Source organism: Chiloscyllium plagiosum, unplaced genomic scaffold (genome assembly GCF_037043375.1).
Source record: "Chiloscyllium plagiosum isolate Xiang-an unplaced genomic scaffold, Cpla_swu_hap1 HiC_scaffold_45, whole genome shotgun sequence".
NCBI lineage: Eukaryota > Metazoa > Chordata > Chondrichthyes > Orectolobiformes > Hemiscylliidae > Chiloscyllium > Chiloscyllium plagiosum.
Window position 1 is genome coordinate 69,732,159 of NW_028270183.1, and position 72,089 is coordinate 69,804,247.

The following is a 72,089-nucleotide window of genomic DNA, read 5'->3' on the forward strand; positions in this document are numbered from 1 at the left end:
GCACAGTAAAAAAAAGTACATAACAGGATAGGAAAACAAGAAAGTAAGTTAATAATAACATGAAAGTACGAGAACATAACGATAAACTGAATAAGAACATAATAACATAAGAGCACAAAAACACAAGTACATAAGAAATGAACAGCAGACTGAATAAGAAGGGAGGAGAATTGAATCAAAAGATCGACAGTGAAGAAAATAATAGGAACATATGACCATAAGAACATAAGAGAAGTTCCGAACAGAACATCAACACAATAGAATAATAACACAAGGAACTCAGTAAAGGTATGAATGACAGAATAAGAACATAACGAAATGAGAACAGAAAAGGGTAGGAGATAATAACGTCAGACAAAAGAATAGAAGAGTGTCATAACTGAAGAGAATAACAGTCACAGAATAAGAAAACAGGAGCATCAGAGAATATGATCATAAGAGGGTAAGCATAAAAGGGAATACATGAATAACAAAATTGAAACATCTTAATAAAAACATAAGTGAATAAGCAATTAAGACATCAGAACATAAAAGAGGTAGACTAGGGGACTGAGGAAACCAGAGTATGGAAGCCATTTTTTTGGTTATGATTATCCTCTCAGTGATGGAAATATTTTGCTGAAATGCTCCTCACCAAGCAGAACAATCGTACTTGGCATGTAGCTGTGAGAGTCTGGCTTGCATAATCCCGGACATAGATTAGTTCCTCTCTCATTAGGAATAATGCCAATGTGCATCTTCTCTGTTCACGGCGCCTCGGTTTGCCTGCTCAATGTTTCCCCACTGTCATGTATTGAGAGAGCAAGTAGCTTCGTTGCTCGAACATGTTTAGCTCCATACATTAGTTTATGGTGTATTGCCAATGTGTGTGTTTCCTCTAATAAAGGACATCTGTCTGATATGTGTAACGGATATTTGTAAAATGCATTTTACATGATAACTTTCTTTCCGGTCCACATTTGTAATATGTAGCACCAATTAGGGCTGATGTCGATAGCTAAACCCTGTTTCAGTAGCTCCTGAGACCATCCTGACATTTCGTAAGTAATGGTCAGCCTGTGTCTCAGCCTGGTTTTTGGTTCCTACGTAGATTTGTAAATTTCTGCTGTGCTTTGGAGTTCTACCGATCCACACTTAGGCCAGAGGTTCTACCTATGATTCAGCGTGGAATAAAATCCTCAATGCTCGAGTTGTGCCTCTCAAGAATTTATTGAACAACTGGCATTTTCGACTTGAATAGATGATCTTGTGCGAACCTATGTTAGTGCTTTCAATAACTTGAATTGGTGTATGAGAAAGTGTGGGTATTGTGCGGAGATAATCAAATTGCTAAAATTGATTAAGGGCATGATCCTGACCTGAGACTGCAGGCTGATCCCCTGAGGGAAGACGAAAAAATGAAATTATCACATTAACGTAGTACATTTGGTTAAGGATTTAATCATGACTTGCCCCTGCTGGCTGTTCCCCTGAGGCAAGGCAGAAAATAGGCAGATAGTGTATCTTAATGTATAAATTGGCAAACTCCTGATCTGAGCCTGAAGGCTCATTCCTTGTGGTGCGATGGAAGATAGGCAGATGTAAATGTCGAGGATTGTTGTTAGAATTGAAACTCTCTCATTTTGACTGTTCTGAAATTTGAATGTTTCATTCCCCTATCGAGCAAGGAAGCAACAGATGGTAAAATAAAATGGAAAAGAATGAAGGTTGACAGAGAGCGAAAGATACCACTTCAGCACTGAGTCACTGAAGCTTGCAGAAAGGGTAACATTTTGTGGTTTGCGTTGAAATCACATTTGCTTGTTGGTCACTGAACATTTATGTTTTCCTGCCTGGAGTTCGAGGACCGTAAATGTTTTTTTTCTCCCACAGATCATGAATTCAGTACTATCCATTTCGAAATCGTCTCAGAATTTCTGTTCGCAAGTGGGGTGAACAGTGATCTTCTATTGCGATTGCCAGAACAAGACTATGCCATGATACAAATTACAGGCAGATCACAATATGCCCAACAACCTCGGCATCAATATGCGGCATCAACCTCAGATGTCCGCCCAGCAACGACTGTTGAGAACCGATTCCAGAGAGGACCATGGAAAACGTGACAGCAGGACCCGGTATTACACATATGGGACTGGGAACAAGCCAGCTAAAACCCCAGGACCAATGTGGAAATGTGATCACTGAGGAGCGAAGTGCCCGTGTGGCTGCCTTGGAGATAACGCTAGGACCAACATGCTTGCATCCTAGCATAATTAAAACTTGCATAACTACTCACTGACTCTCGCTGAGCTTTTGGTGTGAACCACCATTACGGAGCCTTGTGGAAACATCCTGCATATTTTACCCGATTATGAGCATCATCCCACACTTTGGATAGAAGGGGTTCTCGAACCACTCGCTTGCGTGGTCGGCCCTTTCACTTGTTCACAAATTAATTTCATAGAATTACCTCGATTAAGTTGTTGCAAATATTGCCTAATAATAGCAAATGTATTTATAGATAAGTGGGAACACTTCCAACGTCTGATACTGCTTCCACAATAGTGGAGGACAAGTGTGAAATATCTGCACAAGTTAACCAAAACTCTCCAAAGTTTATATTCACAGGTACACCCTGTCTTGGGACCAGGAAAAATTGGAGCCGAGGGGACAAGGCCGGTACCTGGTTCTGAGAGCAAGCCACACAGTAGTCAAAGTCAAAGCAATATTTCTGTGGACGCACAAATGTCGTTACAAGAGAACACCGCCTGAAAGGGACATGTCGAGTTGGGTGGGCTCATCGCTCGGGTCCTGCAGCAGCGCCCTACTGCAAAGATGTATTGTCCTTGTTTTCTTTCCACTTCTCGCGGTCCTTGATAGTTTCATTTAGCAGGTTGTGGATGCTTTGTTTCACTGCTGCTACACTCTGTCCCATTATAAATTTCAGCTGATCAGCATCTGCCTGGCTATTCCGGGCACTGTGCCCGAGACTCCAGATCTAACAACGCTGAGACCTCTTATTCTGAGGACTATCTGTCACATTCTGAGTTTCCCTGTCCATATAATCTCCTGGCTCTGCTTACATTCCTCTTTTACTGAAGCTCCTGACCCTGCTCAACTGATTATGAAAAACAAAAGGAGAGTTTGTGGAAATCATTTTGCTGTTAATGGCTTCCCTCCCGGTTAAGCAACCATTTCGCTGAAATGCCACTCACCAGGCAGAACATTAGTCCTTGGCATGCAGCTTTAATAAGCTGTCTCACAGCCTCCTGTACATAAATTAGTTCACCTCTCACCAGAAGTGTAACGTCTCTGTTGAAGGCCCCTCCGTCCTCCTGCTGAATGTTTCCCCATTGTGATGTATTACTCGAGCATGCAGCTTATTTGGTCAAGCGTGCAAAGCCCCGCCAATTAGTTTACAATGTTCCTCTAATCAAGGACATATGTTATTGATCTCTGTAAACAAAATATTATGTGGTAATTTTCACTCCTGCCCACTTCTGGAATACGTAGCATCAACGAGAGCTGACTCCAACAGCTGGGTACTGATTTGGGACTTCCGTGAACCATACTGGCACTTTATATTTAATGGTCAGCCTGTAGCTCAGCAAGGATCTTGTATCCCATCTAACCCTTTAACTTGCTGCTTTACCTCGGAGTCTTTCCGAGCCACTGTTAGGAAGGTGAGGCTTAAGTTAATGCTTAATTTCTGCCTCGCTAGATTTTGTTCATTAGAAAGGGATAAAGAATAACTGACGAAACGACAAACCAGTCAGTTTGACATCGGAGTTAGAAAACTGATGGCAGACCTAACACGGGATAAGGTATATATACAGGTAGAGAAAACTAAAGTAATTCCAGATAGTCAAACATAGCATTGCGAAAGGCAGTTCATGTCTGAAAAGTTTGGTTCATTTCATCGACGAGGTGACCCAAGTAGCAGATCACGATAACGCTATGGATGCTGTACATTTGGAGTTTCATAAATGTTTTGATACGGTTCCTCATAACAGGTTAATTACCAAAGGAAGAATGCTTAGGATTGGTGTGTCTCTTGCAGCATGAAATCGATGTTGGCGAAAGGAAATGAAACAGATGATAGTTACAGCTGGTCATTTCACAAATTGAAGATGAGTTGAAAATTGTGTTCCCTTGCAAACTGTATTGGGATCTTGCTTTTCTCTGATTTGGAGTTGCTTATTGATGACAAAACTTCTACAATTAAAAATGATACTAAGCCAGTGAGAGATGTGAATTGTGAGGAAGATGCTGAGAGACTTAAGACGGACTTTGAAAATTTGTTCATATGATCAGTTACCTGTCAGATGGCATTTAATGCAGAAATCTGTGAGGTAATACAGTTTGGTGTCAGAAACATATAAAGACAAAATGGGCTCAAAATTACACTTTTGAGATCAGTACAGGAGAGGACAGAATGAGGGTTTATTCCAAATAATTCTCTGAAGGTGAACAGATAATTTGAAATATTATTTCAGAAGACTTGTAGGATGTTTGAGGTTTTAAACAGGGATCTAGAGGGAAACAACAAGTAAATGATGGTGATACGTCGCTAAAAAATCATTGGTGAGTCCACGTTTAGAGTATCTTTTTCAATTATGGCGCCTAGTTTTAGCCCTGGAAAGAGTACAAAGGAGTTTTCGTACAATCGTACCAGAAAACAAAATGTGTTTAGATGCAAGCAACAATTTGAGACACTTTCCTTGAAGCTGAGAAGATAAGGAGGTAATCCCAATGACGTTATTAAAATTATGTATGATTTTAATCGTGTAAAAAGCATATTTTATTTCGATTAATTAATATTTCAGTGACGTGTGGTTGTAACTTCAATATTGTTAGTAAGACTACGTGGAATGAGGTGAAGAGAAATGTCTTTACAGAGAGAGATTTTCTGAGTTGTAATGCATTGCTTGGCAGAGTGTTGGAGCCAGGTTACATAGAATGTTTCAAAAGAAAGTTGAATATATGTTTGAAAGGGATGAAGATAGGGGACGACCGAGGCAGCGCTGGACAGTGGTACTACCTGGGGAGCTCTTTCTGGAGTGGGTGCCGATGATCACATGGTGCCCTTCTGCCCTGCAAAACTCTCTGATTTTGTTATTATTTGCCCTTCCGTTCCACGACCTTGAGTTTGACCCATTGTTTAATAATGCTCACCTACAAAAGCAAGAGAGATTGTACATTTGTTTATTTCAATTTCTCCCGGCCCAACCAATCCACCTGTGCTTCATCACAATTTTTATTAAGTAATCTTGAAGTGTGTTACTGGAAATGTTCTGCATCTCAGATACCTCCTACCGAGAAATAACCAGACTTAACATTCGGGGAGTTCTAGGGGTTTCCAGTTCACACTGAGATGGGAAGTGTTTATGGGATATGTAAGGGGAAAGTTCTTCACAGAGAGGGTGGTGGGTGCCTGGAAAGCGTTGCCAGCGGAGGTGGTAGGATAAGAATAATGGCGGCCGGTGAGATGTACCTGGGCATACACATGAATGGTCAGGGAGCAAAGAGAATAGAGCCATAGAAAATAGGCGGCAGGTTTAGGTAGAGGGTCTGGATCTCCGCAGGCTTGCAGTTTCGAAGGGCCTGTTCCGGTGCTGTAAGTTTCTTTGTTCTTTGTCCTTCGGGTGCAGTATCCATCTTCAGAGTTGATTGCAGTTAGGAAATATATATATGTTTGAGGAAGTGTGGGGGCGGGGTGCAGGAGTAAACGATAGGTGGGAATGTGCCCAGAGAGTGAGACTTGTGTTAAGATAATCCTTACAGAATGAATAGTTCCTAAAGGGGATCGTTGTGGTCTGAAAGTTATCATGTTCAGATAGTAGCACAACGATATCCACAACCGGTTGTTCATTCAGTCTGAAACCAAACGGTGTTAGCCTGACTGTAATTCGGGAATGTGCTGGATTGTATTGTAAAGGATATGGAATGACAGAATCATAGAGACATACAGCATGGAAACAGACTCTTCAGTCCAACTGGCCATGCCAACCAGATATCCCAACATAATCTAGTCCCACCTGCCAGCACCCGACCCATAACACTCCAAACCCTTCCTATTCATATACTCGTCCAAATGCCTCTTAAATGTTGCAATTGTACCAGACTCCAACACTTCCTCTGGCAGCTCATCCCATACACATACCACCCTCTGTATGATAAAGTTGTCTTGTAGGTCTCATTTGCATCTTTCCCCTCTCACCATAAAGCTATGCCCTCTAGCTCTGGACTCCCCAATACCAGGGAAAAGACTTTGCCTATTTTTCCTATCCATGCCCTTCATAATTTTGTAAATCACTGTAAGGTCACCCCTCAGCCTCCAACTCACCAGGGAAAACAGCTGCAGCCTGTACAGCCTCTCCCGATAGCTCAAACCCTCCAACCCTGGCAAGATCCTTGTCCATCTTTTCTGAACACGTTCACGTTTCACAACATCTTTTCAATAAGAAAGAGACCAAAATTGCACGCAATATTCCAACAGTGGCCTAACCATTGTCTTGTACAGCTGCAAAATGACCTCCCAACTCCTGTACTCAATACTCTGACCAAGAAAAGAAAGCATACCAAACGCCTTCTTCACTATCATATCTACCTGCGTCTTCACTTTCACGGAGGTATGAACCTGCGTCTCTTTATTCAGCAATACTCCGTAGGACCTTAGCATAAAGTGTATAAGTCCTGCTAAGATTTGCTTTCACACAATACCTCGCATTTATCTGAATTAAACTCCATCTGCCACATCTCAGCCCATTGGCCCATCTGGTCAAGATCCTGTTGTAATCTGAGGTAATCCTCTTCGCTGTCCACTACACCTCAAATTTTAGTGTCATCTGCAAACTTAATAACTGTACCCCTTCTGCTCGCATCCAAATGATTTATGTAAATGATAAAACCTAGAGGACCCAGCACCGATCCTTGTGGCACTCCACTGGTCAAAGGCTTCCAGACTGAAAAACAATCCTCCAATACCACCTTCTACTGTTTACCCAGTTCTGTATCCAAATGGCTCGTTTTCCCTGTATTCCATGAGAGCTAACCTTGATAATCAGTCTCCCATGGGGAACCTTGTTGAACGCATTTATAAAGTCAATATAGATCACATCTAACGCTCTGCCCTCAACAATCCTCTTTGTTACTTCTTAAAAAAATTCAATCAAGTTTGTGAGACATGACTTACCAGGCACAACGCCGTGTTATCTATCCCTAATCAATCCTTGCCTTTCAAATACATGCACATCCTGTCCCTCACGATTCCTTCCAACAACTTCTCAATCACCAACGTCAGGCTCACTGGTCTATAGTTCACTGGTTTGTCCTTACCACCCTTCTTAAACAGTGGGACCACGTTTGCCAACCTCCAGTCTTCCGGCACCTTACCATTGAGTATCGATGATACAAATATCTCAGGAAGAGGCCCAGCAATCACTTCTGTAGCTTCCCACAGAGCTCTCGGGGACACCTGCTCAGGTCCTGGGCATTTTTCCACTGCTGCCTCACACCGCCGGGGACCCGCGTTCAATTCCAGCCTCGGGAGACTGTCTGTGTGGAGTTTACGCAATCTCCCCGTATCTGCGTGTGTTTCCTACGGGTTCTCCGGTTTCCTCCCATAGTCCAAAGATGTGCAGGTTTTGTGAATTGGCCATGCTAACTTTTCCGTAGATTTAGATGTGGGAGAATTGGTCTGGGTGGTATGGTCTTCAGAGCGTTGGTGTGGAATTGTTGGGCCGAAGGGTCTGTTTCCACACTGTGGGGAATCTAATCTACTCTTTAAGCGATTCAAGACATTTTGCAACATGTCTCCATGCATTTTCTGCAGTCTACATCTTCCACATCCTTTTACTCAGTAAATACTGAGACAAAATACTCATTTAGTATCTCCCCCATTTTCTGTGGCTCCACAAAAAGGCCACCTTGCTGATCTTTGAGGAGCCCTATTCTCTCCCAAATTACCCTTTTGTCCTCAATATATTTGCAAAAACTCTTTGTATTCTCCTTAATTCTATTTGCCAAAGCTATCTAATGTCCCTTTTTTGCCCTTCTGATATCCCACTTAAGTATTCTCCTACTTCCTTTATACTCTTCTCAGGATTCACTCGATCTATCCTATCTATACCTTACATATTCATCCTTCTTTTTCGTAACTAAACCCTCAAATTCTTTAGTTGTCCAACATTCCCTACACCTACCAGCCTTTCCTTTCACCTTGACAGGAATATAATTTCTCTGCATTAATGTTATCTCATTTCTGAAGGCTTCCAATTTTCCAGCCGTCCCTTTACCTGCGAACATCTGCCCCCAATCAGCTTTCGAAAGTTCTTGCATAATACCGTCAAAATTGGCCTTATTCCAATTTAGAACTTCAACTTTTACATCTGGTCAATACTTTCCAATACTCTTTTAAATATAATAGATTTATGGTCGCTGGCCTCAAAGTGCACCTCCACTGACAACTCAGTTACCTGCTCTGCCTTACTTCCCAAGAGTAGGTCAGATTTTGCACTTCTCTCGTAGGTTCATCCACATACTGAAACAGAGAATTGTCTTTAAACACTTAGCAAATTCCTCTCCATCTAAATCTTTAACACTATGGCTGTCCTAGTTTATGTTTGGAAAATTATATTCCCCTAAATAACTACCCTATTATTCTTGCAGATTGCTGAGATCTCCTTACAAGTTTGTTTCTCAATTTCCCTCTGACTATTAGGGGGCCTAGTATACAAACCCAATAAGATTATCATCCCTTTCTTATTTCTCAGTTCCACCCAAATAACTTCCCTGGATGAATTTCCGGAAATATCTTCCCTCAGCACAGATGTAATTTTACCCCTTCCGCAAAAATGCCAAACCTCTCCTTTCTTGCCTTCCTTTCTTTCCTTCCTGTAGTATTTTTACCCTGGAACATTAAGCTGCCAGTCCTGTCCATCCCTGAGCCATGTTTCTGTAATTGCTATGATGTCCCAGTCCCATGTTCCGAACTATCCGCTGAGTTCATCTGTCTTCCCTGTTAGGCTTTTTGCATTGACATAATTGCAGTTTTTTTTGTATTAGTCCTACCTTGTCCCTTCTTACCATGACTGTTTGACTCGCTTCTGTTCTCAACTGTACCAGTGTCAGATTGATGTCTTTCCTCATTATCTCTCTGGGTCTCACACACCATCTCACCAACCCTCCATCTCCCACCCAACATACTAGTTTAAATACTCCCGAGCAGCTCTGAACCAATGTTCTGAACCAATGACAAATATATCTTTCAACGGACACTTTAATGCCAATAAACAACAAGGCAATTCGAAATGTAACAATTACTTTTGGTCTAAGTCTTCAAAGCAAAAGGCGTATTAACAATGCAATCAGATGTTTGTCTCTTTCGAAACAAATTATGGAGGAGCATTGTGTTAAAGATAAAGTATTGCCTGATGAGAGGAGCCATAGAAATCTGCATTTCTTATGTTCAGGGCAGTTGTTCCCAGAAACATTTTGTCGAATGGTAGTTGTTGAGGTGGAGGTGACTTCCGTGCAGTCAGAACCTCTCGATTGGCTCAAATGAACGCGATTACAGTGGCTATTTTGTGTTGGTAACACAACAGAATCATCCATCCTGTGAAAAGAAAGCATAGCCTTTACCGATAACATTGCCAGAGTAATTGGAGATGAGCAATAAGACCAATAGCAGGCGATATCAATATTACACCCAGACCAGGTATTACCGTAACATTAAAAGTGTTACAGATAAAAGGGGTTAACTGGAGCTTCTTGCTCAGTGACTGTGAATGATGTTAGTCTCCATGGATCCTAACAGTGTCACTGGAGGCTATTCCTCTTCGATTAATATGGTGCTTCTGTCAACCTGTTATCGCATAATATCCACGGCAGCATCATCCTCAACAGCTGCTCTAGAGTTTTGGATAGTTCAGGATCTGAGAACATTAGACTGGAATGTCCAACAAAGGCTTTTGATCTGTGAACAATAGACCAGAATGCTACAAAAATGGATCATAATCTGAGAACAATAGACTGGAATGTTACAATGACGGACAGAGGTTTATTCTGGGCTCTCTATTGTCTTTCAATAGATTGGATCTCGTTACCATGGCGAATACGATGTGTATTGCTGATTATTCAGGCGGGATATTATCCCATCCTCGTTATTCTTGCAGTTCCTGGTAAGTCTACGTCTGTCCATTTATGAATTTGAACAGAATTCTGAATGCCATCGCTATTTCTGTTATCAATATTTGGCAAAGATGTAAACAATTGTATTCACTTTCAATGACCAATTCCAGTGCTATTCCATGGATTGCATAGACTTCACGTACACACATCTGAGGAGGAACAAACATGTTTATAAACACAATTATCCCATTACTTTCTTGAGCAGATATATTTCTATATTCCGTCTATCACAAAACGTGTCCGTTACCATCTCCATAATATACCCAGCCTTCACTCACAGGGGTGCCACGGTGGATCAGTGGTCAGCCCTGCTGCCTCACAGGGCTGGGGAACCGAGTTTGGTTCCAGCCTCAGGCAACGATCTGTGTGACGATTCCACATTCTTCCATGTCTGCGTGAGTTTCCTCCGGGTAATCCGGTTTCCTCTCTCAGTCCAAAGTGTTAGGTTCATCGGCAGTGGTAAATTGCCCATATTCTTCAGGTACAGGCAACTGAGGCGCATTAGTCAGGGGGAAAATGTAGGTTAGAGGCAATGGGTCGGGGTGGATTACTCTTCAGAGGATCGCTGTAGATTTATTGAGACGACGGACATATTTACTCAGTGCAAGGACTCTTCTGCCTCAATGCTATTTCTGAACAAACCGTCACGTGCACCTTTCCAGTTGCGGCTCTGTTTGGCCACTCTTCCAGTTACAAATATTTAGCCAGGTGCGAAGTGTGCAGATAAATTGATTCTAAAATGAAGCGGTCACAGTTTTATATCACTTCTATCACCATAAATTGTCACCTCACACTCGGAAGATGACTGTTCTGTCAGTGGCCATGAAGTTCATTGGCCTGTTCTGATTCTAGAACCTTTCCGACCGGGAGTGGGTGCTGTGCCCGTCCTCTGTGGAGTGCAGTGATCCGAGTATTCACTTTGATCGAGGCCATCTCTACCACCGCTGGGGGAATGCACCAGGTCCGCCTCCACAGAGGATGATACAGAAAATCTTCCAGAAATACTGTGGGACAGAGTGACTGGTGAACATGCCAACCTGTGGGAGATGATAATTCATAAACAAAAGTTACTCAAAGAAAACTAATCGAACTGAAGCTCGGTTAGTTTCTGCATTAGATAAATTCCATCCCAGAGTATTCAATGCGATGTCAGTAGAGTGAGTGAAAGGATTATCGATTCATTCAGCACTGATCAGACCCTTTGATATTACCAGTCTATGGTTACTTTAATCCCACACTAACTTGGTACCACGTGCCCGCGCTTGGCCCATATCACTCCAAACTTTTTCTTTTCGTGTCTTTCAGACGTAGTAACCTCGGTAAAGAATTATTCAATCTCCTTCAAAACTGTTCAGGCTAAAAATTCTGCTTGTTTCCGATTGGAAGGTAGCTTTGGCTGTCGACTCCCGTATCATTCTTCTTTCAGCTGCGAATCTTCCTGTGTTGTCGTCTTTCCAGTTTACCGTGAATATGTTTTGTATCAAAAAGGTACCATTTGCAGAGAGTGATTTGACGGCAGTTATCCTGTCGTTTTCAGTTACCCTCTTGATTGTAGTTACTGTGTCAGACTTTCAAAACGCCGACTCTTTTTATAACTCAAGCGTCAGATTATCTCATTGTTTCGATGTTGTCAAACAATAAATTTAAACTCAATCGGGATTTTAATAGTAGAGAATAATTGAAACTGGTGAAATTAAAGTTGTTGTCAAAACAGCAACGAGGTCAGGTCCATATTTCACAGTGAAATGTTACACATGTTCAGTTGTCAAGTGCACTCTGAGACTGCCATCTAGTCATAGAGCAGGCTTGCAATCTCTCAGTACAATACAGCATTCACTACCTCTGAAAGATACAGTACACATCTTTAACGTCATAACATACGGGATCTGGTCAGGCTCTGGTAAGAGGTAAGAATATTTGCACTCTTTCTGGCATAGTAATCAAGAGTGCAATCATTTGAAGTATAAAACATAGAACATTGAATGTTACAGCACAGTACACGCCCCTCAGCCCTCGATGTTGCGACGACATGTGAAATTAATCTGATGCCCATTGTTATCCATACGTATGTCTAATGTTCATTTAAATGTCCTTAACGTTGGACAGTTCAATGCTCTTGCAGCCAGGCCGGTCCACGACCCCAATACACTCTGCAAAATGAAACTACCCCTGACATCTGTCCAAAATCTATTACTCTCAATTAAAAGCTATGTCCCTTCAGTAAAGCTCTCACTGTCGAAACTTTCTAACCGTCTGATCATCTGGTATGTCTCGACTAATTCAATTCGCAACCTTCTTCTCTCAAATGAAAACAGCCTGACTTGCCTTCTTAGAACTCAGACAAAATGGGTGGGAACATTCAGGGATTTATACAACTGTACAACGATATCTCCCTGGTCATCTACACTACCAAGAATGTTAAGATTAAACTAGTACGCTGCATTTTTGTTACTTCTTCCGAAGTGAACTACCTCACAATATTCAGCATTAAACTACATTTGCCAATTCACAGCCCAGCGCTTATCTTGTCTATGTGCCAATGTAACGCACAACATCCTGCTGCAGTAATCACAACTCTGCTTACCTCAGTGTCATCCACAATTTGCTAACACATTCTTCTCCGTCCACGTCTGCATCATTTATAAAATATGACCAACAGCAGTGCCCCAAAATAGGTCCTTGCACCACGTCACAGGTAGCTGACATTAAGGATGAATATTTCATATCGGCCACGGCCCTTGGTTTTCTTTCAGCTGACCAGTTACTGATTCAAAGCGCTAATTCTCATTAAATCCCGATACTCCGTATTTTGTGCAACAACCTACCTTATAGAACCTCACCAAATGCCTGACTGAAGTCCATATACACCACATCAGCCGCTTTAATTTCATCCATCTGTTTTGTCACCTTCTCGAAGAACTCTATAATGCTAGAAAGGTACAAACTACCCTTCGCAAAACCGTGTTACCTATGCTGAATCAATTCATTCCTTTTCAGATGATTATAAATTATTCCTGTTTTGACCTTTTCCAACAACTTACCAACAGTAGGAGTAAGGCTCACTGGCCTATAATTACCAGGGTTGTCCCGACTCCCGTTCTTAAACAAGGGAACAACATTTGTTTCTTGCAGTCTTCTGGCACTACACCTGTCGAGCAAGATCAAAGTGAAAGGTTCTGCAATCCCCTCCCTGGCTTTCCAGAGAATCCAAGGAATAATCTCATCTGGCCCAGCAATCTTATCTATTTTCAGGTCTTCCAAAATTGCTCAAACGTTCTCCTCGTCAACCGCAATCCCATCTAATCTAGTAGACTGTATCTCTGTATTCTCACGAACATTGGCATTTTCCAATGTGAATACTGACGAAACGCATTCATTTAAAACGTACCTGATAGCTTCAGATTCGACACAATGCTTCCCTTATTTTATTGCTTCTGTACCTGTCGACGGACTTCGAGTTTCCCTTAATCCTATCCACCAACAGCGTCTAATGCCTCTTCATGGTTATTCTTAGCCCTCTCCTCAGATCTTTGCTGGCTAACATATAACTCTCAAGCCACTGAACTGAACTTCCACGCCTCACCCTGAAAAAAGCTTTCTTCTTCCTCTTGAGAAGAGTTTCAACTTCTTCAGTAAACGATGCCTCCGCCCTCGACAACCACGTCTCTGCCGGATGTGTATAAACTTATCAAGTACCGGCAGTCGGTGTTCCTTGGATAAGCCCGGCATTTCAAGTGTGTCCAACACCTGCAATATCCTTCCCCATCCTATGCATCCTAAACCATGCCAATCGCATCATAGTTGCCTTTCCCCTGTTATACTTCTTTCCCTGCGGTATATTCGTATCCCTGCCCATTGCTATTGTAAGCAAAACCGAATTTGGTCACTATCGCCAAAGTGCTCACCTACATGCAAATCCACAACCTGTCCGGGATCATTCCCCAGTACCAAATCCAACATTTTATTGGTTGTTGTAGGCCTGTCTACATGCTGTGTCAGAACACTTTCCTGAACACATTGTACAAAAACTGACTCATCTGAACTACAGGAGCTATAGTATGCCCAGTCAATATTGTAGATGTTAAAGTCCCGCATAACAACTAGCCTGTTACTCACGCTCCGATAGAGAATCATATTTGCTATCCTTTCCTCTAATTTCCTGGAACAATTCGGAAGCGGACAGAAAATTCAACAGGCTGAGCACTCTTCTCTGTTTCTGACCTCAATCCAAAAGACCTCATTGGATGAGTCCACAAATGTTATCTCAGCTGATGTAATACTGCCCTTGATAAACAATGCCACTCCTGCTCCCTGTTTTGCCATCTTTTGTGTTCCTGCTGAAACATCTGAATTCCGGAATCTGCAGTAACTATTCCTATCCGTCCTCCAGCCATGTATCTGAATTGACCATGTCATTCTAAATTTATCCACCTCTTTTCAGATTCTGCTATCACTGTAATGCACACATTTCCACCCAACATCCTAATTACCTGTGCCCTCTCACGAACTTGTAAATCTATTCCGGACCTCACAACCCTTAACCTATACACAGGAACAACAATTCCGATCCCCATCCACCTACTGCACTAGTTTAAACAAGGAGGAAGTGAGGACTGCAGATGCTGGGATCAGAGCTTAAAAATGTGTTGCTGGAAAAGCGCAGCAGGTCAGGCAGCATCCAAGGAGCAGGAGAATGGCTTATGCCCGAAACGTCGATTCTCCTGCTCCTTGGATGCTGCCTGACCTGCTGCGCTTTTCCAGCAGCACATTTTTAAAAACTAGTTTTCACAACCCAAGCAGCATTAGCAAATTCTAGCGCATTTTTGTCCCTTTGGTTGGGGGGAAGACAATTCTGTTTGTAGAGGTCCCACCTTGCTCAGAAAAAAGCTCCAATTATCCAAGAATCCAAAACCTTCCCTCCAGCACAATCCCAGCAGCTACGTGTTCAGCTCTGGTCTCTCCATGTTCCTCGCCTCACTCGCACGTGGCATGGAAAAACAAACAGGGATAACAGCTCTGTTCGGTCTAACTCTAATCTGCACCCTAGCTGACTGAATTTCCACGTTCATTACGACCTTTGTCGATGTCGCCTCTGTAGATTATGATGTGGGTCCGGTCCTCCCCCCCTCAACGAATCCCAAATACACGTTCAGAGTCATCACGAATTCTGCCACCTCGGGGGTAACACACCAATCGTGAGTTTCAGCCTTTCACACAAATCCTCCTACCTGACTCCCTGTCTATGGAGACCCCAATGACTAAACCTCTGTTATTCTATCTCATTCCCCTCTGAGTCAGCATGGCCAGATTCTGCGCCAGACCTGCGCGCCATTACTTAACCCTGGAATGTCGTTACCTCCGCCCCCCAACAGCATCCAAAATTGTATTATTATTATTGAGGGGAAACACCACAGGACATAATTGCACTTCCTGTTGGTTCATTTCTCTCGCCCTGACGGTAATGTAGTTACCTTCTTCCAGTGGCTGAGGAGTAACTCGCTCCCTGTAACTCTTCTCAATAACCCCAGCCGCCTCCCGAATGATCCGATGCACATCCAGCTCCAGCTCAAGTTCCTGAACATTGTTCCCGAAGAGCTGGAGTTGTGTGCACTTCGCACAAATGAATTCAACAAGGCAACTAGATACGTTTGATAATGCTTTTCTACTGAATTTAAAATACAGCCAGAGCTGCCTGCTGAATGTCAAGATGTTTCAAAAGTAATAATTGGCTGGTAAATGGATAGTCAGTAAAGCGCATCCGAAGAGCAGGGGAGTCGACGTTTCAAGCATAAGCTGTCCATTAAGCAAACTTTGCAGCTCCTGCGTTTTGGATGCTGCCTGAGCGGCTGTGCTTTTCCAGCACCACACTCTTCGACTTTGTTGTACACCATCTGCAGGCCTCACTCTCCCCTGGTAAATGGATACATGTGTTTAAGTTGTGGTTTTGACAACATTTCGAATTTAACCAATTCGTTTAAATTTTGGCCAGGATAGCGGAAGCCAGTTAAATTTGAATTTTATTGTTTTGACACCTGCAAATCAATGAAATGATCAGAATTAATGTGCCATGATAGATATAATCCGGTGTTTTGAATATTAGAGGTTCAGCAACTGCTATCGAACAGCACAGCAACTGCTGCAAAGCCGAAGAACTGATTGTCCATCTAACATGTTGCTGTCAAATAAATTAGGTAATACTTTCTATCAAAGATACATTTTCACGTAAAGCCTGCTCGCAGTCGACGTGGTTATCCCTCGAGGTCGAGGACAATGGTCTTCGTTCTGTTCATTTATTTATGGGCTCTCAAGTGGCTTATAGTCCAAGCTTGACTTTGAAAGTTCATTTTCGCAGTATTAAAAAAAGAAAGAATACGACCCCGGGAAATTAGCGGCTGGGAGACTGAATACAGCGGACAAGACATAGACCATGTGATTTTGGCATTAATTTAATGCAACATTTATTTAGTGTTTTTTTTTTAATGTAAGAGTTCTCTGCCACTCACATTTTGACAGATCACGAGGCATGGCGAGCTTTTGTGGGTGTTTGGCCTAATTAACACAGGCTTTGAGCTACAATTCGTAATTGTCCATCTGGGTTAATCCAATTTCAATGCACTTGGTCGATGTCCTTCTATCAGTTCTATTCATGTATTTGTCCAAATGTTTTTTAAATGTTGTTAACGTATCAACCTCAACTACTTCCGTTGGCAGATTAGATTAGATTACTTACAGTGTGGAAACAGGCCCTTCGGCTCAACAAGTCCACACCGCCCCTCCGAAGCGAAACCCACCCATACCCCTACATTTACCCCTTACCGAACACTACGGGCAATTTAGCATGGCCAATTCACCTGACCTGTATATCGTTGGACTGTGGGAGGAAACCGGAGCACCCGGAAGAAACCTACGCAGACACGGGGAGAACGTGCAAACTCCACACAGTGAGTCGCCTGAGGCGGGAATTGAACCCGGGTCTCTGGCGCTGTGAGGCAGCAGTGCTAACCACTGTGCCACCGTGCCGCCCACACAGCTCTTCCTATATGCGTATCAGCCTCTGTGCAAAAGAGTTACAACTCAGTTTCGCTTTTACTTTAGTCCCCACTCATCATACACTAATGCCCTCTAGTCCTCGATTCTCCTACCTTTGGAAAAAAATCCTGAGCTCATTGCTCTATCCATGCCCTTCATTAACGTATGCACTTTAAAAGCGTCTTCCTTCAGCATGCTGTGCTCGAAATAGAAAAGATCCTGGCTTGTCTCACCTCTCCCTTAAACTCAACCCGTTGATTCCTCGCAACATCCTTCTAAACTCTTTCTGTACTCTTTCCAGTTCAATAACACACTTACAATAGCAAGGTGACAAAAAGTGAACACAGTACTTTCAAGTGCGGCCTCGCCAATGTCCTATATAATTGCAACACAACATCTCATATTGAACACTCAAGGCTCTGACTGACAAACGCAAATGATTTTTTGTCATGTTTGAATATCAATAACCTCATTCTGTATCTGTACTGGTGACCCGAGGAACTGCCATCCTCCCATTCCTGTGTAAGTGACTCAAGCGATTGAATGGCTTCTTCCTCCTCCGATTGGACAGGACCAAGAGAATGATTGGGTTACCATTGGTTACTGTTTATCAGCTCGATGTGCTGACTAGTGTGATGATGATGCAACTTGTTATTTTGTCCTCCTGTCTTGAAAAAGAGAGATTGAGTAATAGTTATCAAGCTGATTACTTAACATTACTTGAGTAAACAGATTGAGATGCTGGGTTTATTTCAATGCAGCATGAATGGGTGTGATCAGCTCTCAGGGATGAAGATTTCGGTTTTGGTTTCTCAGTAATATCAAAAGTTACTGGGGTCTGAACAGAGTTGGAAGCTTCAGGGAATGTCTCCTGGCTGCCAGTCACTCTGAATTTTCTATGGATTTCTTTCTCTCCTGGATTGGAGAACTGTATCCAAGAATCAGTTTGAGAGTTTTCCTTTTTGCCTCGTGTTGTGTTTATGGGAGGTTACAATATTGGAACAGTTAATTAGTAACTGTTACAGTTTCTCTTATTCTGTTAAGTTTTTACATGGAGTTGTTATTCTAAAATCCTCTTCCTTTGTTTGCATTTTGTCTGCAGTTTGTAAGCAAATTGTGTTTGGCTTAAAGTGGAGTAGATTCACAAGTCACATTACGTCTGACATAGGCACATTACATTTGTCTTAAATATAAGAAAATGTTAGGCTCCATGCTGACACACTGAACTATTTTTTAAGGGCTCCAGTCTGATCATAACACGAGACTCCGTGTCTTCCTGATTAATAGACTGGAGGGAATGAATGGGCTATCCCGCATCTTCTTCAATAGGTTTTATTGAGCTGAATGACTTCCCCATACTCCTATGAAGCCATCGAGGGTTGCTGAATAAATGCCTCAATGTTTAACTGTGAAATATTTCAGTATCTGGCAGTACTGTTACATAAAAGGTATTTGCCCTCTAATAGCAGAAGCTTGAATATGATGCAGGTCTTACTACACATGGATGGTGACTGCCTCAGGAGCTAAGAGGTGACACATTGTTCAGAACATTGCATGTTCTTCAGCGACCATTCCCAATTCAGATTGTATGAGGGAGGAAAGACATTGATAAAGCAGCTGAAGATACTTCTGCCGAGGAAGAAACGTGGAGGGAGGGTATACCAGGATTGAGGTGATCGACATTCATGAAAAACGAAAATTTTCAATTGTGCCAGGATTGAATCTCATCAGTGGGAAATTTAGAATTATTCCCATTCAGCACAACGTTGTGTAGATCCTTGCTCAAGCAATGCCTTTATGTCAGGGGCAGTCGCTCTTACCCGAATCCTTCATTTACTTCTTTTGTTCCTATTGATAGATCATGTTGTTGGACCAGCATTGTTTCCTTCAAACAGAGTTGACTGAATTTCAGGAATTCGCTTTTCCAGAGTGTCAGGGGAGTTGGACAAGTGAAAAACGTAAAGAGGGTCAGATAGATTTTGAACTATGAGAGAGTTGAGGGCCGTAAAGAATTGAAAATTAAAGCGGAATTAAAAGTTTCGTAAGATCTTATAGAAGGGCAAGGCATCCTTGGCGAGTGAACGACCTGCTCCTGGTTATGATTTTCACTCATTTGTGATTGGAAAGTTAGTGGGTGTTATTTTCATGGATGTTCAAGTACTAAATGTTGCAGTCAGGGAGAACAGATGATTTTGTCTGCCATCTCTGGGTGAGGCATGGGGCTTGTATTCAGAGGTACTTTGGGTCTGCAACATGACCAACAAATGAAGCACAAGTTCCAGAAGGAGGCAGTTCTGGAAAAAGAGATAAGGATCCTCTTTCATAGTCAGCTCGGGGTTTCCCAAACACAATTATGAAACCACCCCAAACCGCGTTCTATAGTTTTTATGAACTGAATAATCTCCTCTGTTTCCGTGCACCAGGTTAGAGGGGTAAGCGGCCCCAAACTGCTCCTGTCTATCACGTTTGAGCGGCTGAATGAAACGTATGAACATAGGACTGCGGAGCAGGAGTGGGTCACCAGGCACTTTACCATCAAGCACTACGAGGGTGGCGAATCTGGTTTTGATCTCAGCCCCACTTGCCTGTCTGTATCTTATTATCTTTGACTCACTTCTCTGTCAAATATTTTAGAACCTTGAATAAATGCAAACTTAGATACAAGACAAATTGCTGGGGAAGAGAATACTGACTCGAAATGTTCTTTCAGAATTTCTCGCTGGCCCTCTTGTCAAGTCAGAGAGTCATACAGGAGAGCAAAACAGTCCTGTAGTCTTGCTTGTCCATGCCGAGCATATATCCCAATTCTGCCCATTCCCATTTACCAATGCTTGGCTCATATTCCTCTAAATACAGGCCAGTCATGTGCTCACCGGGTGCCTTTTTAATGTCGCCACTGTAGGAGCCTCCACCACTTCCTCTGACAGCTCGTTCCATGCATGCAAAAACTTATGTGTGAAAATTTTAACCTTCATGTCCCTTAAATATCTTCCCCGCTGTCACCTTAAATTTATGCCCTCCAGTTTTGAATTCCCCCATCGTGGCAAAAATAAATATCTTGTCTATTCATTCTATCCATGCCATTTATTATTTTATAAGTCTCTGTAATATCACCCCATGGCCACCATTCTTCAAATTATACAAAGAGACCCAGTCTGCCTTTCCTCTCTATGTCGATATAAACTTCCAGTCTCGGAAACATCCTTGAAAATCTATTCTGCACGATCTCAAACTTAACAAACTCTTTTGTATAACAGAGTGGACGGCATTAAACACAGGATTCTAGAAGTGGCTGAACCAATATCCTGTACAACCACAGCATGACCTCCCAACTCCGAAACGCAAAGCACTGACCAATGAAGGCAAGCATACAAAACACCTTCTTGATCATCCTGTTTACCTGCGAGTCCACTTTTTAAGAACTATGAACTGTCACTCCTGGGTCTCTATTCGACAGCACTCCCAAGAACCTAACTATTCAATGTGCAAGTCCTGGCCTTTGTTACTTTATCAAAAGGCACCAGCTCACAATTATCTAAATTAACCTGCGTCTGCGAACCCTTGGCCCATTTGCCCATCTGAACAAGGTGCCATTGGACTCTGAGATTATCTTCACTGTCCACGACAATATTTATTTTGATTTCGTTTCCAAATGTACTAAGCAAGCACATATTTGCATCCAAATTATTGACATAAATGACGAAAAGCAATACACCAAGCACTGAAAAAAACAACACTTACCATGGCCGAATGTGACAGATCGAAGTCTCCGGGAAACACTATATCACTACATTCTGCAATCTCCCTCCATTTATGTAACATACAGCCTTTTATTCTTCCTTAAAATTCATAGATTCAGTGACCCACGTTATATTCCATTTGCAAAGTAATTGTCCATTGATTATCCATTTATGGACTCTCCATCTTCTCTTGATCACTAAATTTCCTTCCTAATTTTGTCTCGTTCACAAATTCAGATAGAATATATTTCATGCAATTACCTGAACAGTATGCAAATAGTTGATGGGCCAGCAATGTCAATGTGTCTCTGTGGTCAGTGCTGTCTGTTAAACTGATGCAAAGCATCCCTATACTTTCCCTACTTCTAGGTCAGGGGCCAATGCTCCTCCGACTAATGTGTAGCAGCTTCGAAAGGCTGAATGTTCGTTCTACTTCCTGTGTAACAGGCATGGCAGAGTAAAATATTTGCTCAGTTGCAGAATTACAGTCTCGAATGCCTGAATGGCGTTGTTCTCTTCCTGTTTAACACACTTGTTGGGCTGAATAGCCAGTTTCAGAATAGGTGTAGCTGTGAGAGGTGCTGAACGTTTTGGAACCATCAGTGAATCGCCCACTTCTGACTTTATGATGAAGGGAAGACCATTGATGCTGCAGCTATTGATGGCCCATACTAGCTAGTGGATACCAAGTTTCCATTCGATCGGTCCTTGAGAAGTATGCCCTACTCTGCTTGTGGATAATGTTACTCTCCTGTTGGTTCAACCATCACTTCCCACAGTCTGGCTATTGTGTATTTGACGCCTCGCCATGTTTCGTCAATAATGTGTCGATGGACAAACGCTTGGTGATGGGCATTCAATTATCACGCACAGAGTACGTTATCTGTCCTTTTCACCCTCAGTGCTTTCTCCGAATTGTATTCACCATTGAATGGAACTGGGTTATCACCGAGGGTGGTGTGGAGGGCAGTAGATATCCATTTTCAAGCGATTTCATGGACCTGTAACATTGACATTCTGAAATCACTGTTGAGGAATACCAGGGGAACCATTTTCCTGACCATTTCCCGAGTGCCCCACCATTTGCATAGCTGCACTTCGAGTGGGACAGGATACCCCCAGAAACTGTGACGGATCCTTATGCAATATTACGCATCAGGCACAATTCTGTGAGGAGGACGATGTCAGACTATTTCCTGATTGACCAATATAAGAAATGAAGTTGTCCATGGAGCAGGGAATAATAGCTTGAAAAAGCTAAATAAAAGGCATTCCATCTTAATGTGTGTTGTATTCTCAAAACTGAATGAGGGTTTCAATGAGCAATGAGGTAAATGGATACGATTTAATAATATGATCGACAAGTTGTGACAGGGTGATTGATATTGGGAACTGAATATTCTACAAAATTGAAAACGAGATGGTGGACATTTGCAAACAAGGATGATGCGTTTATAAAAATAAAAGGATCTTCCATCAACTGATCAAGGTATTACACAGATTATTGGAGTTGAGGAATAAGTGCAGTGTGTCAACGTTTGCAGACATAAATTGGGCAGCTGGATACAGACAGGATAAGTGAGTAGGCTGATGTATCCAGCTGCACACTTTGCTCCATCACTCATCTAATTATTGTCTGAAAACGTTGACACACTGCACCTATGTGAGATCAACTATTTTCGTTGGAAAAAAGCAGCAACATGGGTTATTGTTTAACTGGTGAAAAATTGCAGCGTACTGCTATGCAGAGGTATCTGGTCATCCCAGTACATGAAGCACAGAAGGTTGGTATCCAGATGCAGAAGATAATTTAGAAGGCAAATGCAATATTGTTCTTCATTGTTGGAGGTATGGAGTTTAAAAATAAGAAAGTTGAACGACAGACATATAGCGTGCTGTTGAGGCCACACCAAGAGTACTGTGCACAGTTTAACTCGAGAAAAAAAGATGCATTAGCACTGGAGGGAGTGCAGACCTCGTCCACTGTGTTGATTCTGGAGTTCAAATTGTTGCCTTACGGGGAGACGACGTTTCTCTCCGAGATATACTCATGGACTTTCGAATAATGAGGAGTTTCTACGGAGACAAATATTATTATGAAAGTAATAGATAGGATAGTCGCAGAGAGGCTTATTCACAAGTGAATGAAAGTAGAATTAGAGGTCATAGCCTCGAAAGAAGGGTGAACAGGTTCAGGATTGAGCTTCGGAGGAGTGTCTTCCCCAAAATGTTTGTGAATCTATGGAATCCCCTGCCTAATGAAGCAACTGAAGCTAACTCTTTAAATGTCTTGAAGACAAAGACAGATTTATTTTTCAACAGTTCAGGCTATGATGAACGGGTGGTTAAGTATAGATCAGTCCACGAAAATATCAGCCATGATTTTGTTGAATAGTGGACCAGACGTGAGAGCCAGATAGAACGTCGACATTGCAGCGTATCACTTGCCATTTCGCCCTGGATGTTCCACCGACACGTTAAACCAACCTAAATTCTATCAAACCTGCACTATTCAATTATTATCCTTGAGAAGAATTGACAAGAAAAATGAGATTATCTTGTTTATCCAATGACAATTTAAATGCCCTTTTTGTGGCTCAAACAATACCGCAGGCAGGGCATTCCACGCCTTTACTCCTCTTTGAGTAAAGAATCTACCTCGAAATCTCTCAGCCCTCAATTTAAAACTATGCCTATTCGGGTTAAACATCATCTGAGGAAAAGGTCTCTCACTCTCCACTATATTTAATCCTCTAATCATCTTGTATTCTTCTAATTATGCAATCATTAACCTTCTTTTCGCTCGTGAAAATAGTCTCAAGCCCTTCAGCCTTTCAGCATAATGCCTTCCCTTCATATCTGGTAACATTCTGGTAAATCTCCTCTGCACGGTTTTCTTTGGTTATACATCCTTCCTATTATTCAGCCACCAGGTGCTCTTTCCCTGCTCCTGTATCTTGTGTTCTTATGTATTGGCTTATTCTTATTAATTTTACATGCAAAGTGCCAGTGGAGTTGTGTTTCGGGAGAGATTTCCACCTTGAGGCTGTGTGACTCTCAGGGAACTCACAGTTAGAATCAGTTGGATCCCCTCAAATGTTACGGCAGGCCATTTCCAGAGCAAGTCCGCAATCACGGAGATCCGGGAAGTATTCGAACTCCCGAGAACCAAACCCAACTTTGACAGCCCAAATTGCACTGGAACAAACACATTCCGTTTGGAGCTACTCTGCAAACCCCCGATATTGAGCCTGCTCGTGGCAGGCTTTCCGAAATTACTGCCCTCCCCACACCCACGTTGTTGTCATGAGCATGGAGCTCCTCCTGGGTGGAGAATGTGTTGCTGGAAAGGTGCAGCAGGTCAGGCAGCATCCAAAGAGCAGAAGAATCGACGTTTTGGGCGTAAGCCATTCTTCGGTCATATGTTTCCAGCAAAACATTTTTCAGCTCTGATCTTCAGCATCTGCAGTTCTCACTTGCTCTTCCGGAGTGGGGAGGTTCTGAATCCTCTTCCCCTGAGGCCAGTAGTGGAGGCCATCAGACCATGCTTGCCTGCTCTAACGTTTTACTCCAGGTTACAGCAGTCTTAGCCATGTGGAATAATGTACAGCATTGTCGAGAGATTATTGTCCTTCTTCACTCCACGAGCATAAGGCGAGAGACAGTGAGATCGTACAATTCCCCTTGAGAGGAACGGACAAAAAAAATGAGATTATCTTAACATAACGAAAGGAATCACGAAACATCACAATATCGCCCACGTCACTCAGAGTACACAGAAACAGCTTAACTGGAGCTTAGAATAGCAAGGAGAAGCAATTATTTGTGGGAATTATGTATCAAAGTCAAAAATGCAAGGCACATTTTGTGCATGTTATCAACAGAAAATTACAAATGCAAGAAATTGCTGTCGAAACTCTATGTATGCGATAGTATCTGTTGGAAGAAAGCAAATATAACATTGCAAATCCGGGTACTCGTCATTAGATCACTTTTTGTTTCAGATCTCCAGCGTCTGCAGTTCTCTGTTTTATTTTAAATCAGTAAGTACTGTGCGTTCAGTAGTTTTAATGGATGGCTTGATCTGGGCACAATGGGAATGGGCGAGGGCAGAAGTGCAGGAAATGTGTCAGTTACAGCGAATAATCCTGTCCACCAGACTTAGGGGAGATCGTGCTATGTAATCCGGGGGTGAGTAAAAGGGAGGCAATTTTGGGGTACCCCCGTGGAATTCGACATCATCTAAGCAGAGAGAGACGTGATTTGCACCAGAGAAGCAGATCATTCAATCCACCACATCCACGTGGATAAACTGTCCTGAATTAATCTAATCCCATTTACCAGCACTTTGTCCACATCTCTCCAAGCCCTTTTCTATTAATGTTCCCAACAGCTGCATTAACAATTTGTTTCTGAGGACCCTTTTAAGTTCTTCCCCTCTCCCCCCAAACCGGTGCCCTCTAGCTCTGCACTCCAAAAGTCCAAAGCAACGACCATATCTATTTACCCTATCCATGCCCCTCGTAAATGTATCGAATTCCATAACCTCACCACTCATTATTAGAGGCTTTGGGAAAACAGCACCAAACTACTCAGCTTCTCACTCTGTTTCAAACCCTCCAAACGTGGTGACATCATTGTAAACCTTTTCTGAACCCTTTCAAGTTTCACAAAATCCTTCCTTTGGAAGCAAGACCAGCATTGCACGTCATATTCCCAACATGGACAAACCAGTATTCTGTTCAGCCACAGCATGACCTTCCAACTCCTCTACGCAATACTCTAACCAATAGGGCGGAACGGTGCCTCCATGGTTAGCACTGCTGCCTCACAGCGCCAGGGTCTGGGGTTCAATTACAGCCTCGGGTGACTTTCTGTGTGGAATTTGCACTCCCTTGTCCGCGTGGGTTTCCTCCTGGGAGGTCTGATTTCTTCCCACAGTTATAAAGATGTGCATGTTAGGTGAAATGGCCAATAGTATGAGGTGCATTAGTCAGAGAGGAATGGGTCTGAGTGGATTTCTTTTCGGATGGTCGGTGTGGACTTGTTGGGCCGAAGGGCCTGTTTCCACACTGTCGGGAATCTAATCTCGTAAAAAATCTAATAAAGGAAAACATGCCAAATGACTTCTTCACTATCTTATCTAACCGTGACACCGCTTTGAAGTAACTCTAAACATGTACACCAGCGTAACTATGCTCAGCAATGCTCCCCAGGACCGTAACATGAAGTGTATAAGTCCTCCCCTGATATGCCTGTCATTCCTCGGCCATTTGGCCAATCTGATCAGGATCCTGTTGCTCTCTGAGGTAAAATTCTACTCTAGCCATTACACCTTCATTTTTGGTGCCATTTGCAAACTTACTAACTTATATCACGTTCAAATTATTTGTATAAATGATGAACAGCAGTGAACAAAGTACTGATCCGTGTGGAATGCCACTGGTCATCGGCCGACAATTTGAAAAAGCAACCGTCCACCAACAACTTCTACCTCCTACCGTCGAATCAGGTATGTATCCAAATGACCAGTTCTCCCTGTAATGCATGTGGTCTAACTTTGCAAACCAGTCTGCCAGGCGGAACCTTGTCGAACATCTTACTGAAATATTTAGCGATCATGTCCTCCGCTCTTACATTGTAAATTGACATTGTTACATCTTCAGTCAACTCATTCAAGTTCGTGAGGCATGATTTCTCATGCACAAAGCCATGATGAGCATTCCTAATCAGTCCTTACCTTTCAAAATACACGTAAATCTTGACCCTCCGGTGTACGTCTGACAACTTGCCCACTAACTGCGTCTCTCTCCCCAACTCTCTCTCCCCCCCGCGTCTCCCTCTCTCTCACCCCCGCGTCCCCCCTCTTTCTCTCCCTCGGGTCCCCCGCCTCTCTCTCTCTGCGTCCCCCCCTCTCTCTCTTACTTTTCCTTTGCTAAATCATGGCGCTATATTAGTCAATTGTCAGGCTTCCCGCACATTACCCATGGTTATGTACCCTATATATATCACAACAAGGTGCTGAATAATCACTTCCCCCGCTGCCTACAGAACTTAAGAGTTCAAACACCTTCTCCTCTGACATATGAGCACTTTTTGTAACTTATCCCTGTTCCTTTCGACTATAAAGCACAGCAGTCACAAATTAGGCCGTTCAGCCCAACGAGTCTACTCGAACTTTCGATAATTGGTGATCAGTTTCTCAACCCCTTCGTCCCGCTTTCCTCCTGTAACTCTTGATACCCTTGATATTCACGAATCTATCGATTTCAGTATTAAATATATTCAATCACATGGCCTCCACAGCCTTATCTGACAATGCATTTCATGGATTCACCACTATTTGGTTGAAGACATTTGTCCTTATCTCTGTTCTAAAAGGACTTCACTAAACGTTAAGAATGTGCCCTCGAGTCCTAGTCTCTCCTTCCAATGGAAACATCTTCCCAACATCAACTCAGTCCAGCAACTAAGTATTCTGTATGTTTCAATTAGATCCCCCTCATCCTTCAGAACTCCACCGAGTAGCGATGCAGAGTCATCATACTTTAAATATTTCATTCCTGGAGTCAATCTCGTCAACCTTCTCTGATCGGGGTCCAAGGTCAATACATCCATCCTTTTATATGGGGTCAAGCACTTAGCACAGTAGTCCAAATGTGACCTGATCAGCTTTTCCCCAAGTACTATAGATTCCATAGCCTTCTGCAGACCAAATACTGATATGAAACATACATTTAGTCACTCATACATCTCCCGTGGATCCACAGAATATTGGCATAGCTGATCATGAAAGATCCCTATTCTCTTCCTAACTTCTCTTTTTTGCCTAATGTATTTGGAGTTTCCCTGACCCTATTTGGCAAAGCTATCTAAAGGTCCAATATTGCCATGATTTCGCTGTTTCGGATTAGTCCAGTGCACTTGGAAAACTGGAAGTATTCGATCCCGGCTACATGCACCTGCCATATGCTTCTTTTTCCTATTAAAGCCTCAAATTTGCTAGCCACCCAGCATTAACTATATCTAACAGCTTTGCCGTTCTCATGAATAGAAACTTACTGTCACTGGATTTCGAAATTGAATTTTTGAAGGCCTCTCAATTTCCACATTTCCCTTTCCGTGAAACCAGCCTCTTCCTCGCATCATTTAAAAGTGTGTTAAAGACGAGGCCAGGCCACTCAAAACATTCTGAAGCAGGCAGCCCCAGACCATAACTTTGGAATTTGTTTCGGTAAGTGTACGGAGAAAATTACCTGAAGTAAGATAGCTATGTGTTATTGTACATGCTAAAACAGACAACGCTTTATTCATTACATTTACACAATTGAACAAAAATAAAGAATAAAGGTACCCTGCAGAACTCAAACTAACCAAGTAGACTTGCTTACACTGTAACGAATAAACACAACAGTCCAAAGTAGCAAACTCCCTTTAAAAAATCAGCATAAATGGAACACATCCTTGCAGATTGAAGTTGAAGGGCAGAAAAGAGAGAGATAGAAAGTTTCCATATAGCTCCTTATTGAACTTCTCACTTGATCAGCACTGAACTAAACACTGCTCAGCTCAGCCGGAGAGGTGACCACTCCCATCACTTTTACAGCATGAGCATTTTTGGCCGAAAGTCTCATCTGTTTACACATAAACAGAAGCCTCACAAAGTCTGTCCATCTCTGTACCAAACTAGACTGATTAGAGCCCGGCACAGTTTATTGCCCTTCTGGGGAAAAAAGAGCCTGAGCATCCTTGAACCAAGGAAGCAGTTGTTCCCCAAGTCCTCTAGTTTCTATACCGTTAGGAAAATAGGGACGAGTTTGTGACAACTCCTCCCTTAGCAAAAAAATGAACGTCTATACCAAACGATGGCTTCATTTTGAAAACTCTTCAACAACCCGTTTGTAGCCTAAACAGACATAGAGAGTCATAGAGTCATAGAGATGTACAGCATGGAAACAGACCCTTTGGTCCAACCCGTCCATGCCGAGCAGATATGCCAACCCAAACTAGTCCCACCTGACAGTACCCGGCCGATACCCCTCCAAATCCTTCCTATTTATATAAACATACAAATGCCTCTTAAATGTTGCAATTGTACCAGCCTCCCACATCTTCTGGCAACTCATTCCACACACGTACGACCCTCTGTGTGAAAATGTTGCTCGTTAGGTCTCTGTTAAATGTTTCCCCTCTCACCCTAAACCTATGCCCTCGAGTTCTGGACTCCCCGACCGCAGAGAAAAGACGTCGTCTGTTTATCCTATCCACCCCTCTTATAACTTTGTAAACCTCGATAAGGTCACCCCTCAGCCCCCGACGCTCCAGGGAGAACAGCCCCAGCCTGTTCAACTTCTCCCTGGAACTGAGATCCTCCAATCCTGGCAACATCCTTGTGAATATTTTCTGAACCCCCGTTCAAGTTTCACATCTTTCCGATAGGAAGGAGACCAGAATTGCACACAGTATTCCAACAATGGCTTAACCAATGTCCTGTACAGCTGCAACATGACCTCCCAACTCCTACTCTGACAAATAAAGGAAAGCATATCAAACGCCTTCTTCACTGACCTATCTATCTGAGACTCCACTTTCAAGGAGCTATGAATCTGCACTCCAAGGTCTCTTTGTACAGCAACGTTACCTAGGACCTTACTATTAAGTGTATAAGTCCTGCTAACACAAAGCTTGAAGTCACTTTCTCCACCATTGAATATTCCTGTTGATGAATGTTCAATTCCTGGAAAAAATGTACGATCGGTCTTTCTGTCCCCTCGTCATCCTCCTGCAGGAATACCACACTAACACACACATCACTGGCATCGATAGTCATATTGAAGGCATTTGTGCAATCAGGGATGGCTCATCCGGGGCCTTGGTTAACACAGGTTTTTGGCTGTCAAATGTCCCTTGAAATTCCGCGATTCACTGTAACTCTTTGCTCTTGTTTAACAATTCAATGACTGGAGCAGCCTCACTGCTGAACTTTGGCTCCAACATTCGAATAATATTCACTCAATCCCAGGAACAGCTGTACCGCTTTTTTTTTTTGTCGTCTGTGCATCCCAGCAACCGCTGTCCCGTTTTTTTTTTTGGTCGTCTGTGTGGGAAATTTCCCAATACCCGTTTCGTCACCCTCCTAGGTAAAATCTTCAGTGGGCCTTCGGGTGAAGCACTGCTCATCATTTCTGCGTTGTATTTATATGTTCGGGCTTCTGATGTTATTTCCTGTGGTGATATTATTTCCTGGTCATGCCAGTAAAATTCACTAAAGAGGAGGAAAACACGAAGAAACCGTTATTGCTGAATGTCACAGTCGTGCGAACAGCCAACGGGCAAATGCAAACCAGCGTCGACAGAACAAAACAATACATATGGATCAAATATTGAACAAATGAAGCAAAGATCCCAACATCCACAAACGAAGCAGCATTAGAACATTATTGCAACGATCCAACACACTCTGCAGCACAGAGTAACTACTCACAGCAGAGGAAATCCACCTATACCTTGCATTCAGAAAGGATTGGTACACAATGAACACAGTCCGCCGATGTCTCAGCTACATACCCAATCAAGCAGACAAAACACGTCCAGAAATCATAGCCACTCTCCCCTACGTCAAAGACAACTCAGAAATGACTGCCAGACTATTTATTCCCCTTGGCATCATGGTAGCACACAAACTCACGAAAACACTAAAATAGCAGCTAATGGACTTGAAATACCCTATACAGACAAGAAGCAAATCCAATGTCATTTACAAAATACCGTACAATAACTGTAGCAAACACTACTTTTGACAAAGAGGCAGAACAATTGTCACCAGGATACATGGACATCGACTCACCACTCTCTCACTCGCATCCTTACATACAGATAAAGAAGGGCACCACTTCGCCTGGGGCAGCACATCCATCCTAGCAGAAGACAAACAGAGACACGCACGATAATTCCAAGAAACATGGCATTCCAATCGGAACTCTATCAACAAACACATCAATTTAGACCCCATCTGCCACCCCTTATGAAAATAAAGCTCTGAACGTGACATCACCATAGGAAATGACACTTGCACAGGAGAGTACATCACTAACCCGAAGAAAAAAGAAACAGTGCTTCGCCCGGAGGCCCACTGAAGATGTCAACTCGTAGGGTGAAGAAACGTCTGGAAATAAACCTTCCAGGTCAGCAAGCAAACCTACATCCAGTTTAGGAGAAATTATGCAGTCTGAATGTAATGTGCCTAAATAGATTCAACATAGATATATGAATTGGGAATCAAATTTGAGAAACTGACTGGTAAATAAACTATGAAGAAGCAACCTATGCAATGTATTTTGATTCACAGAAAGACATTTGATTAAGTCCCAAGTCTAACCTGCAAAACAAAAACTCATGAAATTGGGGCTAATTTCTGAACATTGCTTTGGTATGAGAGAGGTGGAAACACACACTGACTAGAATTAAACAGATTTACTCTTGAATAAAAGGCGACAGAGCTTTCGCGTGGAGCCCAGCTAATCATAGTGTACATCAACAGTTGGATTGAGGGAATCAAATGCTGTTTCTCAAATGACGCCATCAGATTGTAAGTGGTTGAGGATGATGTCAAAAAAGCTCCAAGATGATTCAGTTAAATGCAGTGAACGGGAAAATACTGGGCAGATGAACAGCCATGTAGATGGGTGTGTTATCCTGCACTTTGTAGGAAAAAAATAGAACTGCAGCCTATCATTTTAAAATAGATCGCTTGAAAACGCTTGATCTATAAAGAGACTTATTTTTTTTCTGTTGTTATCTTTTGCACGCGCCTCTTGGGACGATGCAAGGCAATAATATCTGAAGCCAGAAGTCAATATTAGATGCGGCATTATTATTGCGATCAGTGTACATAGATCCATCAAGTGGGGAGCTGTAACATTGAAAAGGATCTGGATATACTTGTACGCCAGTCACTGAAGGCAATATCGCAGGAGTAGAAAGCTGTTCGGAAGACTCATGATGTGTTGACCTTCATTTCAAGGGGAATTCAGTTCAGGAGTGAGGATGTGTTACTGTAGCTGCACAGGGTCTTGGTGAGTGAACACTGAGAACATTGTGCAGTATTATGTGCAGTTTTGAACTCCTTAACGAATACAGAACAAACCTGACATTGAGTGAATGCAGCGAAGGAAGACCGGACTGATCTCAGCGATGACCAGCTTATTGTGGGCGAAAAGGTTGTGTCTGTGGGACCTGTATTTAATGGGGTTTAGGAAAATGAATGGAAATCTCAATGAAAGATGTGAAACGCTGAGATAGTGAAACATTTTGGATGCAGGGATGATAATTCAACTGGCTGAGACGTCGAAAACAAGCTGTGACAAAATTAGGTACAGGCGGGCCATTCTGCATTAAGATGAGAATAAATGGCTGCACTCAGAGACTGGTGAACTGGGGGAATTCTCCTACACATAAGGCTGTGGATGACAAGACGCCGAATATAACTCTGAAAGCTTAAACATCAAAGTGAGCGTTCATGAATATGGTGTGGAGATAAAGGGTCAGCCATCATTTCATTTGATTGAGGGAGCAAAATTTAAGGGCAGAAGGGACTATTCCAGTTCCTATTTTATATTTTTCAGTGATTAATCACATTGGAGGAAATGTACATTGTGGGGAAAAGTGCATTGAAAAAATGTCCGGAGCATTTGCAATAAAGTGGGTGAACTAACTGCACTGCGACATTTAAACGTATACATATAATTGGGATTACGGAGACATGGCCAGGGTGACCAAGGTTGGCAAGTGAATGTCCGAGGATATTGAATAGTTAGGACAGACAAGTGAAGAAGTGGTCGATTGGTGTCTCCAGCTTTGAGGTGTCTGGGGGTGAGTTACATGCCATAATATCACCGGTATGTGACCTACTCTTGTATCCAATGTATTTATGTGGTGAGTCCAGTTGAGACCCTTGTCAATGCTAACCCCAAGGGTATTGCCAGTGCGGGAGTTAATTATGGTAATACTTTTGAATGTCAAGGGGTGGGCTTAGATTGCCTCTTATTGGTGATGATAATCGTCCGGAATTTATGTGGCATGGATGCCCTGGAGCTGAAATGACTAACTTTCTACAAACACAACCAACTTCCTTTGGATTGGATTCCCTACAGTGTGCAAATAGGCCCTTCGGCCCAACAAGTCTGAGTCTCCGAAGAGTAACCCATCCAGACCAATTTCACTGTGACTAATGCAACTCACATTATGGGCAATTTAAAATGGCCAATGTACCTAAACTGCACATCTTTGGACTGTTACCATGAGATTTCCTGGGTGCTGGAATCATAGTTGGGGAAATTCAGGGTAACGCCTTTTCCAAATTGTGTACCATGATGTGACCACTAGTGGTGGATCTGTCCTGCCGGTGGCATAGGATATACCCAGGGATGGTGACGCGCATTCCTGAAACATCTCCCATCAGACATGATATCAAATGTTCAATATATTCTCATAATTGCATTTGATTCTTACTAAATTCAAGGTGCCAGTTAAGTTGAGTTTGGCGTGAGGCCGAGTGGACACCGCCAAACACCCCGCATAAATTGATGTTCGAGTCCTTACAATGAGAATGATGTTGGGTTTCCCCCACTTCTTAATGAACACCATTCCCAGAGCTCGCCAGAGAATTTGAAGTTAACCAACGGCCCGTGAACCAGTGCCATCTTTGAAAGCCCACAGTGCACTGAGACAAGTACAGTTCTCACGACATACCTTGGACAGCTCCTGATATTGAGCCTGCACCTGGCAAGCAGAGGTACGTTACCGCCCTCCCCAAAACCCGGATTGTGGGCAAGGTGCTGCTCCTGGGTGGGGAGGGTCACAGGCAGAATTTTCCTTTCCCCAGGACCAGGAGTGGAGACCATGAGAGGAGACCATGCCTGCCTGTTCTTAAGTTGCTTCCCAGATTAGAACAGTCTCAACTGTCATGAGAAATGTACAGCAATGTAGAGAGGTCATTGTCGTCCGACATTGCACCAGCGTAAGTGGGGACCCAGGGAGAATCTCGCCATTCCCATTGAGAAGAACAAACAAGAGGTAGCGAGAGTATTTTACCATGAAGACAAGCCTCACAAAACATTTCGCTGAATCTACCATGAACATCATTACGTGCCATGTGACTCAAACTACGCGGAAAGAGTTCAGCAGGATATAAGAAACAGTACAGCAAAGCATATCTATCACGACACTAAAACTGCAGGGCAGAATTTGTGCGTGTTGTAAAGTGGAAAGGGCTTAGAGTTGTAAATATGTGTTGCGTTATGTTTACTTTCAGAGTTAATGAATAAAGTTGATGTTTCGTGTTAATTACTGGAATTTGATGAGTTGTGTCTCACTGATAAATTAACAGATTACGAGGCGAGGTGAGCTGCTCTGCTTTGGCTTTAATTAGTGGAAGTGTTTTCCAACTTGTCGTAACAGATTAGGGGATTTCGTCCATGATTTAGGCAGGTTTAGACAAATCCAATCAGAGAGTTTGACAGATTCCGGGTTCGAATGCTCCCAGCTGATTTAAACACTTGTCACCAAGAAATTTAAGTGAAACGTAGTTGAGACAATTTGTTTAATTTCACTTACTTGTGTCATTTCCTGAATTAAAAGTGAGGGAAATGGCTCTTAACATTGCTAAGGAGGTTCTGGTGGTTGAAGTAAATTTCCAAATTTGCCAAGAAATTTTAGTAAGAAAATAAAATAACATACTTTCATAATTAACGCAGAGGTTAGATTTGAGTTTAAACAAGAACACAGGTAAATTTGAAAACATGGAAGGGAGTTAATCAAACACTTAGGCGTATCAGAGAAACAGAAAAATGCAAGAGAGTTAGAAAAAACTTCAACTACAATTGAGAAGAATCGAGTTAGAACATAAACAAAGGGAGAGATAAAGAGAAAGGGAGAGAGAACAAAAAGAAAAAGAGAATAAATAATCAAGAGCGTGAAGGTTCTTAACTAAGCAAACGGAGAGAGAAGAAAGAAAGAGAGGAAAATAGAGAAATGGAGAGAGAGTTTGAACTTGAGAAGTTGTGACTTAGTCACGAAATTCAAGTTGCCAGGATGCAGCTGAATAGAGAATGTATTCATATGTGTTAACATGTTATAACAATGCCGATGTTGAATGGAAAAATGACGAAGTGTTCTTTGTTTAATTTGAAAAATTGGCTAAGCAGATGGAGTGATCAGAGGTCTTGTGGTAATGCCAATTCAGATTGCACTGATACGCAGAGCTCGTGAGATGTTTGCAACGCAGTCAGATGAGACATGAAGAGCTTGTGAAGTGTTCAAACAGTTAATTTTGACTGCTTATGAATTGGGACCAGAAGCATACAGACAGCAGTTCAGAAAATAAAGAAGGAAAGAGGTCAGACTTACGTTGACATCGAAACAATTGAACATAGTAATTTTTATAGATGAGTACGGGCTTTAAAATAGGTAACATATCGAAGGCTCCAAGATGGACTTCAGGCTACTTTCGTCAGAAAGCAGAAGGTTTGCAGGTGACTTCATGAGGCATATACGATACTCAGCGTTATACAGGGTTGGCAGAGAGAGCCTTTTTTCCTCGGATGTCGATGGCTAGCAAGATGGGAAATAGCTTTTAATTGGGGGGTGATGGATAAGGGTGATGTCGGAGGTAGATTATTTACTCAGAAAGTAGTAGTGCGTGGAATGCAATGCCTGCAACAGTACTAGACTCGCCAAATTTAAGGACAGTTAAATGCATAAGAATGTGGACGAGAATGGAATGGTGTACGTTAGATTTGCTTCAGATTGGTTTCAAAGGTGAATGCAAAATCGAGGGCCGATTGGTATGTAATGCGCTGTAATGTTTTACATTTAATGTTCTAATTTCGATGAATACAAATTTGAAAAGTGAAAACAGCAGCAGTGTTGAATATACACTGATGAATAAAGCAACGTTTAGCATTCAGCAAGAGTTTATCTTGTGAAGGACATAAATTGGAAAAGAGAGACATCCGACACTGCAAACTAAACAGTAGAGAATGCTGGTTATTATTTACCACAGTTTAAAATAAATGCCCAATGTGGAGAAATGGTGGTGAAGGGCCTTAGTTATTTTCACTGAAATGGGGTGTAACAGAAAATTACAGCGCCGATACTTTAAGAAGGATAGTGGGAAAAAGTGTTTTCACTGCGAGAAGATGCGACATGTAGCAACAGGTGCTGGTCGTTAAATAAATTCTCTGGAGGAAAATATGTGGTAAAAGAGGCTGAGCCATTGGCATTAGTGAAAAACTTAAAGGAAACCCCAAGAAAATCCGATGAGTTGCAGGAAAGTGCACAGTGTAGTCTGGGTATAAGAAGGTCAACTTCGCAGCCAAATCAGACTCAAATACAATCCAACGTTTGAAGCAGTGTACCGAGAAAGCTCGACATGCCAGTTATGTCATTAATTTGGACATGATGCGTCGTTATTGGCAGGTACTTTTACCAGAGAAAGGGAAAACAAAATTATGCGTTTGTCATCCCAAATGGTCTACACCAATTCATATTGATGCATTTTGTAATGAAAAAAACGCCCGAGCCACATTCCAAAGACTCATGAATAGAGTTGTGGCTGGATTCCAATCTGTGCACTCTATCTGGATAATGTAGTGATTTTAGTGAGTCGTGCAATGATCGGAAGGTACAGTTGGCTGAGTGGTTTGAACGATAAAGAGAAGCAAAACTTATAACAAATGTAAATGAAACAGAATTAATGAAGGCAGGGGCGATCTTCTTGCGATATGACATAGGTTATAGAAGGTTGACCCCAAGCAACACGAAGAAGAAGCCCAACAATGAACTTGCACGACCAAAATCGAAGGAAACGATGCACCAAACGTCAGCAGCTTAGTGACTTCTTACCAGATTTGCTGAGGAAGAACACAAACATCCAATGGATGGCCCAATGGCAGGTGACATTTGACACTTTCACAGCAGTATTAACCACTGCATCTCTTTTAGCTCCACCAAACTTTTTGAAACCCTTCGATACAATCGATCCTCGTGACATCGGAATCTGAGCAGTTCTGCTTTCGCAAGATGATGATGGAATTGAACTGCCAGTTCGTTACGTTTCAAAGAAACTCAACACCCTCCAGAGAACATTATCAATGATCGAAAAGGAATGATTGAATTCGGTAATGGCCTTACATGGATCACAATCCTGTGACATTATTGGAAAGATGTAAAGTAAAAAAATGCGTCTATTTCGTTTCAGTCTGATGTTACAGACTTTCAAATTACAAACTGCACATGTTGTGGGTCACACGAATGTGACAGCAGTTGTTTTATCGGGATTGAACGGATAAAGCCTGGATAAGAGTGAACCGATATCACTGGAGAATACTGGAATATCTACGTGTGTGTGTGTGTGTGTGTGTGTGTGTGTGTGTGTGTGTGTGTGTGTGTGTGTGTGTGTGTGTGTGTGTGTGTGTGTGTGTGTGTGTGTGTGTGTGTGTGTGTGTGTGTGTGTGTGTGTGTGTTGGGCGGGGGGGGGGAGTTCTATGTGGCTCGCATGCGTCCGCGCGCTCACCGAGGTTACCATGAACTTCCATTAAGGTCCGATGTATTTCATGGCAGTAGGGTTAAAAAATTGAACAAAAATGAAGGCATCATTTCAGTTAATGGTTCATTCTTTATTCATAAGAGTGGAGATATTATGAAATTGAAAACTGTACTGTACATTTAAGAGGGAGTGAAAGCTTAAAGATGTCAGGCACCTGTCAAGACACAGAGTGTTGTGGAAAATTTGAACATGTGAGACATCTGGCTGGAACCTCGATACTTCGATTTTTTTCACAGAAGTTCGAATTCAACCAATCAATTTAAATTATGGACAAAGACACCAAAACTGATATGAATTCGAATCTTACTGTTTTGACAACGTGGAAGCCATGAGAAAATCCAATGTATTGCGGGAGCATGAAAATTACGCATTTTGGACAATTGGCGAGAAAGAGCACCAACTTACATTAAAAGACTGCTATTCACAACAGCCTGTATTAACGGTACATTTTCACATGGAAAATATTTGCAGCAAAAGGACGCAGACGATCCAGGGAGACATATAGACAGAGGGAGATCGACACTGCAGACGACAGTCTCCGGTTTTGAAAAGTTTGCTGCTGTAAATTTATTAGGTGCTTACTTTATCAATATATTGTTACCGAGTGGGAGGTAGATACCAACTATTTAGACTTGTAAATATTTGTTGCTTAATGTTCACTTTTGAATTCAAGAATAAAACTGATATTTCTTGTAAAATATGGAAATTGTGGTAGATAACTGTCACTCATTACAGACTACGAGACAAGGTGAGCGTTTCTATGTGTTTGGTTTAATTTGCAAAAGGGTTTACCACCGTGTTGTAACAATTGGTACGTATTGTGTGTACTGCAGGATTAATGGATGACTTCATCTGTGAAGGTGGGAAAGGGATGAGAGCAGGAGCACACGAGATGGCTCACTTATAGCTGAAGGCTGAAAGCACCTCAGAGTTGAAGTGTTGGTTGTGTGGTGGGGGCATGAGTGCAGGGAGGTTTTTCCAGGCGAGGAACAGGAGGTCATGTTGCAGGTTGAAATTCAGCATCATCCGAACAGATCTGACGAACCCGAAGAAACTGGGTTATGTAGACCTGCTCGGCTGGTCGTGTGTTCAGACACACACGGAAGCCCAGGCTGAGGGAGTGAAAAGACACAGAATGGAATCTGTTGCTCCTGACTTACATATCGTCGACAGCGGGATGTAAAAATGCAGCCAGGCGAAGGTCAGTTGAGAAGCAAGGAGCAGGCAGGTGAATGGGGTTTAAAAATATATCAGCCACAATCAAATGGCTGAATTGTCTCAGTGGATCGAATGGCTGAATTGCACTCTTTTGTCTTATAGTCTAAGGGACAGAAGGCAGACATTTAAGTAGATATTTACCTGCACTCTGAAAAAAAAACTCTCATTAAAAAGAGCTTCACTGTGAAAATGAACTACCTGTTGCTCATACAGAGGATCCAATCATAAACACATGCATGTAAAATGGTGAGACGACTGCTCGAGCGTAGATAGTTGTTTTGAATAAGACATTGTTGATTTATTACAGCGAAGAGATTTATTTCATTTTCGCTGATGGTTGTGAGTCCTTAGAAATTTCCTGCCCAGAGAGTAGTTGACACTAAGACATTGAACATTGTTGAGATACAGGAAGATAGATCCTTGAATAAAAACAGAATCCACGATCATCTTGGGACTCTTGAGCTCAGTTACAGTCTGATCAGCCTGAATCATACTGAATGGTCGAGTCGGTTTGAAGGGCTGAATGGCTATCAGAATGGGGAGTCTTGATGATTTTTTTTCTGTCGGTATTTAAGACACGAACACATTCTGTACCAGACATTCGCCAGAACGATCCATACCCGATGTTTCCCGGAACATTCCATAACTATAACGCGCCGGAACATTCCATACCTCACGTTCCCTGGAACAGTCTATCTCCTACGTTCCCGAGAACATTCGACACATAACCTTTTCTGGAATATACGATACCGAACATTCTGTGGAACATTCTATCTCAGACAGTCCCCAGAACATTGCATACATGACATTTTCCAGAACATTCTATAGCTAACATTCTCTGGAATGTTCCATACATCACGTTCCCTGGAACATCCTAAGCCCAACATTTTTTTCTGGAGCGTTCCATGCACAACCTTTTTCAGGATGTCCCATACATTCCTCGGAGCATTGTTTATGTGACATTCTCTGGAACATTCTATTCCCGACATCGAAGGACAATTCTATATTCAAAATCTCTGAAAAATTCGATGCCTTACATTGCCCACAAGATTTTTGGAAAATTCTGTAACTGACATTCCCCTGAACTTTCGATACCCAACATTGTGCACAGTGTTCCATATCCACCATTCTCTAGAACATTCTATAACCGCCATTGTCTGGAAAATTCTGCACCCGTCATTTAGGAAACATTCTATACACGGCAATCTCTGGAACATTTTGTGCCTGTCATTTCTCCGAACGAAATTCTGCTTCATGTTCCAGACCCAAAATTCCCCAGAAAATTTCATATGTGACATTCCACGGAGCAGTGTGTAGCTGACATTCCATGAAAAATTGAATAGCTGACCTTCCCCAGAACGTTCCAAACCTAACATTCCCTGGAGCATTCATACCTGATCTTCCAGGAATTGTCTGTACCCGACATTTTCTAGAATGTTCCATATCTGATATTCCGTGGAACATTTTATACCCGGCATTGTCTGTAATATTCTATTTCTGACTTTCTAAGGAACATTCTATATCCAAATTCTCTGGACAACTCTCTGCACAACATTCGCCAGAACATTCGAAACCTGACATTCTCTTTAACATTCTGTACCCAGCATTCACACAAATGTTCGATAACTGTCATTGCCCAGAGTGCTCCATACTCGACATTCTCCGGAACATTTTATACCCGACATTAAGGAACATTCCACACTCGGAAATCCCTGGAACATTCTATACCTAACACCACCCTAAACGTTTCATACCTGACACTCGGTATAACGTTCCAGACCCAATATTCCCCAAAATATTCCATATGCGACATGCCACGGAACATTGTGTAACTGACATTCCCTAAAACGTTCTATCGCTGATCTTCCCCAGAACATTCCATACCCGACATTCACTGGAATGTTTCATATTCGACATTCCAGCGAACATTCCATATTCGACATCCTGCAGAATATTGCGTACCAAATACTCCCTGGAACATTTCATACTGTCATTCCCCTGAAATTTCTACATCTATGGATGATCTATATCTGCCATTCCCCAGAACATTCGGGACTGATATTCCCAGATCATTCCATATCAGTCTTTCCATGGACTATTCTGTACCTAACATCCCCGGAACATACTGTAACCGACCTTCCAGGGAGCATTCTATAACCGGCATTCTCTAGAACGTTCCAGATCCGAATTTCCCCGGAATATTCTCTACCTAAAATTTCACTGAATTTTCTGCAACCTACAGTTGCTGAAACGTTCCACATCTGACTATCACTGCAACATTGCATAAACGATATTCTCCAGAACGTTTGATACCGGGGATTCCCTGAAATATTCTGTAACCTGCATTTTAACAAAACTTCAGTACCTAAACTTCTCTGGAAAACTAAAAAACCGACATTCCCCAGAACATTCTCGACACAGCATTCACTGGAGCATTCTGTACCCGGCACTCCCTCGTACGTTTGATACCCGACTTTCCCTGCAACAATGTATACCCAACATGCTCCAGAAAATTATAAACTTGACATATCCTGGAATTTTCTGTAACCATCAGCCTGCACAATATTCTGTATCAGATATTTCCTGTAGCATACTATACCCGACGTTGTGAGAATATACTATACCCGATAAACTCAGACACATTCTGTTCTAGACATTACTTTAAAGTTCCATACCCGACATTCTCTGGAAACTCCTTTTCTGACATTACCCGGAACGTTTTGTACCTGGTATTCTATCTAACCTTCCGGACCCGACTATCCCCAGGAACCTCCATACATATTCCATACCAATATTCTCCGGAACATTCTATACTCGCCATTCCACCGAACACAAAAGTTGTGAATACACAACTTTTCCTGGAAAATTCCAGTCCCTACATTCCTGGAACATTTTGTACACGATATTTTACTGACCATTGTGTAACCAGCATTCGCCAGAACATTCCATACGTGAAATTCTACCAAACGTTCCTTACCCAACGTTTCCTGGAAAATTCCGTACCCGACCTTCCCCAGAATGTTCCATACCTGACATTACCGCGAAAGGTTCACACATGCATGAATGTTCTGTACCCGACATTCCCCGTAACATTCTCAATCCGACACTCCTTGGTTCATTTTGTGCCAGACATTCAGCGATATATTATTTACCTGAAACTCCCTGGAATATCCTTTGATCGAAATTCTGTGGAAAATTCTGAACTAATCTTCTCCGGAACATACTCTCCTCGACATTTCACTGAACTTTGAGTAACAGACATTCGCCAGAACATTCCATACTCGAACATCATTAGAAGGTTCCACACCTGAGATTCTCCAGAACCTTCCATACGCAATATTCCCTGGAATATTTCCTTCCTGACATTCCCCAGAATATTTCATTCCCATTTTCCTGGAACATTCTTTACCCAACGTTCCACAGAATATTATGCTTGAAAATATTCTCTGAAAGTTTTTCTACCCGACCTTCCCTGGAAAAGTCTATAAACGACATTCTGTGAAATTTTCTATAACTGTTTTACTATGTAACATTCTAAACCCAACATTTCCCAGAACATTTTGGACTCGATACACCCAAGAACTTTCCATCCCCGAAATTCTCCGGGACATTCTATGCCCAACATTCTTTGGAACATCACGGAACCGACATTTCCTGGAACACACTATACCGAACATTCCCGGGAACCTTCTGGAACTGACATTCTCCAGAGCATTCTGTACCCGTCATTTCCAGGAAAATTCTGTCCCTGACATTATTTGTGAATGACTGAACGTCAGTGAATTGATCAAAAGATAAGATCCCGAGGGAGGAAATTCTGTTCCGGGAGAAGGAGACGTCGTTCCGAAATTCTCTCAGGCAGTGAAAGGGGTGAGTACGTTTTCGCTGCATTTCCATATTGTTTTTTACAACAGAGGATCAACCACAACTTAGATACAAAGACAAAGTTTTCTAACCTCCGTTTGTCTTCTAGGATAAGTAAGGCTTTCCTTAAGGACTGCAACGTTTTCACCTTCCATGTTAGGAACTGGAAAGTAGTGACCTGTGTATGATCTCGGGTGATCGAGCATGTGGAATTGTTCTAGAAACCATCTGATGTGATGGATGTTCGGGGGGTCGGGGAGTACTTAGTACACATTTCTGCCAGTGATTAGTACACATTTCTGCCAGTAATTCTCATTTGATATTTCCCATTTGATATTTCAACTGCAATTCCTATAATAAATCACTAAATGCTGTAACATTTGGAAATCTCATTGAATCCTGAATAAAACTGCCTCGAGGCTGATGTATAATGTGTTTGTTTTCCATCCTCACAGTTAACGTAGTGACGATCTACGTCCTGCTTTCTAAAGATTGTGGATTGTCTCGATGTGTTACAGTTTATCTGGGACCATATCATTTGCAGATCTACTTGTCATTTTACTAGACCTGATATTGAGACACATTCCCACTGTTTATAAGGAACACTTTAATTTCGTGAGGTATATCCCCATGTGTAACCTCCACGCCGTCCTGCTTTATGCAGCCGCTGACTGCTCTGTATGGTTTACCGTCACTTTCACCTTTGATCGCTTTGTTGCCATTTGTTGCCAGAAGCTGAAACACAACTATTGTACGGAGAAAACGGCGGTCGTGGTTCTGGGAACAGTTACCGTGCTGAGCTGTTTAAAAAACATTTACTGGTATTTTATGCTCACAGCTGAGTATCAGCTGTGGAATGAACTCTGGTTTTGTTATGTAACAACCGCTGTTCAATTATCCCGTGTCTGGGCCACAATCGAGTTCCTCCACCACATTCTAACCCCGGGTTTTCCATTTCTCCTGATTCTGCTGTTCAACGTTTTCACTGTCAGACACATCTTACTGACCAGCAGAGCCCGCAGGAGACTTCGAGCTCACACCAAGGGAGACGCTCAGTCCGACAAGGAATTGAGAAATCGAAAAAAACCCATCATTTTGCTGTTCGTGATTTCGGCCAATTTCATTCTGTTACGGTCACTGTTAATGGTGTATGTGATATGGAGACGGATGTCTCGCATTGGGTATCGGTCTGTGTATCTCCATACCTTTGTGCAGGAATTGGCGTTCATGCTGCAGCTTCTCAGTTTCTGCACAAACACGGCAATTTATGCCATCACCCAGACTAAGTACAGACTGCAGCTGAAGAATGTGCTGAAGTATCCCTTTACACAAATTAAAAAAAAACATTCAAATTCACTCTTTAATCAATCCATTAGGGACTTTCTCATTCAACTTCAAGTTTCAGCAATGAAGCAGCCTGCCGCTATGGTAATAGACTGAGCGAAGCGCTAGTTCGTCCACCGTTATTCCACAGGATGTAACAGGGACACATTTCAATGTTTCTCTCAACTCAGGGCCCAGTGAGAAAATGCATCATTTTACTGACTGTAACAATCACTTCAAATATAAGCAATAACAAAATTCATTAAAAAGTGCCAAGCAGCAGAGTGAACGATATTTTTTGTTTGTCTTCATGTTGAGGAAGCTGAGCTTGACAGAGACAGTCTCAGCCCCAATTCCTGGCCCTCAGGGAAGGGGAGGGGACTGGGCAAAGATGACGGATTGTTTTTAAATGACTCTGTTCCGACTTTTACCTCTGGTGTTACACACCCTACCCTTTTCTTCTTCACTCTCTCTACCTCTTGCAATTTTCCTACCACGCAATCTCCCTCTCTCCGACTTACCTCACCCGCGTGTTTACTTCCGTGCTGAAAGATTCACAGGCAATTGCTTGACGAAAAGCGCGGGGATGGGACACAGGCCGTTGCCCGGGATAAAAAGTTGGAATTGTTTTCACAGGACGTTGCTAGGGGAACAGAATGGGGATAAGTTCACAGGTTGTTTTGACGGCAATACAGCGAGGATAGGGTCACAGACGAGTGCTAGGAGAAGAGAGTGGGGATGGGGTCACTGGCCTTTGCGAGAGAAACAATGTGTGAATGTGTTTAGAGACTGTTGGGTGGGAAAAGAGAGCGAATATTGGTTCACAGACAATTGCTACGTAAACTGGCTGGGTATGGGGTCACTGGCTGTTGCTAGGGGAACAGAGCAGGATTGGGTTCACAGTCGATAGCTCGGTGAAAGGGTGAGGATGTGTTCACTGGTTGTTGCTACGGAGCATAATGAAGATGGGGTCAGAGACCATTGCTGGGGAAATAGAGTGAGGTCGTGTTAACAGGCTGTTGTCAGGAGAAATATGCTCAAATAGGTTAACAAACAGTTCCTCGGCGAACAGAATGGGGATTGAGTCAGAAGCCATTGCTACGGGATGGTCTGACAGAGGTTAGCAGGCGGTTAGTGAGAGAGAAGAAATATGATGAGATTTAAATCCCTTTGTTCGGGGCAAAGACTAGGTTTGTGCCGTCATACTTTTGCTGCTAGCACACAATGCCGAGGAGTTTGCATGCCATTAATCAGTGAAAAGGGGAAGGAAGCGTTCACAAGCAATGGCTAGTGATCAGAGTGGGGATGGTTTCAGAGATCGTTTATCAGGGGAAAGAGTTCACCTGTCTCACTGGCTTTTTTCGGAGACCAGAAATTCGTTGAGTTCACATGCTGTTGCGAGGGGGATAGTGTGAGTTTACGCCTCAGAGCTGTTGGTGAGTCATCCGGCTAATAATGGGTTCAAGGAAAATCCTGAGGAATACCATTGGTGATGTGTTCACAGTTCGTTGCTCGGACAACAGAGTGGGGATGGCATCACAGGCCGTTCCTAGGAGAAAACTGATTGGGATTGGGCTAATATGTTTCTATTAGAAAAGATTGGGAATGGATTCATCGGCCAACGCTAGGGAATATACTGGCGATGTGGTCACAGGCTATTGCTAAGCAAACAGAATGTGGATAGGTTCACTGGCCATTACTAGTGAACGACAGCGGTGATGGGTTTACTGGTGATTACAAATGAAAGAGATGGGGTGTGGGGTCACAAGCAGTTGGTAAGAGAACATAGTGGGATTAGCATCACAGGTCTTTGCTTGGGGAACAGAATGACTATGGGTCCACAGGCCGTTTCACGCATAACATATGAGGAAGGGATTCATCTGCTATTGCTCTGGAGAAAGAGAGGGTATCAAATCACGATACGTCTTAAGGCAAACCGAATGGGGTTGGCTCCACAGGCTGTTGCCTGACGATGAGGTTGGGGATGCGTTCACAGGCCGTCGTCGGAAAAAAAACAGACTGGGGATGGTTTCACAGGCAGCTGCCGATGAACAGAGTGGTGATGTATTCACGGGCTCCAGCTCAGAGAATAGAGTGTGGGAGGATGCATGCTCCATTGCTATGGGTGTTGTCACAGGTTGTTGCCACGAGAACATAGCGGGAATGGGTCACAGGCCAACAGAGTTTCGAGGAGAAAAGACTGGGGTGGGTGCATCCGCACTCTGTTCTCCGAGCAAAAGACGGAGAAGCACTCCCCAGTCTGTTCCAGTAGCAATGGTGTGTGAACACAAACCTGCTGGTATCTCATCAGGACCGAATGAGAACCCATCGCCTGCAGGACAACCTAGTAATATCCTCTGAACTCATTCTCTCTGTTTACTACGTAAAGACCTGAGAGCGCATGCCTGCCCGGCTGTCCGAGCAGCATACTGTGAATACATCACCATTGGTATCTGCTAGGAGCAAGTGAGGACTGCAGATACTGGAGATCAGAGCTGAAAATGTGTTGCTGGAAAAGCGCAGCAGGTCAGGTAGCATCCAAGGAGCAGGAGAATCGATGTTTCGAGCATGAGCCCTTCTTCAGGAATGAGGAGAGTGTGCCAAGCCGGCTAAAATAAAAGGTAGGGAGGAGGGACTGGGGGAGGGGCGTTGGAAATGCGCTAGGGAGACGGAAGTTAAGGTGAGGGTGATAAGGTCAGGGTGATAGGCCAGAGAGGGGGTGGGGGCGGAGAAGTCAGGAAGAAGATTGCAGGTTAGGACGTTAGTGCTGAGTTCGAGGACTGGGACTGAGACAAGGTGGGTGGAGGGGAAATGAGGAAGCTGGAGGAATCTGAGTTCATCCCTTGTGGTTGGAGGATTCCTAGGCGGAAGATGAGGCGCTCTTCCTCCAGCCCTCGTGTTGATGTGGTCTGGTGATGGAGGGGTCCAAGGACCTGCATGTTCATGGTGGAGTGGGAGGGGGAGTTGAAGTGTTGAGCCACGGGGTGGTTGGGTTGGTTGGTCCGGGTGTCCTAGACGTGTTATCTGAAATGTTCCACAAGTAGGTGGCCTGTGTTCCCAATATAGAGGAGGCTACATCGTGTGCAGCAGATGCAGTAAATGATGTGTGTGGAGGTGCAGGTGAATGTGTGGCTGATATGGAAGGATCCCTTGGGGCCTAGGAGGGAAGTAAGGGGGGAGGTGTTGGGCAAGTTTTGCATTTCTTGCGCTTGCAGGGAAAGTTGCCGGGAGTGGAGGTTGGGTTGGTGGGGGGTGTGGACCTGGCGAGGGAGTCTCGGAGGGAGTGGTCATTCCGGAACTCTGATAGGGGAGGGGAGGGAAATATATCCTTGGTGGTGGGGTCCATTTGGAGGTGGCGGAAATGACAACGAATGATACGGTGTATATGGAGGTTGGTGGGGTTGTAAGTGAGGACCAGTGTGGTTCTGTCCTAGTGGCGAATGGAGGGACGGGGCTCAAGGGCGGAGGAGCGGGATGTGGAGGAGATGCGGTGGAGAGCATCATCGACAACGTCTCTGGGGAAATTGTGTCTTTGAAGAAGGAGGCAATCTGGGTTGTTTGGTATTGGAACTGGTCTTCCTGGGAGCAGATGCAGCGGAGACGAAGGAATTGGGAATATGGGATGGCGTTTTTACAGGGGGCAGGGTGGGAGGAGGTGTAGTCTATGGAATCTGTGGGAGTCGGTCGGTTTATAGTAAATGTCCGTGTTGATTCGATCGCCCGAGATAGAAATGGAGAGGTCTAGGAAGGGGAGGGAGGAGTCTGAGACGGTCCAGGTAAATTTGAGGTCGGGGTGGAAGGTGTTGGAAAAGTGGATGAACTGTTCAACCTCCTCGTAGGAGCACGAGGCAGCGCCGATACAGTCATCGATGTAGCGGAGGAAAAGGTTGGGCGTGGTGCCAGTTTAGCTGTGGAAGATGGACTGTTCCACATATCCTACGAAGAGACAGGCAGAGCTGGGGCCCACGCGGGTGCCCATGGCTGCTCCTTTGGTTTGGAGGAAGTGGAAGGATGGGAAAGAGAAGTTTTCCAGAGAGAGGATTGGCTCCTAGGAGCTACAGACGAAACCATCTCAATCCAGATGCCCCAGTAATGATCTGTAAGCGCATACCCACTCTGTTCTCCTTGCAACAGCCTGTGAGCACATTCGCATATGTAACTCCTGGCAAAGATCTTTCAACAGAAACCCAGTCTGCTCTCCCTGCAACAGATGCTGAACCTGAACTCGTTGGTATCCCCTCAAAACGGCCTGCCAAACCATCATTAGCAGGACGTCCCAGCAAACAAACTATGAGCACATAAGCAGTCTGTTCACCCAGTCACAGCCTGTGAACGCATCAACAATATTTTCACCGAGCAACAAACTGTCAATCCATCCACTCTCTGTTCTCTGAAGAATGGCCTGTGGATCTAAGCCCAGTCTGTTACCACAGCAAAGGACTGTCGACATTTCCACACTTCATTCTCATAGCTACTGCCTGTGAATTTTTCCTCACTCTGCTTCATAGCAATGGCCTGTGAACCCTTTCCCGCTGTGACCTCATCCCCACTCTGTTTCCGTGGCAATGACCTGTGAACCAATTCCGACGTTCTTTTCCTGCAGTGGGTAGAACCCTTCTAAACGTTGCCTTCCTAGCAATGGGTTGTGAACCTATCCCCAATCTGTTTCCCAATTAACGGCCTGTGAAGTTATTGCCACACTGTTCAGCAAACAATGGCCTGTGACTCCATTCTCATTCTGTAATCCTAGTGAAAGTGTGTAGCGACAGGCCCACAGGCTGTGGCTCGGTGATCAGAGTTGTGATCAGTTTTAGTACGGTTGTTGGGAGAACAGGTTATCAATATTCTCGCAGAGCTTTGCCAGCAGAACAGTTTTGGAACGGGATGCCAGTCAATTGCTAGGTGAACTGAGTTGGAATGGGCTTACAGACCATTGCTAGGAGAAAAGGATGGGGATCATTTCACGCGCCGGTGCTGCGAGAATAGAGGTTGGATGGGTTTACAGGACATTTCTGGGAGAAAACAGTGAAGAGATAGTCACAGGCCGTTGCTAGGAGAATGACATGAGGATGGATTCACAGACTGTTGACATGAGATTTTAGTGCAGACTTTATCACTCCATTGCATCGGGTACAGATTGGGTTCCTAGGCTGCTGATCGGTTATTAGCCTCTGTGTGAGTTTATCATATAATTGGTAGATTATTCCGCTAATGATGGGTTCACATGCCCTTCTGAGGGAATACCAGCTGCTTGGGTTCACAGGTCTTTGCCAAGGGACCAGACTGGGGCGAGATTCACAGGCTGTTGCCCCGTTAACAGATTGGGAATGAGTTCACAGTCTGTTGCTTAGGTAACAGAGTGTTGATGGATTCACAGATCATTCCTGGGAAAACAGAACGGGGGTGGTTTCACACTCTGTTGTGACGAGAACAGTGTAGACATCGTTCACAAGTTGTTGGCAGGAGAACAGAGTTAGTATGGGGTATCAAGCAGTTAACTGGTTAACATATATGGGCTAGTTCTACAAGCTGTTGCAAGGGAAATAGTGAGCTTACGATCACAGGCCGTTCCCAGGAGAACTGAGTGAGAGTCACTGACAGGTCATTGTTAGCGACAAGGCATCGGGATGCGTTCACGCACTGTTTCTCGGTAAAGAGAGTGAACATGGCACCATGAGCCATTGCAAGGGAAACAGAGTGAGGATGGGTTTGCAGGCCGTTGCTAGCCTATCTGAGGACAGTTTCTCAGAATGTTGCTATGGCTCAAGAGTGGGGATGGATTTAGAGGCCGTTGCTGTGAGAATAGAATGTGTATGTATTCATAAGCCAATATTAAGGGAAAAGGATGGCGGTGTGTTCACAGATTACTGACAGGGGAATGAAGTCCACATCCGTTCACAGGACGGTTGTTAGGGACACAGTGTAGTGATAGGGTTACAGGATATTACGAGAGGAACAAAACAAGTATGTATTCAATGGCCCTTGCTCAGCAAACAGTTTGAGGATGAGTTCACAGATCGTCACAAGGAGAAGAGAGTCGGGATTTGTGACGGCGGTGGTTCGTGGAACAGAGTCATGATGGGTTTAAATTCATTGCAGAAAAACAGAGTGGGGCTGGGTTCATGGGCCGTTTCTCGGGAAGAGAGTGGAGATGGATTTACAAACTATTGCTAGGAGAAAAAAATGAAGTTTGGGTCACAGGGCGTTGCTGACAGAACCATGTGTGGATGCGTTTTGAGGCCACTGCGAAGAGGACAGACTGAGGATGAGTTAGAAAGTGTCTGCTAGTATGTCCGCTGATGATGGGTCCACAGGCCTCTCCAAGTTGATACCAGCAGGGTTAGATTCACAGGTCGTTGCTCCGAGAAAGGTCTGGGGTGGTTTCACAGGCCATTGCAACTGTAAGAGAGTGGGGACGACTTCCCAGGCTGGTGCTAGGATGACAGAGTGGCAATTGGTTCTCAGGCCATTGTTTGCAGAACAGAATCGTGATAGGTTCACAGGCTATTGCTTAGAGACGAGTGTGGTGATGGACTCACAGGCCTTTTGAGGAGATCTAAATGTGAATGCTTTCACAGGCTGTTGATGGCAGTACAGAATATCGATACATTGAAAAGCAGTTGGAAATTAAGTTTCATAGTGTGAGTCCAAATCTGCTGGGAGAGACTGTTGGAACTGTACATCACCAGATTTTAATTGCAATATGTGAGGGAGATTTTTTTCAATTTCATAGTTTCCAATGAGAATCCGAAATGCGGGTTGGTTTAAGCTTAAGTTTATTGCAGGTTTAGAATTGGTCTCGAGTCGTTTTTCCAGAGTGAGCAATCCATTGGTGTTTCACACTTCTCCCACTCTCTCCCCGCCCCAATTCCAGCTCAGGGTGTGGGGGAAGTGAGAGCATTGTGAAAGGCTTTTCACTTCAATCCCCTCCTCTCTTTGAGAGAGGAGGTCATTGACGCCTACACATTACAGAAGTGGAGAAACAGTTTGGATGCAGGTAAGACGTTACCCTCTGTTTGGGATGTCTTGTATAGGTAGCATGAGAGAAGGGGTGATGCCGTTGAGAAAATACAATATACAAAACAAGGAACTGCTGGTGCTGAAAATCTGAAACAGCAAAAAAAAGTTGTTCATCTACGTGGCATGTTTCGTTAAAAGGCAGTGTTAATTTGTCTCGACCATGGATCCTTCTCTGTTAACTCAGAGGGAGATCAGTCATAGAGTATTAATTATACAGCAAGGACACTGACCAATCGATTTCACTCATCTACACCGACCTGTTGGGGTGTAATGACCAAATGATTCAATTAACACCCAGATGTTCACTTCCAGGAATCAGGATTTTAGTGCAATTACACCTGTGGGAAGAAACCCTCTACGAATCCAGGGAGGTGTCCTTCAGCAAAGGAAAACATCATTTTGTTTCATCCCACCTACGAAGTATATTGAAAATTAAGCAATTTGACTACAACATAACAAGATTTACATTTGCAAATGCAATTTCAGAGAACATTTTTGCAAGGTGAAAATCGGACTGAAGCAGACATGATACACATACGTGGTAAACAGTATGTTGCTCAGACCTTAGAGTTACAATGTGAGGAAAAGCTTCCGATTAAGTAGACTAATAGAATGCACTGACATTTTTTGCGATTTTGGCGATGATGAAAAGAAAACATAATATTAAATAGAATACAGGATCTTAACTTTCAGGCATGTAGTTGAAATATAAGAAGAAATTAGGCCGGATATCTGAAAAGAATCGCAGGCTCTTTCCTTATTTCTTATGAACCCAACAATTGGCGTAGCTTGCAGGATTAAAACAATGAGCGCTGGAACACTGAAAACTCCCTACACCCTATCGGTGCAAAAGCAAAGGACTCTTTTTTACTTTAAATGCCCTCAGGTTGAGTGAAAAATAAAGACTAATTCGTCTGTCACAATCCGTAACCTGTCCAAGAACTCCGACTTGACGCCATATTTGTTACAGACATTTATCGTTGTCGGAGTAAGCAATAACTCTTGCACCCCACCCCACCTCCCGGCCAACTATATGATTAGCGTTTTACTCGATACACACTGACGAGTGGACGTTCCGTGTGGTCTCTTAACTGACTTCTGTAATCAGTAGAGAGTGAGAGAGAGAGAGAGAGAGAGAGAGTGCCAACTCTGGCCTACGGCTCGTTACGTCAATGTAACTATCCAGAAATTTTGTTAAAGTCCAATTTACGTAAGCAGTATAACAAGACCACACTCCAAACCGATGATTGAGAAGGCTGTTCTCCAAATATTAAGGAATGCATTGAACGACAATTTGACCTTAGAAAACTATGTCAAAAATCCATGAGACGTATGGAACCTCCAAGCGCCAATGGTCACTGGATGATTTCTTTTTTATTATTATTCATTTGTAGGAATTGGGCGTCGCTATCTGGGAATGTTTACACATCCCTATTTGCTCTTGAGAAGCGGTTGTTGGCTTTTCTTGGTGAATCTCTAGAGTCCACTTGCTGTGTGTTCACCCACAATGCCGGTAGGGAGGGAAGTTCAGGTTTCTATCCCAACGACTGTGATGGAATAGCGGCATATTTCAAATTCAGTGTGGTGAATTCCTTGGAGGGGAACTTGCAGGTAGTTGTTCTCCCAAGTAACTGCTGCCCTTGTCCTTTTCGATGCAAAATGTCGTGGGTTTAGAAGATATATTCTAAGCATCTTTGGTGATCTTCAGCAGTGCATCTTGAAGATAGTACATACTGCTGCTAAACAGTGTCAGTGTGAAGTGATCGTATATTTGTAGATACGTTGCCAATCAAGCAGTTCACTTTCTGCTGGTTGCTGTCAAGCTCCTTGAGGCTTGTTGGAGCTGCACCCTTCCAGGAAATTGCAAAGTATTCCAGCGCACTCCTGTCTTGTGCTTTGTAGATGTTGGACAGAATTTGGGATATCTGGAGGTGAGTTGCTCTCCGCAATATCACAAGTATCTGACTAGGTCTTGTAGCCACAGTGTTTACGTGGTGAGTTCAGTAGTGTTTCTGATCAATGGTAACCCAATGCATGTTGACAGTTGGTGATTCAGTGATGGTATTACTGTTGAATGTGAAAGGACGGTGCTGGAGTGTCTCTTACTGGTGATGGTCATTGTCTGGCATTTGTGTGGCGCGACAGTTTTGGCCAATTGCCGGGCCAAGCCTGGACATTTTCTGGATCTTTTTGCATTTGCGCACAGACTGGTTTAGTATCTGAGGATTTGGAAATGGTGCTCAACATTATGCAGTCATCGGTGAACAACCCCACTTTCGGCTTTCTGACAGAGGGACGTTTATTGATGAAGTAGTTGAAGATTTTTTAGCCTCCGTCACTACCCTGATGAACTCCTACATATATGGACTGTAGATGCGATGAGTGACGCTCAACAATCACAACCATCTTCCTTTTTGCCGGGTATGACAGGTATGAGTGCTATTAAATGTATTTGGGGTCAATTCAACATTTAAAAATGCATTTGTTGGTCAATATGTGTGATGCAACAAAATAGACATGGCAAGAAATCAAATCCAAATCTCATCGTGATCTAGAAATTAACAATTTTAAAGGACAATGCAAAGATTTTGTGAAGAACCTAAATGATAAGACAAACATTGACGTTAAAGGACAAAGTTCTAGTCACGCCAAGTTCTTCCCCCTTACCATATTTGAATAGTCCACTCACTCATCTCTGGCATACGCCAAGGGCCGGATAATGTGCGAGTCCTGCGAAGTGGGGGCAAACAATTGATCCGGTACCAGTGCATCTGAAGCAGAGGACCAGTCAATTAATTCATGGTCATTACAGGGGAAGACCAAAAGGAGGGAATAACACGATTGTCGAGAAGGGTATCGTTAAATGCGACAATACATAATGGGCAAACCATATTCCTTCCAACCCCAGATTAGTGGAAAGAAGGTCCCTCGTCCGAAGGAAATGAGATAATACAGAATAGAAGTCACAGTGGGGAGAAAGGAGAGCTGAAAAGTTAATTAAAGTCTGTCGGGGAGAAGATCAAAAGCAACATAGGAGCCAGGAGAAACCTGAAGAAATCCCCCGTGAAAATAATCCAGTTCCCCAACAGACCCCTTCTAACTTCACCATCCAGGACCTCAGTAGAAGATCACAATGCCCATCACAAATTCATTTGGAATTCGAAATACGAAAGAGACAGAGAGAGAGAGAGAGAGAGAGAGAGAGAGAGAGAGAGAGAGAGAGAGAGAGAGAGACAGACAGACAGACAGACAGACAGACAGACAGACAGACAGACAGAGTACTGAATCCTCCACTGATCCAATGGTAACAAGCGGCCCTGTTTAATCCCCTTACAAACCAAGCAACACAAAACTCGGTATCAGCATGAAAAGAAACAGACAGAGAGAGCGAGAGAGAGAGTGAGTGAGTGAGAGAGAGAGAGAGAGAGAGAGAGAGACAGAGAGAGAGAGAGAGAGAGAAACTCTAAGGCATGCGTTCATGAACAAAGTCTTCACACATTTATTTTGTACAGGAGGAAACGTAGAAATATAGACGATAGGAGTAGGAGGAGGATTTTAGACCTTTCGAGCGTGTTCCACCATTTATCATGATCATGCTTGGTGGCCCAAATGAGAAACTGAATTCTGCTTTCTACCCAGGACCTTTGAGTTCATCCACGTCAATTTCTCTCTCACCTCAACTCTTGAATATATGCAATGTCTTGGCATTCAATGTGTTGACCTCCTATGGTAATGAATCCCACATGGTCATCGTTCTTTGGATAAATATATACCTCCTCATCACTCTCCTAAATGGTTCTACCCCGAATCCTCAGTCTGTGACTCCTGGGTATGAACATACCCACCATCTGGAACAAGCCCCATCCATTTACTTTGTCTACCCAAGCTAGAATTGTCTAAGTCTCTGTGAGAAACACCCCTCAAACATCTGATCTCCAGCGAAAATTATCTTAACTTCTTCAATTTCTACCGATAGTTTAGTCCCGCCATCATCTGAATCTGCCTGAAACCTTCGCTGTACTGCTTTGAAAGCAAGAACATCCTTCCATAGAAAAGTAGATCAAAACTTCAAACAATGTTCCAGTGTGTCCTCGCCAAATCCCTACATAACTGCAACAAAATATTCCTGCTCCTGTACTCGAAACTTTTCGCAGTGAAGGTTAACATACCATTTGTCTCCTTGACCTCCTGCTCCACCTGCATGGTTACCTTCAGCGACTGGTGCGCAATGACCCCGACATCTCACTCTACACTCAAATTTCCCAACTTGATGTTTGATTCAGTAGCAAGAAAGGCAAATACAAATCATGGCATTTACAGCCACTTAGGTTTTTGCTTCTAATCTTCTTGTTTTTGCTTCTAACTTTCAATTGCATGTGCCATTGATTTATCCACTCACCCAACCTGTTCAAATCATGCTGAAGGATCTCTGCATCCTTATCACAGTTCACACGCCCGCAAAGAGGTAATTATGTAATTATGTGTAGGAGTTTTGACTACGAGTCTTGAACCATTATTAATTGGTCAATTCTGTTTGAACTGGAATGGAAGGATACTTCAGTTTTACTTTTAAGACCACAAGGCTCTGGACCCCTTCGCAGACTTGCAGCGTCACATCGCAGTGATGGATAAGACACCCTCAACCAATCAAGATATCTGTTAACAACGTATCTCAGCATTGGATACGACAGTGAAAATATTAATTATATCGCGTGTCAGGAATTTCAATGCATAAAAGTTTTCGAGTGCCATTGAGGGAGTAAATGGAATTTTGAATTTGATCAAACTTACCTAGTGATATCTCGCATTTCTAGAATAAATTTTCAAGTAACTGAATGGCCTGAAGATGGAAAAACTCACCTGAACCTGATGAACTGCGCCCCAGAGTTCTAAGGGAGAGAACTAAGAGATAATGGAGCCCTTATTGGTGATCTTTCTGGAAACACTAGATTCATAAAGAGTCTCAGCAGACTGAAAAGTTGTTAAAGTGACACCCCTGTTTAAAAACAAGGGAGCAAGTCAAAAGAAATAATATTACAGATCGATTTGCCTCATCTCAGTTTTGGGTAAGATCCTGGAGACTATTGTGAAAGATGTGATTTCGGAATACTTGCAAATGTACAATAAAATGGTGTAAAGTCCGCATGGCTTCATCAAGTGAGTTCATTCCAGCATTCTTTGAGGAAGTAACGAGCAGGGAATGCCAATGGATACTATTGACCTGGATGTCAAGAAAGTCTCTCATACAGTGGTTACAGGAGGTTACTTAGTAAGGTAAGGTTCCATGTTGTCCACGGCAATGTGCTAGCATGGGCTCACGCTTGACACTATTGCATAAAACAAAGAGGAGCAATAAATAGGTATTTCTCAGCATATCAGATGGTGACAAGTGGTATTCTGCAAGGCTCAATGCTCGTACCACAAATCTTTAAATCCTCCATTGCAGGTCAAATTTAGAAATTGAGCGCATTCTGTCAAAGAATGTAGGTGATGCAAAGCCGGGTAGAGGGATAAGTAGCATTGAAAAGACAGGGAGGCTTCAGAGGGGTTTTGCCAAGTTAGGTGAGTGGGCAAGGAAGTGCTAGAGACAGATTGAGTACAACATAGGAAAGTTTTAGGTGATGCACATTTGTCGTAAGACAAAAGAGGAATGGATGATTTTCTAAATGTGCATAATATTCAGAAGTCTGAAGTGCGAAGAGACTTTGGCGTTCCAGTCCATGATTCTATCAAGGGAAACTTGGTGGTTGATTCAGTAGATAGAAAGGCAAATGCTCAGGAATGAAAAACTGAAAGAAAAATGAGGTACGTTTGAGCACTCCGAGTTTAGCAGTATGAGGGAAGAACTAATCTGGAACTGGAAAGAAATTCAAACTAGAGAATACTGAATCGCCTGGACAGGGTAGATGTCGTGAAGATGCGTCCATTGTTAGGAGAGACGAGGATTGAAGAGCATTCCATTAGAATAAAGGGAACACCTTTTAAAACAGGGATAAAGACAAACTTCTTCAGCCAGAGAGGCGTGCATCCATGGAATTCATTACCACATAAGGCTCTGGAGGCCCAGTCATGGAATATATTTACGACTGCGATAGATAGTTTCTGGAATATCAAGGGGATCAAGTGTTAAGAGGAGAAAGCTGTAGAATGGGGTTGTGAAACGTTTCAAACATACTTGAATAGTGGAGTAGACTCGATGGGCTGAATGGCCTAATTTCCGCTCCTAAGTTTTGTGGTTTGATGTTCTTTAAAATTTGTGGGTCATCTTAGAGAAAGAGCAAAAAATTACGTGGTTTGTCTGAATGAAACAGCAACGTTGGACTTTGTTCCAAAATGTTATAAGAAGGATGGAAGTTTGCGGTCAGTTGGAAGGTTCGTTGTCAGACGTTTCAAAGTCATATGAGGTATCGTCATCAGTGAGCCTCGGGTGAAGGGCAGATAATACGTGCTTTAGAGATACTGATCAAGACCCATTAACGTATTCCAAGAAATCTAAGAACAAAATAAATCAGGCTATTGCAATAGAGCTTATAATCCCAGCCATTCATTTTGAAAATTGTACATGTGGCAGGGCTAGAAAACGCGACTTACGTGAAAAGCGGAGACGTTCGAAGGCAGGAGTAGACTGACTGAAGTAAAACATGTGCATGTTTACAGTCAATGTAAAGTATATGCACTGTATCAACAGGGTAAGAGTACAGTTTTATAAAATGAAGCCATCTTTGTATATAAATTAATGTATTTCTTAAGGATTGAGGTGAACTGAAGCTTCTCCTTGGACAACTTTATTTTATCTTGCTTCAATTTTCAAGAACGGTCATAAATACAAAAATCCTGCAATGACTGTAAATAGCTACATTAGAAATTCCAGGGATTGGCCAGTTGCTTCCCAGTTCAAACTTTATCTAGGTTTTTATTTAGAGAAGCAGCTACAGTGGACCAAAACAAAAATGTTTTTTATGTTTCAACAGTGTCTGCCTGGAATTATTCTCTGAGATTTCTGCTGCCCGTCAGAAACCGTGCTTGAATTTACTTTTTGCCAAAGTGTGTCTTTAAGGGAGTTTGCGGGAAACAGCACGCTTCTAAAACTGCTGTATTGAGTCGGTGAGGTATTCGAATCCGTTAAGTTATCCGAAATTCTGTTTTTGTTTGTTCTTTTTTCAACAGTCGTGATTTAATAAATTCTGTTTTGATTCATTGTAGAATGCCTTTGGCATATTAGCATGCTCCATACAAATCTCACTATCTTCAGTATCCTTCTCCTCTTTACATAATGATGCAAAGTACAGATATAGGATCTCACACACATCATCTGCCTCCAAACGCTGGTTCCCTCCTTTATTCTTGATCTTCTTCCTCGTTGTCCTCTTATTTTAAATGTATAGATAGAATGCCTTGTGATTCTCTTGTCAATGTATTTTCATGGCCCCTTTGTACTGTTCGATATCCCAGCTTGAGTTATTTCGTGATTTCTACATTTACCTCATGAGCACTATTCGAATTTACCCTGCGACATTTTACGAAAATGTCTCTTGTCCAGGCTCTCCCTATAAGCCACACTGTTGAGTCCAAGCAACACCCTTTTTTTCTGCACAGTTTTCCAGTACAATAGGATCTTTCCTATAGCAAGGTGATCCAGACTGAACATAATGCTCCAAGTGCGGAATTACCAACGTTCTGTACAACTGCAACATAACTTCCCAACGTCTGTACTCAATGTCTTCACTCATGAATCGAAAAGTGTGGAGTTGAAAAATCATAACCAGTCAAGCAGCATCCGAGAACCGGGAGAATTGATGTTTCTGGTATAAGCTCTTCATCAGGAAATCCTGAAGAAAGCTTTATGCCCCAAAAGTCGACTTGCCTGCTTCTTGGATGCTGCCTGACTTGCTTTGTTTTTCAAGCATCAACTTTCGACCCTGACACTCCAGCATCTGCAGTACTCAATTTCTTTCAGACCTGGATCATGAATGCCAGTCTGACAAAAAGCCTTCCTCACTAACCTGTCCACCTGTGACTCACTTTCAGCGAATTATGAAACTGAACTCCAAGGTCCCACTGTCTCACTACACTCCTGAAGGGCCTATCATTCATCATGAATTTCCTACCTGACTTGACTCTCCAAAATGCAAGACCGCACACTTATCTATATTAAACTTAACTTGCCATTTCTCTGTCCACTTCCACAGCTGATCAAGGCCCTGCTGCAACTTCTGATAACGTTCCGCACTGCCGGCATTATCAGCTATTTAGCGCCATCAACAGACTTGCTCATGATGCCTCATACCTTTTCATCTAAATCATTGACATGTTTGAGGAGTAGTAATGATCCCAGCAACGAACCTTGAGGCACTCCACAAGTCACTGGTTTCCAATACGACAAGTATTCTTTCATTATTACCCTCTGCTTCCTACCATCCAGCCAACTTTGTACCCAATTTGCCAGCTCTCTCGAGCGTCCCTGCGATCTCATCTTCCAAAGCAGTCTACCATGTGGAAACGTAACAAAGACCATACTGAAATCCATACAGACGACGTCTGCAGCTCTGCCCTCGTAAAACTTGCTGATCACTTCAGTAAAGTTTTCTAACAACTTTGTGAGACATGACCTCTCACATACGAAACCATGCTGATTATTCGACATCAAGACATCTGTTTCCAAGTGCATGTATATCTTACGTCTCAGAATCCTCTCAAGTAACTTAACTACCACAAAAGTTGGGTTTATTCCGCGGCACTTTGTATTCTGGGATAACCTTCTTCTCTGTTCACTGTACTTTCAACGTTTAAGTCATCTGCAAACATAGTAAGCATATCTCCTAATTTCACATCCAAATCATTTACATAAATGACGAAAAGCAGCAGAGCATATCACAGATTCACGTGATACGCTGCTGATCACTGATATCTAGTCAGTGAAGCAAGCCTCCACTATCATCCTTTGGATCTGGATAATCCAAGATGGACTACTGGATATATATATATATATATATATATATATACACACACACATATACGTGTGTCTACAAGAGCTGTTCTTCGTCTGAGATTTTTTTCAGTCTTGGTGTGATGTCTTTGATTACTTTGGGCAGTACTTACTGTTTGAGAAGCTGTTGCATTGTTTTTGAATTTTGGAAAAAATCAAAACAAAGACAGTTTGAATATGAGGAACGGAGGCAAATTGAGTGATGATGTGGTACGTGATCACACGAACAAACAAACCAGCTCAGCGGTCTGACCTCGCGACGAACCGACACAGCTGACTGCCTAGTTTGCTTGCATTCAAGTATCACTGGAAATCGGAGTTCGTTTGAGCAGAAAAAAGTGTGTTTTGAATTAGGTTTTTTTATGGAGGACGGTTGAGACATTGGCTGCATGCGGTCACTTTATAACAGCATTCGATGCCGCCATATGGTGTATCATCAACCTGCGCCATTTTTCAGTGGATGATGTCGAACAAAGTATAACGTCTACCCCAGGGATGAGGTGCTAATAACAGGTAAGACCATTAAAAAGTACTTAGAGAGCTTGGACACAGTCCTTAGATATTCCCCCACGACATGAACACGCTTTAGATGGGAATATGTTTGTTCTAGCCAACCAAGTGAACTATTTGGGCTACAAAGTTGACAGCACCTAGTTACACTCTTTGGAAGATAAACTGAGGGTGATTTTGAAAGTTAATGTGGCATTTATGTAGTTAAGTTAATGAAGCAATACATAGAATCATGTGACAGATGTGAACAGATGAGCACAGGCTGAAAGTAATGGTAGGACAATATGCTATGTTCGTCAAATCAAGTGATAAATGAGTAAATGTTAAAGACAATTGTGACATAATGTGACAGGTTAGACAACTACGGCAGAAAATGATTAGTTTAGAAAGACAACACAAGTTAATATGATTCGTTATGCTAATGGCGCCAGTTAAGCGCAGCAGCCAGGTGGGACGGCGTGATGGCTCAATGGTTACTACTGCTATTTCACTGCGCCAGAAACCGGCTTCAATTCCCTTCTCGGCAACTGTCCGTGTGAAGTTTTCACATTCTCCCCGTGTCTGCGCAGGTTTCCTCTGTGTGCTCCAGTTTCATCACACATTCGTCAGGTGAATTTGTCGTGCAAACTTGCACGTAATATTAGCTGCGTTCGTGTGGGTTAATATAGGGTAGGGGAGTGAGGCAGGGTGGGTTTCTCGTCGGCGGGTCGATATGGACTCGCTGTATCGGAGGGCCTACTTCCATATTGTGGATTACCTAATTTAAAAAGTTGCGAGGCCCAAGAATCGGGAAGCTATTTTCTGATTTTCTCAGCTTTTGTTTGCAAATAAATTTTAACTTCTTGAGTATTTCTCTGTGCCGCCTAGTGACTATCATAGAGCATCGGGTACAAACTCTCCACAACAAATTTGGTGCAGCGAGGAGGGCCGGAAAGAGACCTACCTAGGAGCGCCAGCCTGATAGCTCATCCCTGTCCAGCGGGGTAAATTCAGAGCCTGAGAGAATAGCGGTTGGCCACACACAAAAATGATGTAAATGTTTTACAGATAATTGAGATTAAATTCGTTTGACTCAGGGATGTCCTGGGGTTGCAGAGGTGCAGAAAAGCTGCTGAAAGATCTCTCTGATCCATGAACCAAAGAGTCTGATGGTACATTGAAATTTGAGGAGACAAAGTGGATTGGTCAAGAAAACTGCACTGTGGGGTAAGTAGGAATGTAAATTCAAAATTCTCTGAAATAAAATTCCACGTTCTGTTGTGAAGTACTGCTGCATATCACCTCGCAGGTAAAGAGGGGTTGATCGGATCTGGCAGTAAAGTAGTGGACTGCGGAGGCAGGGTAGAGTTTCATGCGTGACCGACAAAGAAAAGTACGGGTCTGCACTACCAGGTTAGATTTTCCTGCGGCTAATGCCCTGGAAAAGTACGAGTCTGTATGGACCGGCCAATGAAGATAGATTATCTGTACTGTCTTTATTAATTGGTTGTAACGTCCGAAGTTTGGCGACTGAAAGATTGATAAGTGACGAATACAGGGAGTAGAGACAGCAAATACTAATAATAGTTGACGAGGCGCAACCAGAATTGTAAGACAATGGGGAGTGAACTGTGACAACAAAGGCTACGCATTAGCTGGACTGAACTATATGTCAAGATGAGTAAAGGAACTGCAGTTGAAATATTGGGTTAAAAAGTTCCCAATGTCAAAAATTGACATTGTTGAACGTTTGAGAGAAATGGGAAAAAAAGTATTAAAAACGTATTAAACAAGTGGACAAACGAAGGTAATGTTGACATAGTCTTGTGTGATGAGATGGAAGGATTAATTAAAAATTACAAACGGAAATATCATTCCAAAAAGAGGAAAATGAAAATGGAACAGGATGCAGAAATATTAAAAAATTTCAGACTGGATGGAGAAAAACTGGTAAAATCGGGCAAAGCACATGTTGTGACCAGGAAGGAGGCCAAAGAACAATAAAAGCAGCTTGCAGATACTGAAGGTCAGACATACAAACCTATCCACTCTTGCAGAAGCAAGGCAAACCCGCTCCCTTCTCGAACACAGAAAATTCCAAGCAATGTCTTTCATAGAAGGAACGGTGGAAACGAAAAGTGAAATTGAATGGGTTGAGGGTATGGACGTGAAAAAACGTGAACCAGAGAAGGGAGGAAGTGAAGGGATTGGAAAGAAAGAACGAGAGAAAAATTCTACGGGAGGAAGTGGAAAAACAAAACGAATGCACAAAGGGAGAATTTAGAGGAGAAACACACGTTACTGCCGACAGTACCAGAAAAAAAACAAATTGAAGAGTTTCGAAGCTATACAAGGAGTATTAAACGGGGTCAGATGGAAAATAAACCGTTCAACTGGCTAAATTGACTGGAAAAGGGTGTACAGAGAGGCACAAATCGGAATGAGTAGGGGGAGTGTCGGAATGAGGTAGCGATTGAAACAAGGTCAGGATCCGAATATGACACCCTAGATGAGGATTATAGAAGAACTCCCAAATGCAAAAATAATGATGCCTTTGCTCATAAAAGGGCAAGGGGTGGGAGTCAGGGAGAGTCACCTGCTTCACAGACTAATGCAGAGACATTTAAGACTTGACTTGAAGATATTGTTAGAATTGGAAATGGAATGGCGGAGAGGAATTTAGATTTTGCCCACCTGATTGAGCAGCTAAGATCCATGGGGCAAAATCTCAGTACTTTGTCTGTTCTGGGATGTAAGTGCCCAATTGCGCTTACAAGCACGGAATAAACTAAAAGTAAAAAACTGAGAGGAAGAATGTTAAAAATGCTTGTGTGTGAGAGAGATAGGGAGAGTGAGTGTGTGTGAGAGAGAGAGACAGAAAGAGAGAGGTAAAGACACATTGATAATTCCCTGTAGCTTGCTGAAAAGTTAACTGTTTGTTGTCTAATTTGAATGCACATTTGGTTTTTGGTGATTGAATGTTTGTATTTGGTTCTCTGAAGCTCGAGTTCCAGGATTGTTTTGAATTAATGTTGATTTTTTGTCAATCCAAGATGATTTCTTTTAAGGGAATGGGGAATCATCAATGATAATGAAATGCCTCTTAACGAAGGTACTAACAATGAAATATTAACCCGTCTGTTTTTCTTTCTGGCCATGACTTCCCTTCTGTCAACTTTCAACTGGTCACATTTCATGCATACATAAAAGTTAATGTTATTTCAAATCATTCATTTCACTATGGAGGACGACGCAGAAAATGATACTGGCAGATATAAGTTGACTTGTTTTTACTTTGGAGTCGTTTGTTTCTACTTAATTTTATAAATGCTGGATCTCATTGGTGATTGTGGAGTACCAGTCGGAGCTTTGCTGTATGTCAATTTTCCCTACCTCACTGAAAATAGAAGTTTCCGTTGAATATTCTGTTGTGAAAATGAGTTAACAAAAAATAAGACACTGTTGTTGATATCTGTGTCCTTGAATGCGGCCATTATTGGAGCATGAGAATTACTTTATTATATTGTTAAATTTGTTGCCATCGCAAATCCTCTTAACACAGGTGCACGCATTTGACATCCTGTAGTATTGCAAAAGAGCAACAAATGGTCAGGACTACATAAGGAACATATTATACGTTTAAAATTAAGCGACTAGACCCAGGTACTTCTCATAGATTTCGCAGTTTGAAACTGTGTCCATGTTACATTTTAGAATTAGGCAGGTAGAGGTATGGACAGCAGATGGCACTCCCAGATGTTAAAAGCTGAGTGTGAATGCAAAAAAGAAAAGCAATGGGAACTGGAGAAACATAGTAAGGTTGCTTAAACTGAGGAATATATTTTCGGAATGCTACAGCAACAACGGTGCAAATAAAATCTCACATTCAAATTATAATCCCCTGCCGATGTCTGGCAAACTAACCTGACTTGAAGAAGGGGTGGGGATTTTCCCCTAACATCTCTTGAAAGTCACCAACACATGCCCCTGATTATAAACTTTCCGTTGATCTGAAGATGAATGACACAGTATCAGTAACCAGCTTCAAATCCGATATCATTTGGTGAAGCGGCCGGAGCCATCCTAAACGAGGGGCCATCCGGGGAATCAGAGTAATGTCAATGAACCAAGACCCTGACCGTGAGGAAAAACCAGCCAAATTTTTTTCCATATGTCCAGAGAATGATGCAGATATAAAGGCAGCAAAATTCTGGGACTGATCTGGATATGAATGTCTTGTATTATGGAACTGAAATAAGTAGTCATCTGTCAAACGAAAAGTGGGAAAAAGTCCACAAATGAAAAAAGTCGAGAAGCGGATTCACCTTTTTTTAACCTTCCGCTTTTGCAATATATTCCTTCTGGTGTCACCGACAGGATCCAGACAAACACAATGTACTAGCCCATGAAGTTCCAGTTAATAATGAGGTGAGCATTTGTTTTCTACTGGGATGGCCAGAAATGAACCGAACCACGGTACAAGCTGCAGGCAAACACCAAAAATACCCTGCACCCGTGTGATCCCTGCAGCACATGTGTCAACTACGAAGAGGCTGATTGAGGGCAGCATAGTCAATTGGAGCGGAACCTACCTCAGATGCCCGCTCAGAGACAATTGCTAAGCGACCCTCTCCCGAGGGGACCTAGGAAGTGGGGCCAGGTAGGCACCTTTGGAAGGGGGAAGAAGGCAGCTTATTACATCTTGTAACAATACGACGTGTGCGTTTAGATTAATGTTAGAAATGGAATATTGATCGCAATAGGTAATATGACAGTGCCTGAAGGACAGTTATTGGAAGAGACAACACCCTGTAAGAGTTCAGGTGCTGGAACAGTTACGAAATTTTTAAGAAATGCACAGAGGTCATGTGATATTCATGCGCAATGCGATTCGGCATTGCAGAAGAAAGCACTGTCTCGTTAGCAACCAGAGTAAACTCAACGTTATGAGCAATATGTCCGCTTGCCCTTATTGGTGTATGCTGCACGCGTTATCTCTGCATTTTAGGTAAAATTACCTCTTCGAAAATGTCACCGCAGTGCCCCTTGGTCTACCTTCAAAGGCAAAAAGTTACCAATCCAGGCTCTTGACCTCATTCAGTATTTGGTCCACGAGTGTTTCACTCGACGTGATAACGTCCAGGTTGGACATTTTGTGGGAAACTGCACACTGACGTGGGACGTCACACCCTGCATATGCTATGTTACAGGAATCCCACACTCCGAGGGCGTGTTGGATGCTCAGCTTATCCTGTTGGCAGATACTTGCTGGTCGTGTGTCATGGAAGAGGGATTGAGGCTAATACTTCTCCCGGAAATGGGAGGCACCTGCACACAAGCGATATCTTTCTAATAATAGGGCGACCAGAACTGGACACAGTATTCCAAGTGCGGTCTAACCAGAATTTTGTAGAGCTACAACAAGATCATACGGCTCTTAAGCTCAACCCCCCTCTTAATAAAAGCCAAAACCATACATTTCTCAGACAAATACACAAATACAGACACACGCATGCCCTCACGTACACTGGATTTGCACACCTCCGCTGTCTCAGAAACACAAAGAGAAAAGCATACAAACCCACACACACTGTTAGACAGAAACACATGCGCACACCCTCTTTCTCAAGAGACAAACCACCTGAAACCCTCACTTATACACACACATATCTTCTACCTCACAAAGATAAATACTTTCTCTCTCATTCCCACACTCTGTCTGAAACAAACACACAGAGGCACGGACGCACACCAAAACACACAGAGCAAAATTCATATCATCCAACATAGAACATAGATAGAACATAGAACATAGAGTAGTACAGCACAGAACAGGCCCTTCAGCCCACGATGTTGTGCAGACCATTGATCTTCATATAAGCTAAACCTAATGTATGAACCCACAAATTTCTGTGACCATATGCATGTCCAGCAGTCTTTTAAATATCCCCAATGACCTCGCTTCCACAACTGTTGCTGGCAACGCATTCCATGCTCTCAAAATTCTCTGCGGAAAGAACCTGCCTCTGACATCCCCTCTATACTTTCTGCCAAACAGCTTGAAACTATGACCGCTCGTGTTAACAATTTCTGCCCTGAGAAAAAGTCTCTGGCTATCAACTCTATCATCATTTTGTTCACCTCAATTATGTACCCTCTCTTCCTTCTTTTTTACCAATGAAAAAAGTCCGAGCTCAGTCAACGTCTTTTAGTAACATAAGACCTCAATTCCAGGCAGCATCCTGGTAAAACTCCTCTGAACCCTCTCCAAAGCACCCACATATTTCAAATAATAGGGTGACCAGAACTGGACACAGTATTCCAAGTGTGGTCTAACCGAAACTTTATATAGCTACAACCAGATCTCATGGCTCTTAAGCTCAATCCCCCGTTAATAAAAGACAAAACACCATATGCTTTTTTAATAACCCTGTCCACTTGGGTGGCAATTTTAAGGGATCTATGTACCTGCACACCAATATCCCTCTGTTGCTCCACACTGCCAAGAATCCTGTTTTTAATCCTGTACTCAACTTTCAAGTTCGACAGTCCAAATGCATCACTTCGCATTTATCCAGGTTGAACTCTATCTGCCACCTCTCAGCCCATCTCTGCATCCTGTCAATGTCACGCTGCAGCCTACAACAGTCCTCTATACTGTCAAAGACACCTCCAACCATTGTGTCGTCTGCAAACTTGCTAACCCATCCTTCAATATCCTCATCCAAGTCATTAATAAAAATTTCAAAGAATAGAGGCCCAAGAACAGAGCCCTGTGGAACACCAGTCACCACTGACTTCCAAGCAGAATACTTTCCTTCCACTACCACACGCTGTCTTCTGTCGACCAGCCAATTCCGTATCCAGACAGCTAAATTTGCCTGTATCCCATTCCTCCTGACCTTCTGAACGATCCAACTATGGGGAACTTTATCAAATGCCTTGCTGAAATACACATACACCACATCCACCGCTCGACCCTCATCAACTTGTCTAGTCACATCCTCAAAGAATTCAATAAGGTTTGTGAGGCATGACCTGCCCCTCACAAAGCCGTTGTGACTGCATTTAATCAAACCATGCTCTTCTAGATGGTCCTATCACTTAAAATCCTTTCAAACACCTTGCGGACGACAGATGTGAGACTGACTGATCTGTAATTGCCGGGGATCTCCCTATTTCCTTTCTTGAAGGGAGAAATTACATTTGCCTCCCTCCAGTCCTCAGATTCGCCTCCGGTGGAGCAACCACACTTTTTGCTTCCTAAAGCAGCTGAGGACAAATCTGGTCTGGCCCTGGCGACTTGTCAATCTTAATGTTTGTCAAAATTGTCAGCACATCAGCTTCCTCAATCTTTATTCATTGCAGCATGTATTCCTGCTCAATGGTTTCATTCACTACAGAAGCAAAAAACTCATTTAGGGCTTCCTCTACCTCCTCAGCCCCGATACACAAATTCCCTATGCTATCCCTCATCGGGCCGACTCTTTCTTCGATCATTCTCATATTCCTCACATACGTTTAAAATGCCTTTGGATTCTCTCTAACCCTTCCTGCCAAGCCTTTTTCGCGCCCCTCCTGGCTTTCCTCACACCATGTTTGAGTTCCTTCCTCGCCTGTCTGCAACCCTCTACAGCTGAGCAAGACCCTTCCTTCCTCCACCTTACGTAAGCTGCCTTCTTTCTTTTGAAGAGAAGCTCCTCTGTCTCGTCATTCAAGGCTCCTTTATCTTACCCCTTCTTGCCTGTCTCAGAGGAATACATTTATGCATCACTCGCAACAACTGTTCCTCAAACAGTCTCCACATGTCTATAGTGCCCTTTCCATGGAACAATTGCTCCCAGTCCATGCTTCCCAACTCATGTCTAATAACACCATAGTTTTCTTTAACCCAATTAAATATCCTCCCATTGTGCCTGCTTCTCTCCTTCTCCATAGCTATGTAGAATGTGAGGCAGTTGTGGTCACTATCACTAAAATGCTCTTTCACCGCAAGATCGGACACCTGACCCGTCTCATTGCCGAGCATCAAATCCAAAATGGCCTCTCGCCTTGTCGGCCTGTCATTGTACTGAGTTAGGAAACCCTCCTGAATACACCTTACAAAAACAGATCCTTCCAAAATCATCTGATCGAGGGAGGTTCCAATCAATTTTGGGAAAGTTAAAGTCACCCATTACAACAATCCTCCTACGTTCACACTTTTCCAAAATCTGCCGACTTATGCTTTCTTCAATCTTATTGCTGCTGTTGCGGGGCCTGTAGTAAACCCATAATGAGGTGTCTACTCCCTTACTGTTCCTAATTTCCACCTATACTGACTCATTCAGCAGACCCTCCTCGTCAATGTTAACTTCTGTAGCTGTGATACCCTTTCTGATTAGCAGTGCTACACCCCTCCTCTTTTTACCCCCTCCCTATTCTTTTTAAAAGTTCTAAACCCTAGAACATCCAGCAACCATTCCTGCCCCTCAGAAACCCACGTATCTGTTATGGCCACAACATCGTAACACCAGCTACTGATCCATGCTCTCAGCTAATCACTTTTTATCCTGATACTTCTTGCATTAAAGCAAACACACTTTAATCGATCCCTTGGTTCTTTCCCAGGAAATTCCTTCCCACTGGCTGCACCACCTCCGGCTATTGCCTCATCTCCACCAACCCTCCCCACCGTTCTATTGCTCAGGTTCCCAAACCCCCTGCCAAATTAGTTTAAGCCCTCCTGAACCACTCGAGCAAACCTTCCACCCAGGACATTGGCCCCTTCCATTTCAGGTGCAACCCGTCCTTCATGTACAGGTTCCACCTTCCTCAGAAGGCATCCCAATTATCTACATATCTGAAGCCCTCCCTCCTGCACCAGCTGCGCATCCAGATGTTAAGCTGCGCCCGTTCCCTGTTCCTCGCCTCGCTATCTCGTGGCACCGATAGTAAACCCGAGAACACGACTCTGTTTTGTCCTGCTCTACAGCTTCCGCCCTAACTCTCTGAAATCACTTTTTAGATCCTCAATCGTTTACCTGGCGATATCATTGATGCCAATATGTAACACGATATCTGGCTGTTCGCCCTCCCCTTTCAGAATCTTATACACCCAATCGGAGACGTCCTGGACCCTGGCAACAGGGAGGCAACATATCTTCCGCGAATCCTGATCCTGACCACAAAATCTCCTGTGAATTCTCCTAACAATCGAGTCTCCTACCACTACCGCGTTTCTATTCTGCCCCCTTCCCTCCTGGGCCACAATGTCATGCTCAGTGCCAGAGAACTGACCACAATGGCTTTCCTCTGGTAGGTAACCCCCACACCCCCACCCCAGCAGTCTCCAAAACCATATACTTGTAGCTGAGAGGAATGTCCACAGGGGATCTCTCCACTGTCCGTTTGTCCCCTTTCCTCTCCCTGACTGTAATATATCTATCCTTATCCTGAGCCTCACGAGTGACCAACTGGCGGTAAATCCTCTCAATTACCCCTTCAGCCTCCGAATGATCCGCAGTTCATCCACCTCCGGCTCCAATTCTGTAACACGGTTTTCAAGGAGCTGGAGTTGGGTGCACTTCCCGCAGATGTAGCCAGCGGAAACATGTGTCATGTCTCTCACCTACCACATTCTGCAGGAAGAGCAAGCATCAGCCCTAGCATCCATACCCTAATTGTCTGAAAGCCCACACAATACTAAATAATTAAGCTTAATTCAATTGCTGTAAAATCAAACAATAAACTTATATTCAATAAATATAGCCGCCTTGCTAATATGTATGGTCACTTACTTTCCTTCCCGGCAGCCCCTCAGGTCCGCCTGCCGCGGCTCCCTCTCCTACTTCTCTCTCTCATTCACACACAAAGACTCCTTCTCACTCACACACGGAGGGAAATGCAAGAAGACTCCCTTTCTCTCATACACGTATATGTACACACACACACACACACACACACACACACACACACACACACGCACACACACACACACACACACACTCTCTCTCTCTCTCTCTCTCTCTCTCTCTCTCTCTCTCTCTCAGTGATGTCCTTTGTCTATATTGATCTCAGGAAAGCCTTCAACATCCAAGGATAACCTTGATAAAAGAGCATCTTCGTCACATCTCCTGCCATAAAGGAAAATGCACGAGCAAAATCCAATAATTGCTTTGTTTTAATTGCTTTTTCCTAAATTGCTATCCTTCCACAACACATATTACTTTACATTGATTGTAAACATGCAAACATGCATAGCTGCATTCTGTTTCAGTCTGTTTGACACCTGCCACGAATGCCTACGTTTCTTATTCAAGCCTTGACAACACGTCAACAGTCATACTTTCTCGTCCTGTCACACGCGCAATTTTAATGCCTGTGTTAGCTGAACTGCACCAAAAAAATCGGCACTTTTGTCCTTAATTGTCTCCACTAATTTCAAAGTGTTATGATCAGTATATATGATTGTCTCAGATTTGTTATTGCTTACATAAACGTTGAAATTTTGTAACGCCAACAACAAGCTCAAAGTCTCCTTCTCATCCGTTAAATATTTCTGCTGATGAATGTTCAACTTCCTGAAGAAATACCCTATAGTTCTTTGTATCTTTTCGTAGTCTTCCTCCAAAAGCACATCATCGACACCCACATCAGTTGTAGAGATTGCCACATTGAATGGCTTTGCACAATTAGGTGCAAATACTACTTCGGATGCGGTTAACACAGATGTAATGCTTTCAAATTCCTTCTGACAGTCCACTGCAATTTATTGCCTTTCTTCAGTAAGTCAGTGAGTGGACCAGCTACCCTGCAAAAATTTATTCTGGGTTTTTTCTATAAAATCCACTCAATCCCAGGACTCGTAGCACTGTTCTTATTTTTTGTCGATGGTACATGAAACTCCCCAGATCTTTTTTGTTTTTGCATCCCAATAGGCGTTTTCTGTGTCCAATACCATGGAGCAGGAAGATGACTTGGGTTAGTAAAATTCACTTTTAGTCAGATTTTTCAGCACGCCCCATTCCAAATTCGATCAAACAATGCTGCTACGTGTTGCAAATGGATTTGCCATTGTGTGCCAAAAAATGTCATGTCATGTCTGCAGATGGTCCAGGAATGACTTTATTTCTTAGTCTCTGAAATGCGACTGGCGAATTATTGATATCCAATGGCGTGACGTTAAACTGATTGAGTCCATTTGACGCTACAAAAGCTAAAATTTCCTTTGCTCTTTCTGCCAAAGAAAACTGCCAATATCGTCTTCGTATGTCCAATCTGGAAATGTACGTTGTCCTAAACGTTAGAACATAATCTTAAAAAGTTGGAAGCAGATATGCATTATTGTTCGTAACTGTATTGACTTTGCGATAGCATTAACATAAAAGTTGGTACCATCGGATTTTGGCACCATTACTATGGCTGAGCTCGAGTCACTGAGATTCACTAGGATTCTGCTGTCTTAGAACATACATTCAAGCAGGTTTTGACCCTGTGCTAGTTTTAGTGTGTTACGCCTCAGACTGTGTTGCTTCATTGGAAGAACATCTCCCGTATCTAACTCATGTGTAATTATGTTTAAAGCACCTAGCTTATTTCCACATGACTCTCCATGTGATTATAACAAAGCTTTCCGATCATTTCGATTTTCCTCTGGATG